The following is a 58,477-nucleotide window of genomic DNA, read 5'->3' as shown; positions in this document are numbered from 1 at the left end:
ACAATCCAAATTAATTTGAAGTGCAGACTTTCAGCTTTAATGCAAGGGGTTGAAAATAAATATCAAGTACAAATTTTAGGAACTGCAACCATTTTTATACACAGTCTCTCCATTTTCAGGGATCAAATGTAATTGGACAAATTAATATAATCATAAATAAAATGTCCAGTTTTAATATTTTGTTGAGAATCCTTTACTGGCAATCACTGCCTGAAGTCTGGAACCCATAGACATTACCAAAGACTGGGTTTCCTCCTTTCTGATGCTTTGCCAGGCTCTAACTGCAGCTGTCTTCAGTTGTTCTTTGTTTGTGGGTCTTTCTGCCTTTAGTTTTGCCTTCAGCAAGTGAAATGTATGTACAATTGGGTTGAGATCAGGTGATTGACTCAGCCATTGCAGAATATTCCACTTCTTTTCCTTCAAATGCTCAAGGGTTGCTTTTGCATTGTGCTTTGGATAATTGTCTATCTGTACTGTGAAGCGCCGTCCAATCAACTTTGCTGCATTTGGCTGAATCTGGGCTGATCGTATATCTCTAAACACTGCAGAATGCATCCGGCTGCTTCTGTCTTCTGTCACATGATCAATAAATACCAATGTACATACCCTTAAATTAAACCTGAGAGAGTGTACTTTTAGTCCATATCCATTATATAGCTATAGCTTGAATATGTTTTGGTAAATACCTGAAGAAAACTGAAATTGTGCTTGTGTCCAAATATATATGGACCTAACTGTATATATGGACATACAAATAGTTAAAACCAATGTCAAGTTAGGGGCATCCAGACATCAATTAACTTGCCCATATGTAGTCACCGAGGAAAGTTGTCTCAAAGAAAATGGGATATGGGGTGTTAGAAGATAATTCAACAGACACTGAGCTAGCATTATAGGTATCCCAAGACATGGCAATATGTTGATTACCAATGTGTAACACCATAGGTAGGTTAGGGACCTCCACTTAGTGTCCATCCATAAGTGCATCCAAGACCATATTGAAAAGTTACCAAGTTTACAGGTTCATTGACCAAGATAAAAATCACAGGAAGCGATACAGCCGTCATCCATCCGCTCAGGGATAAGCGAGTCCGTGCAGACTGATATATGAGGTCTTCGATAAATAGCAGTGCCGTTCAATGCAATGTAATGGAACAGTCTTACCACTCCGCAGTCATCCTAGTAAAGTCTTGGCTAATCACAGTGCTGTTCAGTACAGTGTAGAGGAAAAGTCTTGCCACTCCACAGCCATCCTAGTGTTAATGCTGTCTGTTGTTATTGGAAATATATTACACTGCTGAGTTTCCAGGCCATTGAAGGTCAATTATTCCTCTCCCCATCACAGACTGCAATGGCCATCAGCATCGCGGTTGGGCGTGAGGATGTGACTTCACTGACGACTCATGACGTCAAAGGATTTTCACTTTCGTACAAGCATAGCTTCATTAGGACAACGTGGGGGCGGCTTGATTACTCCTTATATGTGGTGGTTCATCCTGCCCCTTACCGCACGATGTGCATCTCTTAAAGGGAACAATGTTTTGTTCACACCTGACCTTATTGAATATTACCAGTCAATCAGTTGAATCCCTTAATATAAGGTAACATATACTCTTATTTTATTTTATGGCTATTTCAAATTATAAACAGTCCATTCATCTAATGGGATCAATTCAGAATTAAATAGTAGGGGATAAGAAAAGGTGACTGAAGTAGCAATAAAGCATGAAACTACAGTAATCAGTTCAGATAGTGCTACATGCTGCTATTCATCCAAAAAGATCTGAAGGTTTAATTTAGAATTCAGGCCAAGTGGGGCCAATGATTTTTTCTTCTAACAACCCAGCCAATACCAATTATGTGGTCATGCTGTCCAGGTCAATGCCACTGAACCTGTTGGACATGTGACTGTATACTGAGTTCATTATTCCCATTGTTGATATACATGATCTTTGGCCTTCCACCTACAGGCTAATAATTCGAGAACTTGGATTTACAATTCTGCAAATATGATACCCTACTCTTTAGGGCTTTATTATCCACTGGTGACTACCATCTATATCACTATTACTATATGGGCCCAGGGGTTTGTCTGTATGTAGTCTCTCAGGTGCTGTATTCACACACCATTGATAGGTTACATATCCCATTTCCTTTGGGACAACTTTCCACGGTGACTACATACGCGCAAGTTAATTGACGTCCGGACGCCCCTAACTTGACACTGGTTTTAACTATTTGTATGTCTATATATGTGCTGTGGTTGCTGAGCACAGTGTGCTTATGCTATTTTGTTGCACTGCAAAATTCCTTTAAATAAATATTTTTTCAAAAATTGCATAGTCTGATACACGCCTTGTTTGCTGTCACTTGTCCCACTGGGTGGGTTTTACCCACCCATGTGACCTTTTTTGTTTTTTCATGAGTTTATGGTTATAAGCAACACTTATTAAGTGATTAGGCAATCAGTGTCCTTATATTTTCTCTCCATCCTTTTCTTGTTTTTAATAACCTACCTCACCTACTAACACCTGTGCTACTAAATTAAATTACCGGTATATACTCTTCAGCAGCTGTATTTACACCCAAATAAGTGTAATCAATAGTGAATTCATAATCTCATTTTTAAAACCTATGTTCACTCCCATCAATACTACTCTCAATTGTCAATGCTTCTGTAAAACAAAAACATTTTTTTCAATACATATATACGTTAAAGTGTTATAAAGTCTATGTAAAGTGCAAAATTAGAATAATTCATAGACTTAAGGTGCAAAAATTAAAGTGCTTCCTCCAAAAAAATCTACTATTCTCCCACATATATCAATACAATGTGCTTCATGCAAAGTAATAGAGCAACCAGTTCTGCAGACCACAGTTCTAATACTGTGCTATAGCCTTCTTCGTGTGGCCCCACCCCTTTGTTATTCAAGAACTGTCAAATGGCAGAGCTAGCAGACAGTGGGAGGCTTCGTTGAGAATGGAGACTTTATTTTTTTGGGTTGGTGGCTGGCGTTCATTGTGCTTGACGTTGGATCTACTTCAGAGGACATTTATTTTTTAATGGCCTGGTCAGGAAGGGGGGTACATCTTCTGGAGGGCAATAAAGGACTTATGAAAAACTTGTGTGTTTTTTCTCACTTTTTTGGTGAGTGATTACTAGAGGTCTTATGTACACCTTGTTACAGGGGGCATCCAGATTCCAATGAGCCCCCCGCCCGCAGACCCCCACAACCACAGCCCAGGGTTATGGGGAAGAGGCCCTTGTCCCCATCAAAATGGAGACAAGGTGCTTTGCGGGGGGGGAGCCAAAGCAACCCCATGTTGAGGGCATGTGGCCTGGTATGGTTCACCCCCCCCCCTTTCTTGACCTATCAGGCTGCATGCTCAGATAAAGGTCTGGAATAAATTGGGGGGGGGGGATATTGGAATATTATTCAGAATACACAATTCTAAAAATACAAACCAAATTCTGAAAACAAACTGATCCATTGACTCAATATTGGACCAATTAGTTTTTGGAATTTTGGAATTTGTTTTGTATCTTTGGTAATCATTTTGTGTATTCAAAATATCTGGTTGTTAAGGAGTGGGCATCTGCCGGTGTCCTTAACAATCATCTGCTGTCAGCGGGATTCCCTGCTGACAGCAGAAAGTAAACAAAACAATGACGGTTTAAATTTTTTTTTCAACCAGTTCTGCACCGCCCTATAGCAGAAACACTGCTACAGGTTGGCACGGGTGCGCAAAATCACGTATATATACGGGATTTTGCATTTCTGGGTAGGGGGCACGTGCCCTACCCGCACAGCCATTCGCGGCCTTAGCTGTCAATCACCGAGTCCTGGCCGGTGATTACTTGCCAGCACCCGGTGATCGCCGAGTATCTCCGATTGGGGAGAGACCTGTATATAAACAACACAGATCTCTCCCCTGTTAGATCCTGCACACCGCTTTGTATGGCTCTGCATAGCAGAGTCATACAAAGCAGTGTGCTTACAGTGAAGCACACACACAGCCCAAGTAGTGAAACAGCACACAGTTAACCCCTTCCTGCCCAGAGTCATTGGTACAATGCCAGTGCTTTTTATTAGCACTGATCACAGTATTGGTGTCAATGGGGATGTCAGTGACAGCAAGTCAGTTCCCCCCAGTGTCAGAATGCCCGCTGCAGTCCTGCAGTCCCTCTGTAAGTCGCTATTCGATGCCATTGCTAGTAAAAAAAAAACAAACTCCAGTATATAGACCGCCATTTGTAAACACTATAACTTTCACGTAAACCAATTAATTTATACGCATTGGGATTTTTTTAGCAAAGACATGTAGCAAAATACATTTTGGCTTAAATTTATGATGAAATTTGATTTTAAAAATTTTTTTACTGGACACATTTAATAGCAAAAAGTCAAAAATATTGTTTTTTTCTCAAAAATTCTTTTTTTGTTTATAGTGCAAAAAATAAAAACGCCCAGGCAATCAAATACCACCAAAAGAAAGCGTTATTTGCGGGGAAGAAAAGACGTAAATTTTATTTGGGTGCAGTGTTGCATTACTGCACAATTGTCAGTTAAAATAACACAGCGCCATATCACAAAAAATGGCCTGGTCAGGAAGGGGGGTACATCCTCTGGAGGGCAAGTGGCTAAACGGTGTGGGATCCCCCCCCCTCCAATTTTTTTTTAAAAGGTGTGGAGACCCCCCCCAAAATCCATATTAGACCCCTATTCGTGCATGCATCCCGGCAGGTCATGAAAGGGGGATAGCCCCCCCTCCTGAACAATACCAGGCCACATACCCTCAACATGGGAGTGGGGTGCTTTGGGGTAGGAGGTCTTCATGTTGATGGGGACAAGGGTCTCTTCCTCACAACCTTGGGCGGTGGTTGGGGTCTGCAGGTGGGGGCTTATTGGAATCTGGAAGCCCCCTGAACAAGGGGGCTTCCAGATCCCGGCCCCCCCCCACGTGAATGAATATCATTCACAAAAAAAAGTGTAAAAAGTGAGAAAAAAAAACACCTACTTTTGACAAGACCTTTACTAAAAAACAAAAAATAATTGTCCCCCAAAGTGAATCCAACATCAATCACGATAAACACTGACCCAGAAAAAAAAAACAACTCAGTTCTCGATGATGGCTCCCGCCATTTGACAGTTCTTAAATAACGCAGGGATGACGTCACTGTGTGACCCCCAAACCCTTGTGACATCATCAATTCAGCATGATGATGTCACAAGAGGGTGGGGTCACCCGGCGACATCATCGGGTGGTTCCCCACCCCTTATTTATTTAAGAACTGTCAAACGGCGGAGCCGACAGATGGCGGGAGCTTACGTGGAAAACTAAGCCTTTTTTTTTCAGGTCAGCAGCCGCCCTTCATCATGATTGCCATTTCATCTACTTCAGTTGCCTTTTTTTTTAATAAAGGATTTGTCAAAAACTGGTGTGGGTTTTTTTTTCACTTTTTACAATTTTTTCCCCACCCTCCGGCCTTTCCAAACATGGGTCTCCCCAACCCTCCCGCCTACCCAAATATGGGTCACCCCACTCCTAGGTCTTTCCAAACATTGGTCACCCCACCCTGCTGCCTACTCAAACTCTCCCGCCTACCCAAACATGGGTCACCCCACTCCTAGGTCTTTCCAAACATTGGTCACCCCACCCTGCTGCCTACTCAAACCCTCCCGCCTACCCAAACATTAAATATGTGTCAAACCGCCCTCCCGCCTACCCAAGCATGGGTCACCCCACCCTCCCGTCTCCCCAAAATCTGTCACCCCATCCTCCTGCATTCCCAAACATGGGTACCCCCTCCCTCCAGCCTTCCCAAACCTGGATCACCCCACCCTTCCACCTTCCCAAACAAAGGTCACCCCACCCTCCCACCTTCCCAAACACGGGCCACCCCATCCTACTGCCTTACCAAACCTGGGTCACCCCACCCTCTCACCTACCCAAACCTGGGTAACCCTATCCTCCAACCTACTCAAAAAGGGGTCACCCAACCCTTCCACCTACCCAAACATTGGTCGCCCAACCCTCTTGCCTTCCCAAACATGGCTCAAAACCCTCTCCCTCCTACCAAAACATGGGTCACCCCACCATCCTACTTACCCAAACATAGGCCACCCCACCATTGCAAACATGGGTGACTCCAGATAGCGTATGTACTTTTATTTTTATGATGTTTACTAATATTACTATTTTTATCATCATTGCCAGTGTTACTACTATGATTATTTTCATATACATTATTATTTTTATTTATTTTATTTTAAAAAAATGTTTTCTATTTATTTACATTTGCAGGTGCTATATTCATGTATTTTTAATATTTTTTATTTTGCTTTGTTTCTTAGTGCATGCATATCTCTTTGTATATGTGTATATGCATGTGTATATATGTATGTATATGCGTTTATAAAAACTACAAAATATTGCACTTTAAATAACCCCCTCCAACCCCTCATCTTATAACAAGTAGAGGAGGTGGAGCTTTGCTCCCAAGGCATCTAGCCCTGGTTATTTACTACTTGACCTCCATACAGGTTGGTCATCAGCTCTGAGGAAAGGGATTCGTCCCCGAAACGCGTCAGCCATTTGACCGCACTGACAGTGAGAACACCTTGCCTGCCGTTGTGGCCATTGTCATTTTTCTATGCTTTTTAGATACATGCTTCGTCTGTGAGTATGTTTTTATGATTTAATTCCTACAATAAACCTTGGATAATGCACTAGGTGTGTGCGCCACCTGTTTTTCTCTCTATGGGTGACTCCAGCCTCCAAGACGTGGGTCACCCCAAACATGGGTCACCCTGCCTGTCAGGACTCCCAGGTGTGACCAGAGGTGTGTGACTGACGCAGGGAAACGCAGACTTCAGATATGTGATAAACAATATAATTTATTAACACTAACCATACAAACATAAACGCAGTGCAATACTAAAACATAATACAGTGCAAACAAACCAAACCAACCACCCACAGATAACAGTACATACAAGCAAGCGTCGTCAGGCAGGCCGGGTCAATATCAATAGGGCAGGTAGGTACGGGGGAGCAAGCGGAGATGGGTCGGGGTCACAGGCCAGGTTCAGCAGGTAGCTAGCAGCGTAGTACAGAGGGTCAGGCAGAGGGATGGTCAGGGTCACAAGCCAGGGATCAGAACAGGTAGCAAGCAGCGTGGTACAGAGGGTCAGGCAGAGGGATGGTCAGGGTCACAAGCCAGGGATCAGAACAGGTAGCACGCAGCGTGGTACAGAGGGTGAGGCAGAGGGATGGTCAGGAGCGAGCCGGGATCAGAGCAGGAGAAGTCAGCAGCGGTTCAGATCAGGCAGGGTCAGCAAAGGAACAGAAACAGGATGCAGGACAGATACAGGGCCCAGGACAAACACAACACCAAGGCAGAGTCTGCAAGTCTGGCCATCCCTTAAATACACCAGTATCATCAGTTCCAGGTGTTAGTTGGCTGAAAGGTTGAGTCTCTGATTGCTGGGAGCACCCGCTGGCCAGCCCTGGTACTGCAGATCAAAAGACAGGTGAGTCCCACCATTGCTGGCCAGTCCATTCCTGACAGTACCCCCCCCTCAAGGAGCGGCCTCAGGACGCTCCAAACAGTCCTAGCTGGGCAAAATGTTCCACCGCCCGGGTCTGGTAACTGGCGGGATATCAAAGACTGGCACATCGGGCAGGACTCCGGGCAGAGGCACATCGGATTACCAGGCGAAGCAGCAGGCAGCGGGCCACCAGGCGGAGCAGCGGGCACCGGGCCCCCGGGCGGAGCAGCAGGCACCGGGCCCCCGGGCGGAGCAGCAGGCACCGGGCCCCCGGGCGGGGCGACAGGCACCGGGCCCCCAGGCGGGGCGACGGGCGTCGGGCCCCCAGGCGGAGCGGCGGGCGCCGGGCCCCCAGGCGGGGCGACAGGCATCGGGCCCCCAGGCGGGGCGACAGGCATCGGGCCCCCAGGCGGGGCGACAGGCATCGGGCCCCCAGGCAGGGCGGCGGGCGCCGGACCCCCAGATGGAGCGACAGGTCTCGGGCCCTCAGGCGGTGCGGCGGGCGCCGGACCCCCAGGTGGAGCGACAGGTCTCGGGCCCTCAGGCGGAGCGGCGGGCGCCGGACCCCCAGGTGGAGCGACAGGCCTCGGGCCCTCAGGCGGAGCGGCGGGCGCCAGACCCCCAGGTGGAGCGACAGGTCTCGGGCCCTCAGGCGGAGCGGCGGGCGCCGGACCCCCAGGTGGAGCGACAGGCCTCGGGCCCTCAGGCGGAGCGGCGGGCACCGGACCCCCAGGCGGAGCGACAGGTCTCGGGCCCTCAGGCGGAGCAGCGGGCGCCGGACCCCCAGGCGGAGCGACAGGTCTCGGGCCCTCAGGCGGAGCGGCGGGCGCTGGACCCCCAGGCGGAGCGACAGGTCTCGGGCCCTCAGGCGGAGCGACAGGTCTCGGACCCCCAGGCGGAGCGACAGGTCTCGGGTCCCCAGGCGAAGCGGCGGGCACCGAGTCACCAGGCACGACAGTGGGCTCCGAGTCAACTGGCATGACCGCTGGCACTGGGTCAGACATTGGATCGTCTGGCTGGACATCGGGCATCGGGTCACCAGGCATCAGGTCATTTGGCTCGACAGCGGGCACCGCGTCATCTGGCAAGGCAGTGGGCTCCGAGTCAACTGGTATGACCGCGGGCACTGGGTCAGACATTGGATCGTCTGACAGGACAGCGGGCATCGGGTCACCAGGCATCAGGTCATTTGGCTCGACAGCGGGCACCGCGTCATCTGGCAAGGCAGTGGGCTCCGAGTCAACAGGCACGACAGTGGGCACCGGGTCACCAGGTACGACAGCGGGCTCTGAGTCAATTGGCACAATAGCGGGCACCAGATCAGGTACCGGATCATCTGGATCAACAGCGGGCATCGAGTCAACTGGCCTAATAGGATCGTCAGGCTGGATCAGTTCATCATGCTGGGTAGAGGCATCAGGCTGAATGCCGGCGTCCGGCTGAGTAGAGGCTTCAGGCCGAGTAGAGGCTTCAGGCCAAGTAGAGGCTTCAGGCCGAGTAGAGGCTCCAGGCCGAGTAGAGGCTCCAGGCCGAGTAGAGGCATCAGGCCGAGTAGAGGCATCAGGCCGAGTAGAGGCTTCAGGCCGAGTAGAGGCATCAGGCCAAGTAGAGGCATCAGGCCGAGTAAAGGCATCAGGCCGAGTAGAGGCTTCAGGCCGAGTAGAGGCATCAGGCAGAAGAGAGGCATCAGGCTGCGTACAGGCATCAGGCTGAGTACAGGCATCAGGCTGAGTACAGGCATCAGGCTGAGTAGAGGATTCAGGCTGAACCACGGAAGGCAGGTTAACCGGTTTGGATACTGGCAGGATGGTATTGGTTGGAAAGAATTTTCGCTTTTTTCTGGTTTTAACTACTGGAGCACTGCAAGTAAACGCAGGTCTGCAAACGAATGGAGCAGCTGGAGACAGAGAAGAACTGGAGGATGGAACAGGAGAGGGAGCAGTTGCTACAGAGGGCTTTTTTACAGGGTTAAAGGCAGGATAGGTGCAGCGAGTGGGAACAGGGTACTGACATGCGGTAGATAGCCAAGTATACTGGGCTGTAACTGGGGGAGTTGTTGGGAATACAGGAGTAGAGCTTTGAGGAAATAGATTAGAAGCAGGACTGGGTCTTTGTAAGCTGACTGAGGCTGGGTGCAACAAGTCTGTCCATGTCTGCAGTATGGGTTGAACAAAGCTGAGCTTACACAAAGCCTGTCTGACCAAAGACTGCACTGCGTTTATACAATCTCTTAGTACCTGTGGTGAACATGTGGAATAATATTCCAGAAAGTAACCCACATCATCCTCTAATAACCACACCAGGGACTCTACCTGGTCTGCACTAAATGGTGGCAAAAATTCATCCCTGCATTCGGGGAAACCAGATGAAACCAACTCAACACAAACCTTAATCAATAGCTGCACCATAGAGAAATCTGTGCCCTGATCTACTAGAACATGAGCGAGCCGTATACATTCTAGCAGTTCATCCCGGGGATACTCCTTCAGAGTCTGATAAGCATATTTTCTGTCATCAAGCACTAGCAGAGATAAATACTCAACCTCATCCAGATCCATCCTTCCCAGCAACAAGCCAAGATGGCTTCCCTGTGCAGCCACTTCTGGTCCGGATTGGCCTTGGTGTAATGTCAGGGCTCCCGGGTGTGACCAGAGGTGTGTGACTGACGCAGGGAAACGCAGACTTCAGATATGTGATAAACAATATAATTTATTAACACTAACCATACAAACATAAACGCGTAGTACAGAGGGTCAGGCAGAGGGATGGTCAGGGTCACAAGCCAGGGATCAGAACAGGTAGCACGCAGCATGGTACAGAGGGTGAGGCAGAGGGATGGTCAGGAGCGAGCCGGGATCAGAGCAGGAGAAGTCAGCAGCGGTTCAGATCAGGCAGGGTCAGCAAAGGAACAGAAACAGGATGCAGGACAGATACAGGGCCCAGGACAAACACAACACCAAGGCAGAGTCTGCAAGTCTGGCCATCCCTTAAATACACCAGTATCATCAGTTCCAGGTGTTAGCTGGCTGAAAGGTTGAGTCTCTGATTGCCGGGAGCACCCGCTGGCCAGCCCTGGTACTGCAGATCACAAGGCAGCTGAGTCCCACCATTATTGGTGAATTCATTCCTGAGAGAGGGTGTGTTGCACTTGTCTGCTGAGCTCCAGAAAGGCCCGAGAAGCCTGGGGCTAAAGTGCCCTGCCCAGCCCAGGCAGGATGGCGGATCCTGGGCCTGGGTCCAGCGGGGAGAAGGCCCTGGAGGGGCCTAGTACCGGCCTCTCTTTTCCACCAGTAGAGGACCTGGGAATGGCCCCTAGGAAGGGGGAAGTTTATTCTGCCTACCGGGACCGTGTGGCCGCTCGGGCCAGGTTAATAGACAAGGAGGAAGCCAAGCTCCAGAAGCTGACTCTGGAGCTAAAGAAGTTCCGGTCATCCTACGACCGTGTATGGTCTACTAAGCGGCAGGCCATGAAACCGGACCTGGAGGCGCTGGAACTTCGTGTGTCACAGCAGGGGAGGTATGTGGCGGCGCTGCAGCGCCAGAGCGGCGTCCTAAGCGAGAAGTATCTGAATGAAGCGAGATTTAAGGCTGCAAGAAGCCGCAGTGTTGCGGCGATGCGGGGTCCGGTGGAGGAGGCCTCTTCGGTGGAGGAATTGTCGGGGGAGTTGCTGGTAGAAGGCGAGCAGGGGCAGGTTGAGCCCACAGCACCCTCAGAGGAAATGGCGTCTAAAATGGAAGACAGCGTGGTGGCAGGATCATCAGAGTCCCTCCCCCCTGGGCAGCTGCCTGTGGATTGGGGGACCCAGGTGGAGGAGGAGGAGATAGTGGGCGGATTGCAGTTCCTGGCAGAGGCGGTTGCAGAGCTGCGTGGAGCCGACTTCAGGTTTACGTCCGAGGACTCTGAGGAAGAAGCTGAAAGTGATGTCATCCCCCGCAAGCCGGCTAAGCCGGTGGTGAAGGAGCATGCTGCCTTTGTCATGCTGCAACGCATCCCCAAGGACGTGTTGGCAAAGGCAGGGGAGCCACTGGAAGGGGAGAAGGACTCTGCTGATTGTGTTGGTGAGATGGTTCTGGACGCTGGGGTAGCGGGTATAATGCCTGCAAAATTTTCTGAAGTGCAGGTTAGCCCTACAGTCCTGGCTAAGGGTGTTTCCCCTCCGGTGGTGGTCCCACTGGGCCCCGCCCCTTTGGGGGGCATGGTGGCCTCTGGTGTGCAACCAGCAGGTCCCCCGGTTTCTCCTCAGGGGGCTCCAGGTTCTCAGGTCCAGGCTCCTGCGGGTCCGGCTCAGGTGGGTTCTCCTGCTGGTATGGGTGGTCCCCAGCCCCGGGCTCCCCCAGGTCATGGCTCATCAGCATCTGCCCCTTCAGTTGCTGCTGCTGGTGTGGCGGCTTCCCCTGGTCATGCCCCCTTGATGTTGAGTGCCCCTGGGGCTAGATCGGGGCTCAGTTACTCTGCTGCAGTTAGGGGAGGTCAGGGGTTAGTGGGATCGGCCTGGGCAAGGGCAGGTAACCTACCCACTTCCGCCGCAAGGCGAAATGTTGTTCAGCTAAAATGGTCAGGGGAGGGCCCCCCCCTTAGCAGGAGAGAGGTCATAGACCGCATATTAGAAATGGGCTTCCGTGCTGCGGATATTTTTGCGTTTATTGCTCCAGTTGGTACTGGAGAATATGACGTGTCCTTCATGCGGCCAGAATTGTTGGACCTCTTTTGGCAGAGGTATGAGGCCACCTTTGTCACCAGCCCTAGGTGGGTGGGCCTAACCCCGAGGCTCGTCTCTCGCCAGTCCCTGATTAAAAAAATAACGGTGCTGGTGAGAAATGAATCCATCCCAGCATCAGATATTGTGGTCTGGCTAAGTAGATATGGGGATGTGATGGGGCCCCTTGGGAAGATCAAGGATGAGAGGGGAATATGGACAGGTGGGTGGACGACCACCGTCCGCTTAAAGGTGGTTGGAAATGTGCTCCAGCACATTCCCTCTTCCGCTTTTCTAGGGAAGGACCGCCTGATAATTTTTTATGCGGGTCAGCCGAGGGTCTGCCACCGGTGTGGGGGCAAGGGGCATTTTGCGGCCACCTGCCCCGTCATTAGATGTTCCCTGTGTCAGGAAATAGGACACCTGGCCAGGGACTGCAATGTTGTCCGATGCAATCTCTGCGGGGAGCTCGGGCATTCATACAACCAGTGCCCGGAGGCCCTCCACAACCTTCCGGTGGGGGAGCTTGAAGCAGAGTTGGATCGGATAGATGCTGAAGAGGCGGAGGCGGCATTGGAGAGAGCGGCTTCGGTTGCTGTGGCGGCCCTTGTGAGGGAAGGGGAGGTTTCTGTGGCCCCTCCTGTCTCTGTCCCCCCTGTTTCGTCTACCCCTTTGGAGTCCCCTGTTGTTCCCCCTTGTGTGCCGGTTCCTCCTCCCAGGACTAAGAAACAGCTGAGGGAGGCTGCTAAAGGGGCCGAGATGGTTGAGGCTAGGTCTAGTCCCTCAGTGTCTGCTCCCCCCTTGCTCTTGCCGCTGCGGCGGAGTAGGAGGCCCGGTAGGGAGTCCCGGGAGTCCCAAGGTTCTGCTCCAGTAGGGGCTCAGGTGGAGGAGGGGTGGTCCCTGGTAGGTAGGCGGAGTAAGCCAGTTTTGTCCTCAGCAGGGTCGGTGTCCTCTTTAGAGGCGGGGGAGGTGGCCCTGGGGAATAGGTTTGGGGCTTTGTCGGGGGAGGAGGAGGGGTCAGGTGATCCCGCTTCCCCGATGGAGGACGAGGATGCTGGGGGGTCTCTTAAGAGAGTGAGGGACCTTGCCAAGAAAGTCAAGAGGAGGATTAAGAAACGTCCCTCTCAATTATCCTAATGGCAGTTCCCGCTCCGATAAAGGTAGCAACCATTAATGTTGCCAGCCTGAAGTCTGTAAGTGCTAGAGAAACAGCCTTATTGTTGATCAGTGGGATGGAAGCTGATATTTTCTTTTTGCAGGAGACCAGGTTGCCCACCTTGGCTGATGTCCATCTGGCCAAGCGTGAGTGGAGGCGTGGGCCCTCCTACTGGTCTCTTGCGGCTGAGCTTTACAGCGGAGTTGCGGTGCTTTTTACCGGCATGGTAACGTGTCGGCGGATAATTGAGGTAGAGATCGGAAGATGTCTGATTCTGGATGTTCTCGTAAGGGGGCATGAGCTCCGTCTCATTAATATCTATGGCCCACAGTCCAAGTGGGACAGGAAGAACCTCTTTGCGAGGATTAAACCTTACCTCTTTACATCCCGGCTGGTAGTCTTTGGAGGTGATTTTAACACCATTACTAGGCCCAAGGACAGGAGAGGCTTCACTGACTGGCTGGGATATGATAGCAATTTTCTAAATGCTATAGTCAGGGAGGCAGGTCTGGTTGACGCTTGGATTCAAAGTGTCCCAGACGGCACGGGTTTCACCTTTAGGAGAGGTAATAGCCAGAGTAGGATAGACAGGTTTTTTTTGAGGGAGAACTCTGCCTTCTCGGCACCTGAGTGTCAGGCGGTGGAGTTTTCCGATCACCTTATGCTATCTGTCACCTTGAATATTTCAGACACGCCGCTGAGAGGAAAGGGCATCTGGAGGATGAATTCATCTCTGCTGGAGGACGAGGAGGTGAGACGATCTTTCGAGGAGTTCTTTCAGGCGCAGGAGACAGTGCTGGATTTCTGCGGCAGTAAGTCTGAGTGGTGGGAGCTCACCAAAGTGCGGATCAGCAGGTTTTTCAAGGCCGTTGGTAAGAGACGGCAGTTTAAACAGTATAACGCCTACCAGCGGTTGCGGAGGAAGCTCGACCGCCTTGTTTCTAGCGGTGGAGATTCGGGGGCAATCTCGGAGGTGAAGCTTCTCCTTAGGAAACTCCAGTATGATCGGCGTGCCTCTTTGGTTCTGGAGAGGGATTATGGGAAATACCACTCGCCTGACCCTTTCCAGAATTGCAAACAGAGTGCAGCAGTTAAGACAATCTCTGCTCTGAGGGATAGTACAGGGTCCCTGACTAAATCCAGGTCAGGGATTCTGGAGGTCTCCAGGTCCTTTTATGCGGATTTACTGAGTGAGAAACACCTTGACCGGACAGGGATGTCGAGCTTTTTGGAATCCACGCCTGGTCTGGACAGTGATGTCCCTCTGGCGAGTTTGACTGGGGAGATTACTGCAGAAGAGGTGTCCAGAGCGATTGATAGTCTGGCCATTAAAAAGACTCCTGGGCCAGACGGTCTGACTGCCGAATTTTTTAAGGCTTTTAAATCCCGCCTGGCACCTCGTCTCACGGAAGTGTATAACAGCTGTCTGGATGAGGGATCTCTCCCTCCTTCCATGAGACAGTCTGCAGTTATTCTCCTGTCAAAGGGTAAAGATCCTTCGGCTATTGAGAACTGGCGCCCCATCAGCCTCCTCAATGTTGATAGAAAGGTTCTGGTGAAGATCTTGTTCTGGCGCTTGTCGTCAGTGGCAGACAGTTTGCTTTCTCGTCAGCAGCATTGCTCGGTCCAGGGCAGGAGTACCTTTACAGCGGTGTTAGCTGTCCGGGAGGCTCTGGAGCGATGTAAGGCTGAAGGATGGGGAAAGTACTTGCTGGCGGTGGATCAGGCAAAGGCCTTTGATCGAGTTGATCACAAGTACCTCTGGCATCTCCTGGACCGGTATGGTTTGGAGGGGAGGTTCATCGGCTGGTTGAAGACATTGTATCAAGGGGCGGAGAGCTTCATGTTGGTGAATGGTTGGGTTGGGCAGCCCTTTGAGGTTGGATCTGGGGTGCGCCAGGGGTGCCCGCTGAGTCCCTTGCTCTATGCCTTTGCCATCGACCCCTTCGTCAGGAGGCTAGATGGCGGGGCGGTGAGTGGGGTGCTGGTGGGTGCCACTGGAGATCCGCCTTTGAGAGTTGTGGCTTATGCTGATGACGTTTCTGTTTTCATTTCTGGACCGGAGGAGGCGCAGGAGGTGGTTTCAGTAATGGATCAGTATGCCGAGGCATCAGGTTCCAAGGTCAATCAGGACAAATGTGAAGTTCTCTGGATGGGTAGGGAGGGTGAGAGCTTCTCACTCCCGGACACCTTCCCGGTGCCTCAGCCGAACATCAAAGTGTTGGGCATCAATTTTGGCTCTGCTGATTACAGCAAGCAAAATTGGGAATCCAAGCTGTCGGATGCCGAGGTCAAAGTGAGATGCTGGAAGGGGTGGCGGCTCTCCTTGAGGGAAAGGGTTGATTTGATCAAGACTTTCCTGCTCCCAGTCTTTTTGTACGTCAGCTTCGTTTGCCTCTTGCCAGAATCGCTCTATACGAGGATCTATAGCTGTTTCTTCCAGATGTTATGGGGGAATCGGCTGAACCTCGTCAAGAGGGACGTGACTTACTCATCCAGGCGGGAGGGTGGCCTAGGTATGGTCAACCCGGTGGTCTTTTTCTCTCTGATGTTCTTGAAACATAACTTTGGTAACATGCTGGCAGAGAGACCGCCTGCATGGGTAGGACTGTTCCGGATCTGGTTTGGACCCTTTCTGCACAGTTGGGAGAGTGGCGGGCCAGTGAGAAGCCTGCGGGTCAAGCATGGTAAGCTCCCGGCTTATGTGGCCCCGTGCCTGAAGTTACTCCGGCGGTGGCATGTGACTGCGGAGGAGGTCCGGTCCCTCCCCAGGAGGCTCCTGGGTGAGAGGATTGTGGCATCTGCTTTCCATGTGCCGCTGGCCTTGAGAGATTGCCCGGGCCATGTTATGAGGGAGGGTCTGCGGTTGATAAATCTGGAGCGGATCCCCCTGAAGTTGCGGGACCAGGCCTGGCTCGCCTTCCATGGCAGGCTCTACGTGAGGGGTAACCTGAAGTACCGTCCTGCGGATGACCGTGGTTGTCCGAGGTCGGAGTGTGGGGGTGAAGTGGAGACTATGGACCACTTCTTGCTTCAGTGCCCCTTTAACGTAGAGGTGTATAAACAGGTGGGAGGGGCTCTGGGTGTTCCTTTCCTCCATCGCATGTCGTATGCGGAGTGGGTGTACGGAGCATTCGAGAGTCGCATGGGTTTTAATTTGGACACCCTGTTTTTAGTCAGCTTAGTTGTCCGTTATCACACTTGGATGGCACGGTGTCAGGTCTCCATTCGGCAGAAGGTCCTCCCTGTTCAGGTGGTGGCGAGTGACATCCTTGGTGAGGTGGGGAAAATTCGGGGTCTTGAGAAAGACAGGCTGCGACGCAGAGCTTGGATGGAGGCGTGGAGGAACATCAAGCCTGTTGCTGCGGTCTGTTGATCTCGGGTGGTGGGATCTGTCCCTAGTTTCTGCCTTCAGCACTCCCTAGATTTTTGCGTTCGGATCTTTTTGGTAGCCTTTTGCATGGTAGGTTGTAGGGGTCAGACGTGGAAGATCTGCGGGTTCCTTAGCCCTCCCCTGTGGTGTATATAATGGTATGGTTAGGTCCTTTGTATATAGTTTAGGCCATATAGGCCGTAAGCAGCAGGTTTGAATATGGAAATTGCATATGGTTTATGTTTTTGTCTGAGCCATAAAGGCTCTTAGTCATGTGGTCTCGGCCATAAAGGCCTTGTACTATAAATATTGCATATAGTTTCCGTTTTTTCCTTTCAGGTTATGGACTTTTATTTATGAGCCGTTCAGGCTATGTTTGAGTTTTTTTTTTTTTTTTTTTTCCCAGGGACTGTTGGGACATTTTAGTTTCCTTTCTGTTGAGTTTTGTATTTATTTATTTATATTTATACTTTTATACATAAGTCTGATGGATATGTATGACATCAATACATACAGTTGTGGCCAAAATTATTCAACCCCCACTGAAATTGAGTGTTTTGGCCAGTTTGACATTGCTTTTGATCATTCAGTCATCTTGCTTACATTTACATTAAAGAGGCACTTGTAGGTCAGACAAATATAACATAACAGTTATAATGAAATAACCACAAATGTCTTTTCTGTGCTCACAGCATTATCAGTTTTATTCAACCCCCAAGTGACATTCAATCTTAGTACTTAGTACAGCATCCTTTTACAGTTATAACAGCTTTTAAACGTGAAGCATAGCTTGACACAAGTGTCTTGCAGCGATCTACGGGTATCTTCGCCCATTCTTCATGGGCAAAGGCCTCCAGTTCAGTCACATTCTTAGGCTTGCGCACTGCAACTGCTTTCTTTAAGTCCCACCAGAGGTTCTCAATCGGATTTAAGTCTGGTGACTGCGATGGCCACTCCAAAATGTTCCAGCCTTTCCTCTGCAACCATGCTCTAGTGGACTTGGAGGTATGCTTGGGATCATTGTCCTGTTGAAAGGTCCAACGTCTCCCAAGCCTCAGGTGTGTGACGGACTGCATCACGTTTCCATCCAATATCTCCTGGTACTGAAGAGAATTCATGGTACCTTGCACACGCTGAAGCTTCCCTGTACCTGCAGAAGCAAAACAGCCCCAAAGCATGATTGACCCTCCACCATGCTTCACAGTAGGCAAGGTGTTCTTTTCATCATAGGCCTTGTTCTTCCTCCTCCAAACATAGCGTTGATCCATGGGCCCAAACAGTTCTAATTTTGTTTCATCAGTCCACAGAACACTATCCCACAACTTTTGTGGTTTGTCCACATGGCTTTTGGCATACTGCAGTCGACTCTTCTTATTCTTTGGAGACAGCAAGGGGGTACGCCTGGGAGTTCTGGCACGGAGGCCTTCATTACGCAGTGTGCGTCTTATTGTCTGGGCTGAAACTTCTGTACCCACATCTGACAAATCTTTTCTCAGTTCCTCAGCAGTCACACGGGGACTTCTCTCCACTCTACGCTTCAGGTAGCGCACAGCAGTCGAAGTCAGCATCTTCTTTCTGCCACGACCAGGTAGCGTTTCAACAGTGCCCTTTGCCTTGAATTTGCGAATGATGCTTCCTAAGGTGTCTCTTGGTATGTTTAACATCTTTGCAATCTTCTTATAGCCATTGCCCTTCCTGTGAAGAGAAATCACCTCTTCTCTTGTCTTCCTGGACCATTCTCTTGCCTTCACCATGTTTGTAACCACACCAGTAAATGTCTAGAAGGAGCTGAGTATCACAGTCATTTTAAAGCTGCCTAATTGGTGCTTATTATGCTTGATTGCTGCTCGGTGACATCCACAGGTGTTTTCAATACCTGATGGAAAGCACCTGTATGAACCTCTGTTCTTCAGAGTGGTAGTCTTTAAGGGGTTGAATAATTGTGGCAATGAAGAAACCACATAAGAACCATTTACTACTGTATTACATAAACAATTGATGTCATTTTAGTTGCATTTGGGTAGTTACAACGTCCTTGTAGGATTTGATTCTGAATACAATTCCAAATGTACACTATAGTCCCTAAACCCCTTTACAGCATTGGGGGTTGAATAATTTTGGACACAACTGTAATAAAAAATCTCCATTCCTGACACTGCCCTTCGGCCTCCTGAAACATGGGTCAACCTACCCTTCTGCCGACTGACACATGGGTCACCCCACCATCTCATCTTCCCGAACATGCTCACTCCACCTTTCAGCCTTCACAAGAGTCACTCCATCCTCCGGCATTCCCAGACATGAACCTACCTTCCTACATACCCACACATGGGTCAACCATCCTCCCCATTGCTCAAATATGGATAACCCCACCCTTCCAAACATGGGTTGTAACACCTTCTCACCTTTCCAAATATGGGTCGCCCCACCCTCCCACTTTCCCAAACATGGGTCTCCCACCCTTCAGGCCTTCCCAAGTATGGGTCGCCCCACCTCTACGCCTTCCCAAACATGGGTCAAGCAACCCTCCTGCCTTCCCAAACATGGGTCACCCCACCCTCCAGCCTTCCCAAACATGGGTCACCCCACCCTCCCATCTCCCGAAAATCTGTCACCCCATGCCTTCCCAAGCATGGGTCACTTCACTCTCCCACCCAGCAAGACATGGTTCACCCTACTCTCAAAGACATGTGTGAAAGACCCAACCAGGATAGGGGCTTTTGGAGGGGACTAGGGGCTAGCTTTCTACCCACTGATTATTGCCCATGGAGAGAGCAGATCATTCTCTAATGATGGACAACAACATGATGAACTCTGAGATCAAGGCTTGGATTAATTCTATCCCAACGCTCCTTCAGCGTTTCCTACAACGATGCCACCTCCTCTTCCCTCCCCCTCTCTGTTGGGGTCCCTCAGGGCTCTGTCCTTGGACCCCTTCTCTTCTCCATCTACACCTCCTCCCTTGGCAAACTCATACACTCCCACGGCTTCAATTACCACCTCTACGCTGATGATACTCAAATCTACCTATCCACCCCTCACCTCACCCCCACATTCTCCGCCCGCATCACTCACCTCCTAAACGACATCTCTGACTGGATGTCGCTCCATTTCCTCAAGCTCAACCTCTCCAAAACCGAGCTTCTCGTCTTCCCCCCAGCTCGCGCCCCCCCCATCCTTTCCATCACTACCAACAACACCACCATCAATCCCGCCCAGCAAGCCAAGGTCCTTGGCGTCATTCTGGACTCAAACCTTTCCTTTCAACCTCATATCAAATCACTTACAAACACATGCAGGCTCCACCTCCACAACATCGCCAAGATACGCTCCTGCCTTACCCCAGACACCACTAAACTACTCGTACACTCCCTCATCATCTCACGCCTTGACTACTGCAACTCCCTCCTCACCGGCCTACCCCAGTGCAAACTCTCCCCGCTTCAGACCATCCTGAACTCAGCGGCCAGACTCATCCACCTCACCAGCCGCTCCACCTCTGCCAACCCCCTCTGCCTCTCCCTCCACTGGCTCCCCATTGCCCAACGCATTAAATTCAAATTGCTCACCCTGACCTATAAGGCCATTCACAACACTGCCCCTAACTACCTCACCGACCTGATTCCCAGGTACCACCCTACCCGTACCCTTCGCTCTTCACAGGACCTCCTTCTATCTTGCTCCCTGGTCTCCTCCTCCCACGCACGACTGCAAGACTTCTCCAGGTCCTCCCCCATCCTCTGGAACTCACTACCCCAATCCATCAGACTGTCACCTTCCCTCCTCACCTTCAGGCGCTCCCTGAAAACCCACCTCTTCAGGGAAGCCTACCCCACCCTCACCTAACAGCCGCTGCCCTTCCCTCCTCCTACCACTCCATCCCCCACAGCCGTTTCCTCCTGTGCCTCTACCCCCTCCCTCCTAGATTGTAAGCTCGAAAGAGTAGGGCCCTCTTACCCCTTGTGTACTGTTTGATGTTACTGTTCTGTTTCATGTATTGTCCCCCCCTCTATTGTACAGCGCTGAGCAAACCCTTTGGCGCTATATAAACTCGATAAATAAATAAATAAATTCTCTGCATAAAGACAGCAAATCATCCATTCTGGAGTGGAAGGAAAGAAGTAATATTAATCTTGCACAAGTTAATGGTCAGAGGAAATATGGTGGCCCTCATGTGGACTGGGTTAAGGAGGTCATCCATTTGGGACAGAAATATTTATCAAAAATCTCCCTCAAGAAATCTGAGAAGATAAAATAATTCCACTTTTTCAAACTTGGAATATTGTATGGACAGATTATATAAATGAAAGCAAACACCTGAAAGACAGCATGTATAATGGACTTTGTGTATTCAGGGTGCGGGCTTATTGTCAGCCCGTCTGGGGTGGGCTCCCTGATTAACCAAAGCTTTTTCTGGATGTCTGGCTGTTGATTAGCTTAATGTTAATTAGGTCACTGTTATCTGTTGGCTGTACTGTTTAGCTTTGGATTGTTTAGGAAAATGTAATCAAACGCTTACCTAATCAGTGTGGGATGTTTATCCTAATGTATAACATTTGTGTTTTTGTTCCTGTAGGCACTGCCCCTATTTTTGAAGTGTACAAAAACCTGTGTTTTCTGTTCAATAAAGAGTTCCTGTTTTGGCATCTAAGCTAGTCTCATCTAGTCTTGGGTGCAATGCCTGGCTACAATATCTTGGTCCTGTGGCAAGAAACAGTTCTCTGATGGAGTCACCAAATTGGGATGACAGGCATTCTGTAACAACATGGGTTAACTTACCTTCTGGCCTTCCCAAACATGGGTCACCCCACTATCCAGCCTTCCAAAACATGGGCCACCGCACATTCCAGCTTTCTCAAACATGGGTCAATCCAAACTCCCGCTTTCCCAAACAGGTCACCACACCCTCCTACTTTTCCAAACATGGGTCACCCCATTCCCCCACCTTTTCATACATGCGTCACCTCACCCTCAAAGTCATAGGTCAGCCCACTCTCCAGCCTTCCCAGTCATGGGTCACCCAACCCTCCCCCATCCCAAACAAGGGTCACCCCACCCAACAGCCTTCCAAAGCATGGGTTACCCAACCCTTCCACCTTCCCAAATATTGGTCACCCCACCTTCCCAAACATGAATTACTCCACCCTCCTGCCTGCCCAAACATGGGTGACCCCACCCTCCCAAACATGGGTGACCTCAGCCTCCAAGACATGGGTCACCCCACTCTCCAGCCTTCCCAAACATGGGTCATCCTGCCCTCTAGCCTTTCCAAACATGTGTTTCCGCACCCTCTGGCCTTCCAAAACATGGGTGGCCCACCCTCCATCCATCTGCCCAAACTTGGGTCACCCCACTGTGATGGGAATCCCCATATCCCTCGTATGTGTAAATCACCCTGTGCTATTAGGGGTACAGGGTGATCTGTCCTAATATTGTGTGGGGGTTGTTGATTGTTTAATGTCATGTGGCTTCCCATTGTTCTATCGTGTATCTGGCTTGGGAGCAAACTATTATGGGATGCATGTGTTTATGTGTATTAGCTTAGTGTGGCGGGGGGGGGGTGTCTCCAGCAGCCCTCCCTCCTGATGGGACTGTCTGATGGTGTGAAGTTTTATTGGCAGCAGTCAATTTAAATTTAATATACAGTATGTGTTTTAATTCACTTTGGATCTTTCGAATGTAGTGATACTCTTTCAACACAAGATGGCGAGGTGGAGACTCCTTGGTATGCAATTAGTGCACCATATAAGGCAAAGGATTGAAGTCCCCTCCCAGTTCTGACGAAGTCTGCGGTGATTGGCGGACGAAACGCGTCAACGTAATGACGTCACTACGCTCGGCGTCTTCATAGGGTGTGGCGCCCACGAGGTGGGATGGAACGGCGGTGTCACAGCTCCTTGCTAGGAAGGCACGAGGCCCTCTGAAAACTACCAAAAGTCTACTACTACAGCGGTTCGCAAACGGCAATCCCCTAGGGGAATATACCTTCCACCGGTGGCAAGTTATTTAAGCTTACAGCTGTGTAGATTTATAGAGTATATCTGGAGCCAAGAGGGCATGTCATACGGGCCTAATTTACCCTGTATACTCGGGGAATTTTTTGGAAATCCTCCTTAGAGGATATAATATATACACATATATATATTTATATGCTATCCTATTTAGGCATTGAATGCTGTGACAAAGCCATATCCTATTCAAACCGCTTCAATTTTCTTAGATTGAGTAATTTTTGGAAACCCCTTCAGTGGGTATACAGACTCAGGTATTCACGGCCTGCTATATACACAATATATGTGTTTGGAATCTACGTACTGTGACTACCTGGCTCCCCACCCCCATATGCACCTTTGAACAAGCATCAAGGACCTGATCCTATTTCAAGTCGATGGGAGTCTTCTTGATCCCTATTGATGGTAATATACCCATACTTTGTTTTTTGCTTTCAGGGTTTCACTTGATGCCTGTGTTCTTTATAATAATTTTTTATATATATCCCCAGAATCATTTGGTACTGTGGACTGTGTTTTACTTGGGGTGGCTATCCAGGAAGTCCCTACATTTGAGAAGTGGGTATGACAGTTTCACAACTAAAAAGGTAATGAAGGTGTCCACTAATTACTGTAGAGGGAGGCTTGGTGAGGCCTGGATGTGATTCAGCTCCTATACTTTCATACATTCTTTGTGTATTTTTGTGTTCCAGCTTCCATACATCAGGAGGCTACTCTACACATCCTGACTTATATTGGGAACATATCTGCTGAATCTATGGTTCACTCTAATACGAGCTGGAAATTCATGGAAACATAGGATCGAAACCTCACCATTACCATATATTGCCTTATATGGTACTCTACTTGCCTAAATGACCCTGATATGAAGACGCTAAGTGCTTTTAAAATGATTTTAATTGCTTGACATGTTCACCGTGCTCATGTTTAACCTCCTTATGATCTACGTGATCAAATAAAGTATTGCCTGTAATTTTTGAATCCATATTACTCCGCGTGGATCTTTTAGTAACCTTCTTTTTTCAGGTAGGGGTGCTCTTGTCACACTACCATATTGTTCAGTGTGAAGTTGGAATACCTGTGTGTCTCTTGTTACTAAATGTAGATTACCCTGCCCTGTGTCATTATGCAGGAAGATGGGACTGTCCCCTGAGTGTATATATCTTGTATCTGTGTTCAAATAAAATAGTCTACCTCCTGGTTTACTTCAAGACTGGTGTCGTCTAGTCTTGTATGGTGGGCTGTGGTGTCTGTTGTCGGTGTTCGGACGGGGAAGCGGTATTCTAATGGAAGTCTTCAAGCGCAATCTGGGTTGGTTCCATTACACCCACCCTCCCACTTTTCCAAACATGGGTCAGGCACCCCTCCCACGTTACCAAACATGGGTCAGGCAACCCTTACACCTTCCCAAACATGGGTCAGGGAACCCTCACACCTTCCCAAACATGGGTCACTTCACCCTCACACCATCCCAAACATGGGTTAACCCAACCTCCCGTCTTCCCAAACATGGATCACCCCACCCTTCTGTCTTCCCAAACATGGGTCAAGCAACCCTTTTGCCTTCCCAAACATGGGTCACCCCACCCTTCCAAACATGGTTGACCCCAGCCTCCAAGGCATGGTCACCCCACTCTCCCGCCTTCCCAAACAGTGGTCACCCTGCCATCTGGCCTTCCCAATCATGTGTCACCATGCCCTCCTGCCTTCCCACACATGGGTCAACCAACCCTTCCACCTATCAAGACATGGGTCACCCTATCATCTTATCTTCCCAAACATGGTCACCCCATCCTCCAGCCATCACATACATGGGTCACGCCACCCTCCATCCTTCCCAGACATGCTCAGCCTACCCTCCTGCATACCCAGACATCGGTCAATCACCCCCCCTTCCCAAATATGGGTCACCCCATATTCCCAAACATGGGTCTCCCCACCCTGCCACCTTCCGAAATATGGGTTGCCCTACCCTCCAGCCCTCCCAAACATGGGACACCCTACCGTCCAGCCTTCTCAAACATGGGTTGATCCATCCTCCCGCCTTCCCAAACATTGGTCAAGCAACCCTCCAACCTTCACAAACATTGGTCACCCCACCCCTCTGCCTTCCCACCCTCGAAGACATGGGTTACCCCACATTCTGGCCTTCCCAAAAATGGGTCAACCCACTTTCCCACCTTCCCAAACATATGTCATCCCATATTTCAGCCTTCCCAAACATGGGTCGACTCCCATTCCAGCCTTCTTAAATATGGGTCAACCCAACCTCCAGCCTTCCCAAACATAGGTCACCCCACCCTCCCATCTTTTCAAATATGGGTGACCCCATCCTCCCACCTTTTCATACATTGGTCATGTGACAGATCAAACCCGGACAGGGGCTTTTGGAGGAGACTGCAGGCTAGCCTTAGCCTATTGACCATGGCCCTGGCATCTGAGCGGGCTCTATTCTTTGGGAGGTGTGTGCCTAAGGGGGAGGGCCCTTTGGAGTAGTTTACTTCAGATTAAAGTCCATGTCTACCAAAAACAAACAGACTCTGAGAACTGGAGGACCAGGATACAGATTTGGGGTCTCGGTGCCAAACCCAGCATTGACTGCTTCAACCTCCCTTTCTAAACTCAGAGACTGTAAGTAGATATTGATATAATCAGCTCAAAACAATCTGATGCTGAGGTCTCTTGCTCTAATCTGTTTATCAACCACTTTCCTGCCGCCCTATAGCAGATATTCTGCTACAGGGTGGCAGGGGTGTGCAAAATCACGTATATATACATGATTTCGCATTTCCAGGTAGGGGGAGCGTGCGAGCCGGGCACACACCCTACCCGCGCCCCCCACCTGCGGTGATTACCCGACGGCCTGGTGAGTACCAAGGATCTCCGATGGAGAGGAGGGCTGCTTTGTTTACTAACAGTCCTCCTCCCTGTCTGCTCGGGCACATAGCTCTGGATGGCTGTGCACAGTCTACTTACAGTGAAGTACCAATACACCGCCCCCTAGTAAAACACTCCCAGCACACAGTCAACCCTTTGATAACCCCTCATGTTAACCCCTTCCTCCCCTGTACCGTTAGTACAGTATCAGTGCTTTTTTTTAGCACTGATCACTGTATTGGTGTCTCTGGTGATGTCAGTGATACCAAGTCAGTTCCCCCCAGTGTCAGAATGTCTGCCGCAGTCATGATTGCCGCCATTATTAGTAAAAAAAAATATTCCAGTATTTATACCACCATTTGTAAACGGTATAACTTTCACGTAAACCAATTAATTTACACGTATTGGGATTTTTTTTTAGCAAAGACATGTAGCAGAATACATTTTGGTCTAAATTTAGGACGAAATTTGATTTTTGAACTTTTTTACTGGACATGTTTAATAGCAAAAAGTCAAAAATATAGTTTTCTTTCTCAAAATTGTCTATCTTTTTTTTTTATAGCTCAAAAAAATAAAAAAAACGCACAGGTGATCAAATACCACCGAAAGAAAGCTCAATTTGTGGGAAAAAGACATAAAAAGACTTACATTTCATTTGGGTAAAGCGTTGCAGTTGTTAGTTAAAGTAATACAGCGCCGTAATGCAAAAAATGGCCTGGTCAGGAAGGTGGGTAAATCCTCAGGAAGGCAAGTGGTTAAGGTGTTATGTGTTTACTGTCTTTCTACAATTGTATGCCTCCTAGGTGTGCATTCCCATTGTTAACTGAGTTAAATGAGTCACCCCTTTGTTTCTGTCTGTCTGCTAGTCCTCCTGGAGATGTGATTAGTATTATGTCACTCTACCGTACTCAAGCATGGGTTACCCCACGCTCCCAAAGATGGGTGACTCCAGCCTCCAAGACATGGGTCATCCCACTCTCCTGCCTTCCCAAACATGGGTCACCCTGCCCTCCGGCCTTCCCACACATTGGTCAACCTACCCTCCCACCTACCAAGACAAGGGTCACCCCACCATTTCATCATCCCAAACATGGTCACCCCACCCTTCACATACATGGGTCAAGCCACTTTCTGGCCTTCTCAGACATGGGTCAACCTACCCTCCTGCATACCCAGACATGGGTCACCCCATCCACCAGTCTTCCCAAATATAGGTGCTCCCACCATCCCGCCTTCCCAAACATGGGTCACCCCACTCACTCACCTACTCAGACATGGGTCAGCCCACCCTCCCAAAAATGGGTGACCCCAACCTCCAAGACATGGGTCAGACCACTCTCCGGTCTTCCCAAACATGGGTCATCCCACCCTCAAGCCTTCAGAACATGCGTCCCCCCCACCCTCCGGCCTTCCCAAACAATTGGTCACCCCACCCTCTGGCCTTCCTAAACATGGTTCACCCCACCCTACCGCCTACTCAAACATAGGTAACCCCACCCTCCCACCTTCCCAAACATGGGTTTGCCCCACTCTCTTGCCTTCCTTGACATAGGTCACCCCACCCTTCCACCTACCCAAACATAGTTCACCCCACCCTCCCACCTACTCAAATATGGGCCACCCCACTCTGCCAAACATGTGTGACCCCAGCTTCAAAAACATGGGTCATCCCCTCTCTCTAGCCTTCCCATACAGGGGTCACCCTGCCCTCTGGCCTTCCCACACATAGGTCAACCTACCCTTCCGCCTGCCAAGACATGGGTCACCCCACTATCTCATCATCCCAAACATTGTCACCCCACCCTCTGGCTGTCACATACATGGGTCAATCCACCCTCTGGCCTTCCCAGACATGGGTCAACCTACTCTCCCACATACCCAGACATGGGTTAATCACCCTCCCCCTTTCAAAAAATGGGTCGCCCCACCCCCACACATCCCAAACATGGGTCACTCTGGCCTTCCCAAACATGGGTCACCCCACCCTCAAGCCTTCCCAAACATGGGACACCCCACCCTCCCGCCTTCCCAAACATGGTTCAAGTAACCCTCCTGCTATCCCAAACATGGGTTACCCTCACCCTCCCGCCTTCCCACACATGAGTTTCACCACCCTCTTGCCTTCCTTGACATGGATCACCCCACTCTCTGGCCTTCCCAAAAATGGGTCGCCCCACCCTCTCTGGCCTTTCCAAACATGGATCACCCTGACCTCCAGCCTTCCCAAACATGGGTCGCCCCACCTTCTTGCCTTCCTTCCAAAGATGTGTAACCCCAGCCTCCAAGACATGGGTCCTCCCCACTCACCCGCCCAAACATGGATTACTGTGCCCTCTGGCCTTTCCAATCATGGGTCACCCTGCCCTCTGGCCTTCCCACACATGGTCAACCCACCCTCTTGCTGTCACATGTATGGGTCAAGTCACTTTCTGGCCTTCTCAGACATTGGTCAACCTACCCTCCAGCATACCCAGACATGGGTCAACCACCCTCCCCCCTCTCCAAAATAATGGTCACTCCACCCTCCCACCTTCCCAAATATGGGTTGCCCCACCCTCCATCCATTACAAGCATGGGTCGCCCCCACCCTCCTGCCTTCTCAAACATAGGTCGCTCCACCTTACCAATCATGGGTCAACTCACTCTTCCATCTTCCCAAAAATGGGTCACCCCACCCTCCAGCCTTCTCAAACATGGGTCAACCCACCCTCCCACCTTCCCAAACATAGGTCACCCCACCCTCCCACCTTCCAAAGCATTGGTCAAACAACTCTTCCACCTTCCCAATCATGGGTCACTCCAATATCTTGCCTAACAAGACATGGGCCACCCTACTCTTAAAGACACTTTCTGCCCTTTCCAAACATGGGTCAACCTACCCTCCCACCTACCAAGACAAGGGTCACCCCACCATCTCATCATCTCAAACATGGTCAACCCACCCTCCGGCCATCACGTACATGGGTCAAGTCACTTTCTTGCTTTCTCAGACATGGGTCAACCTACCCTCCCGCATACCCAGACATGGGTCAACCACCCTCCCCCCTCTCCCAAATAATGGTGCTTCACCCTCCCACCTTCCCAAATATGGATTGCTCCACCCTCCATCCTTCACAAGCATGGGTCACCCCACCCTCCTGCCTTCTCAAACATAGATCACCCCACCCCCCCACCTTCCAAAACAATGGTCAAGCAATCCTCCCACCTTCCCAGAAATGGGTGACCCTACCCTCTGACCTTCCCAAACACAGGTCGCCCCACAATTTGGCCTTCTCAAACATGGGTTGCCCCACCCTCCAGCCTTCTCAAACATGGGTTGCCCCACCTTCCCACCTTTCCAAACAAAGGTCACCCCACCCTCCCACCTTCCAAAACAATGGTCAAGCAATCCTTCCACCTTCACAAACATGGGTCACCTTACCCCCTCACCTTCCCAAACATGGGTAATCCTGCACTCACGCCTTCCCAAAAACATGGGTCACTCCAATATCCTGCCTACCAAGACATGGGCCACCCTACCCTCAAAGACATAGGTTACCCCACCTTCTGACCTTTCCAAACATGGGTCAACCTACCATCCCACCTACCAAGATAAGGGTCACCCCACCATCTCATCATCCCAAACATGGTCAACCCACCCTCCGGCCGTCACATACATGGGTCAAGGTCACTTTCTGGCTTCCTCAGACATGGGTCAACCTACCCACCCGCATACCCAGACATTGGTTAACCACCCTCTCCCAAATAATGGTTGCCCCACCCTCCCACCTTCCCAAATATGGGTTGCCCCACCCTCCATCCTTCACAAGCATGGGTCTCCCCACCCTCCTGCCTTCTCAAACATAGGTCACCCCACCCTCCCACCTTCCCAATCATGGGGCGACTCACCCTTCCACCTTCCCAAATATGGGTTGCCCCACCCTCCATCCTTCACAAGCATGGGTTGCCCCACCCTCTGGCCTTCTCAAACATAGGTCAACCCACCCTCCGGCCTTCTCAAACATAGGTCGTCCCACCCTCCTGCCTTCCCAAACATAGGTCGCCCCACCCTCCCGCCTTCCAAATGATTGGTCAAGCAACCCTCCCACCTTCACAGACATGGGTAACCTCACCCCCTTTTCTTCCCAAACATGGCTCACTCCAACGTCCTGCCTGCCAAGACATGGGCCACCCTACCATCAAAGACATAAGTTACCCCCACCTTCTGGCCTTTCCAAACATGAGTCACATCACTTTCCCACCTTCCCAAACATGGGTCACCCCACCCTCCGGCCTTCACAAAAACATGGATCGCCTCACATTCCAGCCTCCCCAACATGGGTCAACCCAAGCTCCCGCCTTCCCAAACATGGGTCAAAACATCTTTCCAAATATGGGTCACTTCATCCTCCCAACTTTTCATACATGGGTCACCCCATCCTCAAGGTCATAGGTTACCCCACCCTCAAGGCTTCCCAATCATGAGTTAATCAACCCTCCCACCTTTCAAAACAAGGGTCACCCCACCCTCCGGCCTCCCCAAACGTGTCGTCCCACCCACGCCTTTTTGGCCTTTCCAAACATGGGTCACACCATTTTCCCACCTTCCCAAACATTGGTCGCCCCACCCTCCGGTCTTTGCAAACATGGATCACCTCACATTCCAGCCTCCCCAACATGGGTCAACCCAACCTCCCGCCTTCCCAAACATGGGTCACCACATCCTCCCACCTTTCCAAATATGGGTCACTCCATCCTCCCAACTTTTCATACATGGGTCACCCCACGTTCAAGGTCATAGGTTACCCCACCATCCAGGTTTCCCAATCATGAGTTACCCAACCCTCCCACCTTTCAAAACAAGGGTCATCCCACCCACCAGCCTTCTAAAGCATGGGTCTCCCCACCCTCCCACCTTCCCAAACATGGGTCACCCCACCCTCCCTTCTTCCTTCCCAACCATTGGTCACCCCACCCTCCCGTCTTAACAGACATGAGTCACCCAAACCTCCAGCCTTCCCAGACAATGTTTGTTTCACCCTCTGGCCTTCCCATCCATTGGTCACCCCACCCTCCAGAATTCCCAAACATGGGTCACCCCATCTTCTCAAACATGGTCACTCCACCCTCCTGCCTCCCAAACATGGGTCAGCCTGCCCTCACGCCTTCCCAAACAAGGACCAACCCCCTTTTGCCTACACAAATATGAGTCACCCATCCTACCAAACAGGTGACCTTAGCCTCCAAGACATGTTGCCCCACTCTCCAGACTTCCTAGACATGGGTTACCCACCCTCCAGCCTTCCTAAACAGGGGTCACCACACCCTCTCACCTTTCCAAACATTGGTCAACTTACCCTCCTGCCTATCTAGACATGGGTCACCCACCCTCCCATGTTCCCATATATAGGTCATCCCACCTTCTCAAATATAGGTCACCTACCCTCTGACCTTCCCAAACATGGGTCACCCTGCCCTTACGCCTTCCCAAACAATGACCAACCCCCCTTTCGCCTACCCAAACATGGGTCACCATACCCTCCAAAACATGGGTGACGTTAGCCTCCAAGACAGAAGACACCCCACTCTCCAGACTTCCTAGACGTGGGTCACCCACCCTCCTGCCTTTCCAAACATGGGTCACCCCACCCTCTCACCTTTCCAAACATTGGTCAACTTACCCTCCTGCCTATCCAGACATGGGTCACCTACCCTCTCACCTTTCCAAACATTGGTCAACTTATTTATTTATTTCAGGTACTTATATAGCGCTGTCAATTTATGCAGCGCTATACACACATATATATATATATTGAACATTCACATCAGTCCCTAACCCTCAAGGGGTGTACAATCTAAGGTCCCTAACTCACATTCATACATACACATATTATGGCCAATTTAGACAGGATCCAATTAACCTACCAGCATGTCTTTGGAGTGTGGGAGGAAACCGGAGCACCCGAAGGAAACCCACGCAAGCACAGGGAGAACATGCAAACTCCATGCAGGATGAGCCATGGTCAGGAATTGAACCCATGCCCTATTTATTGCAAGGCAGATGTGCTAACCATTAAGCCACTGTGCAGCCCCAACTTACCCTCTTGCCTATCCAGACCCACCCTCTCATGTTCCTAGACATGGGTTACCCACCCTCCGGCCTTCCCAAACAGGGGTCACCACACCCTCTCACCTTTCCAAACATTGGTCAACTTACCCTCCTGCCTATCTAGACATGGGTCACCCACCCTCCCATGTTCCCATATATAGGTCATCCCACCCTCCCACCTTATCAAATATAGGTCACCCTATGACCCTCTGACCTTCCCAAACATGGGTCGACACACCCTTCAGTCTTCCCAAACATGGGTCACCCCAGCCTCTGACCTTCCAAAACATGGGTCATCCCACCCTACCACCTTCCCAAACATAGGACAACCCACTCTCTGACCTTCCCAAACATGGGTTGCCCCACCCTCCGGCCTTCCCAAACATGGGTTGCCCCACCGTGTTGCCTTTCAAAACATGGGGCTCCCCACTCTCCCACCTTCCCAAACATGGCTAAGTACACGCACCTGCCTTTCCAAACATGGGTCAAGCAACTCTCCCGCCTTCCTAAATATGGGTCACCCCACCCTCCTGCCTTCCCAAACATGGGTCACCCTGCCCCCACACTGTCCAGGGAGGGATAACATAAAAGCAAGATCAGCACAATATAAAAGGAATTAAATAGTGAATGCCTGATGAAAGAACGCGACTAGATCTCGTCCTGCACATGCTCAGAAACACGTCACATTTTAATGACGTCGGACGCCACATGTGCTGATTTTGGACATCTTGGAGACTCTGCCAGGCTCCACCATCCGTGCTGCATGTGCACAGCACCATCTGCTGGCAGACACCTTGGAGGTTCCACCAGGCTTACCATCCATGTTGCACATGCACAGCACTACCTGCTGACGGACTCAATCAATCTCTGTGGATCAGACACACAACTACATCTGGCTACAGACGTCTCACCCTCTTACCCATGAGCCTGTTTTAAAATAGTTACTACTTATCTTTCTATTAAATACCTTCACAGTACACACTTAGAGGTGCTGTGTTTCTTTGGCACCCCCACACTCCGACCTTCCAAAAGATGGGTCACCCCACCTTCCCAAATATGGGTCACCCTACCCTTCCACATTCCAAAATATGTGTCACCCCTCCCTCCCACCTTTTCAAACATGGGTCACCCCACCCTCCGGCCTTCCCAAACATGGGTCAAGCCACCCTCCCACTTTCCCAAATATCTGCCACCCCACCCTCCTGCCAACCCAAAAAGGTTCACCCTACCCTTTGGCCATTGCAAACATTGGTCATCCCACCCTCCCTTCTTCCCAAACATGGGTAACCCCACCCTTCGGCCTCCTCAAACCTAGGTCATCCCACTTTTTCAACTTCTTAAGCATGGGACACCCTGCCCTCCCACTTTCCCACCTTACCAAACATGGCTCACCCGCCTTCCCAAACATGGGTCAAGTCAGCATCCTGCCATACCAAACATGGGTCACTCTGCCCTCTGGCCATCCCAAACATGGGTCACGCCTTTTCAAACAAGGACCAACCCACCCTCTTGCCTTCCATGACATGGGTCAAAACCCCCTCCCTCCTGCTCAAACATGGGTCACCCCACCCCCCTGCTTATCCAAACATAAGTCACCACACCCTCCAAGACATGGGTCACTCCACCCTCAAAGTCATAGGTCACCCCATCCTCCAGCCTTCCCAATTATGTGTCACCCAACCCTCCCCACCTTCCCAAACATGGTTACCCTACCCTCCTGCCTTCCCAAACATGGGTTAAGCCACCCTTAAGCCTTCCCAAACAAGGGTCACCCCACCCTCCCCCTACTCAAACATGGGTCACCCTACCCTCCAGCCTTCGCACACATGGGTCAACCAACTAGACATGTGCAAAATGAAAACATTGTTTAATTTACTTTTGGAATTAATTTAATTTCATCTAGTTTATTCAAATTCAATCAAATTGGAAATTTCAAACGGATTTGAAAATATTTCTAATGGATTCTATTCAATTGTTTTTCTCTTCTATTCTATTCTTTTCCATTTTTTTTATTTTCTATTCTAATCTTTTCTATCCTACTCTTTTCTATTCTATCCTTTGATTTTTTTATTCTATTCTATTTTTTATATTCTGTTCTAATTGACTCTATTCCTTTGTAATCTATTCCTTTATTTTCTATTCTAGTTTGTTCTCTTTTATTCTCTTGTTTTTCATTCTATTTTTTTCTTTTGTATTCTGTTCTATTCCTTTATTTTTGATTCCGTTCTTTTTTTTCCTCTGTTCTTTCCTATTCTATTCTTTTCTGTTCTATTCTATTGTTTGATATGCTATTCTATTGTATTCTATTTTAATTCATATTCATTCTATTCAAAATTCAAATTTCAGAAGACAGTTATATTCTATTTTGTTCTGTTCTTTTTTTTATTCTATTCTATTTTTTTCTATTCTAATCATTTTTATTCTATTCTATTCTTTGATTTTCCATTCTATTATATTTTTTCTATTCTATTCTAATTGACTATTACTTTCTATTCTATTCCTTTATTTTCTATTCTATTTTGTTTTGTTTTACTCTATTCTTTTCCATTCTATTATTTTCTTTTGTATTCTGTTCTATTCTTTTATTTTTGATTTTGTTCTCTTTCCTCTATTCTTTTCTGTTCTATTCTATTGTTTTATATTCTATTCTAATGTATTCTATTTTAATTCAGATTCATTCTATTCGAAATTTGGATTTCAGAAGACAGTTGTATTCTATTTTAGTCTATTGTTTTTCTCTTCCATTCTATTCTTACCTTTGATTTTGTATTCTAATCTTTGATTTTCTATTCTATTATTTTCTATTCTGTTCTAATTGAGTCTAATATTTTCTATTCTATTTGATTTTCTATTCTAATTTTTTCTAGTATAGTCTTTGATTTTCTTTCCTATTCTAAACTTTGCTATTGTATTCTAATTAATTCTATTCCTTTTTATTCTATTTCTTTATTTTCTATTATATTTTATTCTGTTTTATGCTAATATTTTCTTTTGTAATCAGTTCTATTATTTTATTTTCTATTCTGTTCTTTTTTCCTCCATTCTTTTTCTATTCTATTATTTTATATTCTAATGTATTAGATTCAAAATTAGAATTTTGGAAGACAGTTATATTCTATTTTATTCTGTTCTATTCTATGTTTTTTCTATTCTAATCTTTTCTATTCCATTTTTTTCTATTCTAATTTAATCCTTTCTATTCTGTTCTAATTGATTCTATTCCTATATATGCTATTTCTTTATTTTCTACTCTATTTTGTTATGTTTTATTCTATTCTTTTCTGTTCTATTATTTCTTTTGTATTCAGTTCTATTATTTTATTTTATATTTTTTTCCTTATTCCTCGATTATATTTTATTCTATTCTTTTGTATTTTGTTATATTCCTTTATTTTAAATTCTACTCTATTCCTTTATTTTCTATTCTATTTTATTCTATTCTTGTTTTTGAATTTGAATTTGTTTTCAAAAATTTTTTTGGAATTCTAATCGATTTGAATTTCAGCAAAGTTTTGTTTTGTTATTTTGGATTCGTTTAAATTCATTACCATTGTAATTCGGATACACCCAAATCTCTGTGTAACAGAAAATTTGTCCAAATTTCAATTCGGGACAAAACAAACCGCACATGTCTATTGTCTCGGGAGGCAGATAATTGGGCCTCAAGTGCCTGTGCATGGGACTCCACAGTAAACCAGATTTGGAATCATGGCAGGCCACACCAATATGAAGCTCATGTTGACCTCTAGTGAAAGCTTTAAAAGCATCCCACACTATCTCAGAGGAGGCGTGTCCAGTAGTCAGACTGAGCATCTGAGGTTCAACCTTCTCATCAAATATTCAGTGCCTGGACAACCACCATAATTTTGGACCCTGCAGAAAGTCTATACCTACTTAGAAAAGTAGGAGCAGTGGGGCATGGTCAGAGACTCCTCATGGGAGGATAGAAACCTCTTGGATTGTGGGTAGCATAGCTGTACTAGCATAAAATAAATCTATATATGAAAGTGCGGCATACGTAGCTGAGTGGCAGGTATATCCCCTATCAGCCGGGTGTTTCAAGCACCACAAATCATGCAAATGAAAGGATTCCGCTAGATAAAGTAGATTCAGTGGCTGTATCAGGCGTAAGTTTATCTAGCCTCGGACTAGGGGGCATATTTAAGTTTCCAGCAAGAAGAATATGTTCTGTGAGGTAAAGGGTATAGCATTTTATATATAGTTGGATTATTTTGGCAAGCATGGAAACACTGGCTGAGGCTGGAAAATAAAGCCCAACTATGACCATATCAACATTATCGATCAGAGCATGCATGATCATATATTTACCCTCAGGTACCCCTCTAGCATAGGAGGAATAGGTTGCATGTTAGTAATGCCCTTCAGATCCTACTCCCTATCAAATGGGTATCCTGTAGAATACAAATATTGACCTTATAAGTTTTAAATGTACACCCTGTTCCAAATTATTATGCAAATTATATTTTTCTCATTTACCTAAATAATTGATGTAAATAACAGTCAGCATAATTCTCATGTTATCAACTATTAAGAGTACAAATCAAATTTTATTGAACAAACCTCCTAATGATAACAGTATTTTTTTAAACATAAAAAAACTTACAATGCACTTTTCCAAAATATTACACACAGTAAGTTTCAAAACACTTTACAGGTTGTAAAGAACTGAAAATTGTCATTTGTTGTGTTTGCAGCATATTTACTGAAATCTAAATCTAAAAGCTATTTCAATCAAACTTTTAACAACATTTTAACTTTTTAAATATTTTAACACGTTACATTTTAACATAGGACCCCTTATTTGATAAAAGCTTCACAAGTCTTGCATCCATTGAACTTGTGAGTTTTTGGACAGTTTCTGCTGGAATTTGTTTGCAAAATGTCAGAATAGCCTCCCAGAGCTGCTGTTTGGATGTAAACTGCCTCCCACCCTCATAGATCTTATGCTTGAGGATGCTCCAAAGGTTCTCAATAGGACTGAGGTCAGGGGAGAATGGAGGCCACACCATGACTTTCTCTCTGTTTATCCCCATAGCAGCCATTGATGCAGAGGTATTCTTTGCAGCATGAGATGGTGCATTGTCATGCATGAAGATGATTTTATTACTGAAAGCATAGTTCTTCCTTCTGTACCAGGGATGAAAGTGTCGCAGCCTTGTTGGAACAGGGTGGCCGTCCACCAACCATCCACTACTCCATCCATCTGGACCATCCAGGGTTGCACGGCACTCATCAGTGAACAGGACTGTTTAAAAATTAGTCTTCATGTATTTTTCTGCCCAATGCAGCCGTTTCTCCTTGTGAGCATTGGTTAGTGGTGGCCGAGTAGAAGGTTTATGCACAGTTGCAAGACTCTGGAGGACTCTACACCTTGATGTCCGTGGGACTCCAGAGGCACCAGCAGCTTCAAATATCTGTTTGCTGCTATGTAATGGTATTTTATCAGCTGCTCTCTTGATCCGATGCATGGATCTGGCAGAAATCTTCCTCAATGTGCCTTTATCTGCACGAACCCGTCTATGCTCTGAATCAGCCACAAATCTCGTAATAGTGCGATGATCACGCTTAAGTTTTCATGAAATATCTCATGTTTTCATACCTCATCCAAGGCATTGAACTATTTCACTCTTTTCGGCAGCAGAGAGATCCTTTTTCTTCCCCATATTGCTTGAAAATGGCGCTCTGCTTAATAATGTGGAACACCCTCCTTTAGTAGTTTTTCCTTAAATTGGGCTCACCTGCCAATCTAATTATCACAGGTGTCCTAGCTTGTTTTCAGTGATCAAAAGAGCCCTGACACACAATGCCATCCATGAGTTAAACTGAAAAACAAAATATTTAATCTTTGTGACACTTAAATAGAATTTGCATAATAATTTGGAACAGGGTGTAGTTGAATAACAGTGAGCATTTAATCTAAGGGTTTAAACCCTGGATAGTCCAAGAAATCAACATCACTAGCACCATAGAGAAGCAATTGAATAAGTAATTCGGCTACACCTTCTGCTGGGCCCCAAAAGGGCTGAAAAATGCATATCCCAAAAATCATAGGTGCTGTAGAACAATAGTATCAAAAAGTTGCTCATCCTGCAGCAAATTATACCAGTAAACCACAACAAAAAACAGCTTTACAAAGTATCCGTCCTATGCCTACCCCTCAGCACCACCCCAATCGTGGCGTGCCTTATCCCCAAACATTAACATAGTAAATTGTCAAAGAGAAGCTATGAATCAGAAGGGAGCACAGCAATAACAGTTGTTCAAAGTGCAGATAGAGTAGGAGAAGCCACTTGTAATCCAAAAGGAGCACTTGCAATCTCCAATAGATAAAAGAAAAGATTAGAGAGCACAGTTCTTAGTTGCACACAGAAAAAAAGAAGTCAATAAGTCTGATCACTAAGCTTGATGGCATAGGCAAAGAGCTCAGTAAGTCTCTCGTAATAATAGAGGGTACAAAGCTTAATTATAAACATATAAAGTTAGTGCAGAAAACTGGTAGGTAGGGGTGCATAGAACTCTGTGACAAGTACACCCCCAACAAAATGCAGCATAATAACATAGACAGTGTATCCCAGGATAGCAAGGATTAGATTAAGCATGCCAGCCGAGAATGATATCCATGTGGTGAGCACATCAACTGGAGGCAGGCTGTTACCTGGGAGGGCCCTCAGGGATGTAATGGCCCATGTGTGGTGATCTGCCAAACGGGGGCATAGAACAAATGCAGGCCACACCAGCAAATAGGGCACAGAGGCCTTAAGCCCAACATTTACAGGAGCACAGGTTGTGCACTCAGGCAGGAGGCCTAGGCAGATAATGGAACACACTACCCAGTCTCTCATGATGAAGAATTCATGATCTGGGTAACGTCTGAAGCCACTGGGATGCTGTTACCAGGGGAGATGAAGAATTGGACAAAGTTGCCTTCCTGTATCTGGAATGGCATTAGGAAGAGCACACTATATCTGAGTCCCTTCCGGTAGAGAGCAAGCTTCACCTGGTAAAAAGAGCGCCGCAGCCGCTGCCTCTCCACTGAGTAGTCTTGGAAGATCATTTACTTGGCAGCCTCATGGCAGAGTTTCTCCTGTTTCCTAGCTTCCCAGAGAGCCACATTGTGGTTATGGAAATTAAGCAGATGTAGAATGAAGGTATGAGGAGGGGCATTAGGGAGGCCCTGATTCAATTGCATTCTATGGGCCCTCTCCACGGAGAAGTATGGAGAAAATTGTACTATAGGCAGCAGAGCACATAGGAGCCGTTTTGAAAAGGCCGCTTGGTCTTGGCTCTTAGCTCCCTCTAGTAGTCCAATAATATGCAAATTATTTCTGCGATTCAGATTTTTTGCATCTTCAGCTCTAGACTCCAGGGATTTGACATTGGTGCGAAGTGTGTGCAATTGGGCCTAGTGCTCCCAGACTGTGTCTTCAGAGTCGCTAAGGCAGCTTTCAGCCTACAACTGGTTGCAAAACTTCTCCATATCCTGCCTAATAAGGCCAATATCAATCTGAAGAGAGTCTATTTTAGTGGTCAGAGTGGATTGGCAGCCTGTAATCACTTGCACAAGAGCCTGAAACTGATCTTGCTCTGCCACAGCCTGGCCATTGGCCTCAGTTTGAGTCTTCATGTTGACTGCGTGGCCCAGTTGTGACTCTGCCTCCGGAGACTCACTCACTGTATCCATCATATGTTGGGTCAAGCTGTCGGCTTCTCATCATCATCCGGAGGGGTTCCCATGAGTATCAGAGGTGTTAGTACACAGTTGTGCTCCAGAATCACTAATAAAAGAACCATAAGGCGGCTGAGCTCCTCTCTCACACATCTGCTCCCGTCGCCATCTTGGACACGCCCCACCACCACAGGTTTAGATAGGCTTTAATATAAAGTGAAGTAGTGGCACACAATTGGCCTATAGTGTTTAAAAAGATTATTATATAGTGGAGAACCAAGTAAACACTCACCTGTCATAGAATAAGACATGGTTTTCCACTTTGAGCAGGAATATATATTTAACTGATAAATAACAAAATAATAATTTACAGTATTACTGTTAGCACTAAAATACAGTGGTCTGAAAAACTTTGTTTTTCTTCACATCCCTTTAAAAAGCTGTATGATGGGAACACAGAGCAGATTACTGACAGAGAAATAACATTGGGGTGTATAGTTGTTAATTGTGTGCAGGTTTTACAGATTGCTATGCATATACCTACAAACCTGCACACCCTGACATGAGTTTAGCTATTGAATATGCAGAGAACAAATAAAAGCATAACAACTTATACATACTGCAAGTCATCTATCTTATATCCATCTTTTCTACATGTATTTTATTAACTAATTAACTTAGCATAGTATTCAGTGGATACAAATTATATGCAAGACATATCCTCATCACAGTATAATGAAGTCATTAGGACCTTATTAATATTTTACAGTAACAGTTCAACGCTTAGTAGTCAGCATTTTTCAGGGTGAATTACCCCTGCTGTTTTCTAATTGTATGGACTCTGACTTAACATTTAAAATCCTTTGTGCTCTATTTCTAGGGACTATATTCACACAAAATGACTATGATCACTAGGAGAAAGGCTGGAAGAAAATGACTGGAATTGTAGTAGAAGGATCAGAAGGGCTCATATATTTAGCAGCTAATTGTTGTTGCTCTGGGTATTGTGGCATGAAGGAGCAGAATTACATAGTTACATAGTCTGGCTGAAACAAGACAAAAGTCCATCCAGTTCAACCTATTGTACAGCGCTGAGCAAACCCTTTGGCGCTATATAAACTCGTAGTAATAATAATAATAATAACCATTAAAAAAAGTTATAATTCTATACCCACAGTTGATCCAGAGGAAGGTAAAAAATTTGCTCCTGCAGGAAAAAAGTTCCTTCCTTTATTCCTTCACCTTTATCCACCATTTACATAATGGTGGAGTAACAAAAGTTGCAGAGGTTTCATGTGTTCAGAGTTTGAACAGAAATGACATTTTGAACCATTACTGCCCAAATACTATTTATTGTTTTCCTTAGCAAATATTTGGGGCTAAAGAGAATTAAAGCAGCAAAAGTAAAGCCAGTGTTATTTTTTAAAATCTGGATAGAGGTTTTTATAGTTGTACCTCATTGTGAGAAAATAATCCTTGTTATTTTTTTAAAATAAATGTCCCTTTATTGCATCTGTATATTAGATCAGCAGATAAGACCTTGTTGACCTCTGTAGCTGCAGGCACTGTGAAACAATTCATCCTCAAAGTTTATATGACAAGCACTGAAGTCCTTCAAAGCAGAAAACAGCACCCTACAGAGATCTCCACTCACCCAGTTCACCTATTTTGCGTTTTCACTAGAGATGAAAAAGTTAGATGCCAAGTCACTTCAGGGAGGGGGGGGGGGGAGAATGAGCAGTACACATTATAGTTCACAGCCTGTGTTTGATCTGCTTTGTCTGCACTGTGTTTGGATGCAGCATATCCTGTTGATGTTAATTTTTTAACTACAATCAAAGCAGGGAAAATGCGGCCTATTCCTATCAAATATTGCATTTTGCATTTGATCGCATGCCACTGCATTTGAATAGAAACTGCTGCATTTGGCAATAACACTCATCAACATTAGCCATTAAACTGCTTTAATTAAAACAAAAGTGTTTTTTGCTCTAAACTTTTAAGATGAATTACTCCACAGTGTCCCCAACTATAAAGGTCAATGAAGAATTTGTTTCTCCTTTTTAGGAACATGTACTGTAAATATCTGTATATAACAATGCCATCATTTTACTTTAAGTCCACAGGTATCTTGATCAGCATCACTGTTTATAAAATGGAAATTTCTTCTGCTTCAGTATCTACATCTTACCCAATTGTGGATGCCAACATTTTTTATAAAATTTACAGAACATTACCATTACAAACAACATAAGCAGCATTCCTATTAATTGTTTTAGATATGCCATGCACTCCTTTTTACTATAGTTTATTGACTGAACCAGAACATAAAGTGAACCTGTGCCTAGACTATGTACACTAAAGTATTAACATATTTTGAACAAGCACTGAAAAAATTTAAACAAGCCTTTTTTTACCTCTGTAGCTATAGCTATTGTGGAGAAATTCATCTTCATAGTTCACAACAGAGGCAATGAAACATTTTTTTACTTCGTATTGCAAAAGAATCTTGGCAGCTCACCATCCATCCATAGTAACAACTTTAGCCTAACTTTAGAGTCTTGTTGTGATCTTTTTGGATTTTTTAAAATGAATTACCTCACAGTACAAATTGCTAGAGAGGTCAGGAATGGTTTGCTATAAAACTATTTTACTACTTGTTAAAATATGTAAATACTTTAAGGTGAATGGACCAGGCATAGCCACACTTTTAACTATAGCCACATCTTGCTCTATTGAAAAATATTACAATAAAGATACCTGTTTTGGTGACAACTGTCTAAGAGGGGATTTCCTCTCACTTTGTACAGATTTACTCTCAATTTCAGTTACATCTGTAGGATGGGAAGAGAGAGAAGGTTTCCCCAATGGAACACAGATAACAAAAAAAAAAAATCAGACAGTTCCCTGCTCTATCCAAATAATTTTTTACCTATTTTAGTTTACTAAATAAGAATGGTTAGTTGTGTATTTTTTATTATTCATATAATTTATTGTTTCACTTTTTTTTTTAAACTTTTTTCCTTCGAGGGAGGGAAACTTGAGTCAGCCTTCTCACATGCAGCTCTGTTGCAAGATCAGTTTTAAAAGCGATCTTTTGCTGTAGGGACAGACCTGGACCAGCCTCACCCAAGTCACTAAAACGACAGGAAGTGATGTTACATCACTTTCTTTGTTAACCACTTGCCCTCTGGAAAATTTACCCTCCTTCCTGACCAGACCATTTTTTGCTATTCAGCGCTGTGCTATTTCAATTGGTAATTGCACGTTCATACAACACTGTATGCAAACAAAATTTATGTCCTTTTTTTCACACAAATATAGCTTTCTTTTGGTGGTATTTGATCACCTCTGGGTTTTATTTATTGTGCGACAAACAAAAAAAGCCCACAAATTAAAAAAAAAATTCTAATTTCTGTTATAAAAAATATCCAATAAACTCAAATTGCGTTATAAATTTGACCCCTTTTCAGAACATAGACACCCTAAGCTATTTGCTGGGAGGTATGTTGAGTCCATAAAAGTTTTTTTTTTTCCCACAAGTTTTTGGAAAATGACAAAAAAAAAGTTTGTTTTTTCACACAACGTTGTCATGTAAATGGTTTATTGCTCACACATGGCATGGGTATATTTGGAATTACACCCCAAAATATATTTTGCTACTTCTCCCGAGTATGGGGATTTCACATGTGCAAGACGTTTTGAAAGTTTAGCTGCATACAGGAGCCCAAAATCTAATGACCCCTTTGAAAGCCTGAAGGTGTGTAATTTCCTCATTTCACTTTCTCACTACCTCTCACAGTTTTAGAGGCTCTGAAATTCCAGAATAGCACAACCCCCCCCGCCCAAAAAAAAATGACCCCTCTTTTGGAAAGTGGACACCCCAAACTATTTGCTGAGAGGCATGTTGAGTCGATGGAATACTTTATTTTTTACCACTTTTTTTGAAAATTACAAAATATATATATTTTTTTACACAATGTTGTCACTTAGAGTATATATTTCTCACACATGCCATGGGTATATATGGAATGGCACCCCAAAATACATTCTGCTACTTCTACTGAGTATGGGGATACCACATGTGTGAGACTTTATGGAAGCCACATACAGGAACCCAAAATCTAATGACCCCTTTGAAATCCTGAAGGTGCATAACCTGCTGGTTTCAGTTCCTTACTACCTATCACAGTTTAGAAGGCCCTGAAATTCCAGGATAGCACCACCCCCCCCCCAAATAACCCCTTTTTGGAAAGTAAACACCCCAATGAATTTAATAGAAGGCATGGTGAGTATTTTGCAGATCTAATTTTTTCTCACAAGGTTTTGAAAAAGAAAAAAAGAAAAGAAAACATATGTTTTTGTTTTCTTTCTTCATTTTCCAAAAACATTCGGCAACAAACGATATCTGCAAAATGCTCATTTGGGGCAGAGGGTTGTACTTTTCTGGTATATCAGGGCCTCCAAAACTGTGATACGTAATCAGGAAGTGTGATGCAGAAATACATCCCTTTAAAAGCTTAAAGGTGCTTATTGGATTTTGGAGTCCTGTACTCAGCTAGACTGCCAAAAAGTCTCTCACATGTGGTATTCCCATATTCGGGGGAGAAGTAGCATAAAGTATTTTGGGGAGTAATTCCATGTATACCCACGCAATGAGTGAGCAATATATCATTTAAGTGACAATTTTGTTTAATTTTTTATTTTTCAAAAACTTGTGTTACAAAATTAAAATTGGCTCAATATGCCTCTCAGCAAATAGTTTGGGGTGTCTACTTTCCAAAAAGGGGTCATTGGGGGGGGGGGGGTGTTGTGCTATTCTGGAATGTCAGAGCAGCAGTATTTTTTGCTGGAAAATTACTTTGAACCCCCAAGCATTATATATTTTTTTAAAGCAGACATCCTAGAGAAGTATTCCCGAGTGTAGCTCAGGGTAAAGTTTCAGTACCACAAGCGGTAACCCCGAGCTACACTCGGGCTTACCATGCGGCACTGCTCCGGGATCTGTTCTTCTCTTACCTTGTCCTGCGCTCCCGCGATGTCCCTCCTGCAGTGTCCCCAGAAATGTCCTCCGGCCGATGCCGGCATCTGTCTTCTGGGTTCCGTCCCCTGCAACGATGGGACGTATGGGGACGGAACGGCGGGAAATTTGAAAATGACAAAAAGTGACATTCACTAAATTCACTAAAATAACATAGTAAAACATTATTGTATCAAACCATTTCACATACATTTTGACCTTAGTGCTTTGCCCTGTGCCCTGCCTACATTTTTACTGTTCTTTCTGCCTGGAAACTGAGAAACGTCCATGGCGTCCAAAAAGCGTCCATTTAGGACAAAATCGGTTTTAGACCAGTTAGAGAACAGCGATAGTAAATTAGAACTACTTGCAGAATTGAGTGATGATTCATGGGGAAATTTGTCATCAGACACTGAAAACGATTTTGCAACTTTGCTCAGTGATGTGCGAACTTGGCGCTATATTTCAAATTTCAGTGTTTTTGGTTTGAGTATATTATTGAATTAAATTTATTATTATTATATTATTATTTTTTATGATTATTTATTAAATTATAATTTATGATTTCGTGTTTCAAATTTTAACATACAAGGGATGTTTACTAGACTCTTGTTCGGACAGATTTCAGTGAGTTATTCCTAAAAATTACAGGCCTACAATAAAAAAAATACATATTTCCATGCAAAAAAATGTACCACTTTGTGCACAGAAAAATGGACATAATCAGACCGCTAGGGAGGTTAAATGGTGGGTGTTGCAATTTTTTATGTCACACAGTACTTGCGCAGCGATATTTCAAACGCAAATTTAAAAAAAAATACACTTTTAATGCACAAAAACACAATATATTGGTCAACTGTTTGGTAAAGTATATACGATATTATGTCAAGTAATGTAAATATCCCCTGTGATAGTAATAGGCAGTGACAGATACTCTTTTCTGAGAAATCTGAGGTCTATTAGACTCTAGATATCTCCTCTGCCCTTAAATCATCTGATCTAACCAAGATCAGTGTGATAAGTTGCTTTCCCAATTTTAAAATGGCACTGGTTATAACCGGCAAAACCGAAACATGGAAACGATGGTACAGGACTGTGTGGAAGGCAGTGGGAGGGGATCTCTTCCCTCTGCTTGTAAAATCTTGTGGCTAATTAGCTGCTAGGATTGCTTTTACATGAAAGCCAACTGCTGAAAAAACAGTGTTCTTTTTTTTATGCAGCCTATGTGCTGAATGAAAAAAAAAGAATTATCTGCCCAAAATAATGTGTGGTATGCCCACCATTATAATGTACCACTCTGCATCTACCCTCTTCTAATGTTGGGCATACATGAAATGTTCTTTTTTTTCTCGTTCAGCCTGTGGATTCCTCTATTTACATCGATCAATGTTAATGAAGAAATTTCTGCCAAATAAATTTTTAAAAATATATGCCGAAGCATAGAAGTGATCCACCCACTGACCACACCAGGCCCCCATGCTTGGGCATAGACGTTCTTTTTTTTTCTTTCTGCTGATGAGAAATCTCATCCATCAGTGCTGCACGCACTGATGAATATTTTGAGAGCACACCATGTTGCTGTCAGAATAAACAGATCGGTGCTACAGCTGAATGACATTCCTCCAAAGAAAACAACAATGGTTAACAATAAAACAGTGACAATAGAACAGTAACTCAATAAAACAACAACTTTTGTTATTGAAATCTGTGCCAAAAAATATGAAAACAAATATATGCCGAAGCATAGGAGCAATCTAGTCACTGGCCACCACAGGCCCCCATGCTTGGGCATATATGTTCTTTTTCTTACTGTGGATGAGAAATCTCATCCAGCAGTGCTGCATGCACTGAGGAATATTCTGAGAGCACACCCTGTTGCTGTCAGAATAAACAGATTGGTGCTGCAGCTAAATGGCATTCCTGCAAAGAAAACAACAATGATTAATAATAAAACAGTAATAATAAAACAGTAACTCGATGTTTTTATTTTGTTTTACATTTTTTTTTTTTTACTTTTTTAAACTGTAAACTTTCCAGAATGCTAGGGTCTCTCAAAATGTGCTACTCTGTGTAAATATGTGCCCTAGACTGTGCCATGCTGTACCCTATACTTCACTAGTGTGTGGTAGTGACAGAAGTAGATCTTGAGGCAGAGACCAGGTTGACCAGAACAGGAGGGGCAAAAAAAGCAACACAGACACGACATCTTTTTTGGGGTGACTTTTGGGTTGGGGTACCAGGAATAGCATCAGAAAAATGCCTCTCATGCAGTCAGCTCATTGCATCTGGTTTAGGGGTTTGGGCAACAGCACCTTCTGGATTAAAAAGAACCGTGATGATCTCCTCCTTAAATTTTAGGAAGAATACACTTCATCCAGTTGTTTTGTAAAGCACAAAAGAAGGGTACTCCATATGGAAAAAGGGTGACACCAAGTCCCAAACGATCTTTCCACTGCCCCCCACATACTCTGGGAATCCAAGGGGCTCCACGTGACTATCTTTTCTCTCGTAAATCCAAAAATTACATGTATAGCCTGTTGCCCTCTCAAGGGTCTTATACATTTTGACCCCATATCTGGCATGCTTGCTGGGGAGAAATTGTTTGAATGCAAGGCGGACAGAAAAAATTAATGAGGGACTCATCAACACAGATGTTTTGCTGGGGAGTATACACATCTGCAAATTTCTGGTTAAGGTGATTTACAAGGGGCTGAATTTTGTGGACCCTATCATATTCAGGGTCACCCCAAGGACGACAGAGTGTATTGTTGAAATGCATAAATCGTATTATATTCTCATATCTATGCCTTGCCATAGCAGCAAAGAACACGGGCATATGATGAATCGGGTCTGTGTACCAATACACCCGCAGTTAATTTTTTTTAGTAATGCTCATGTTGAGGGTTAGTCCCAAAGAAACTTTACATTCGGAAACCATAACAGGTTTCCATGCAAATGGTTTGTCAAGGTTTGAATTTGGATTGGCAGCGATAAATTGTTGTACATATAAATTGCTTTGATCCATAATCAATCCATACAGATCGTCTGTGAAAAATAGCTCCAAGAAATCAAGAGGGAGTAGCTAAATTCGCTGTTTCCACCTGATTTCTGGGTTGGGCAGTGAATTGGGGAAGTACAGGTGCTGCAGAATTTGTGGGCTGCCAATCAGAGTTTGCAAGCATATCCAGAAGGACAGTATGGGCTCTATGGGTCTGTGTTTGAATTCTTGGTGGCTGCAGGACACTACTTGCGCGAGCCACCGCACCAGCTTGTACTGCACTTATGGGACTCGCCAGGTCACCAAGTAATACTGCAGTGCATATATATAAAAGACCAGGATGTACTAGGCTGCAGGTTCTCGCCAGTTCACCAAAAGGTAGAGTACTGGCACTCTGCTACATATGAGAATCATCATGCAATTGTAATGCCTCAGCAAACTGGGAACAGGGTTGGGTATTCCTTGCCTTAGCAGTGACCTCTAGACCATCGTCTGCCAGGATTCTGCTGCTCTCTACAGGCTCGTATTCTAAAGCTAATTCTGTCAGTGAGGCTTCCCCTTCACTCTCATCTGGCATATTCAGTATCCTGTAGGCCTCTGCACTACTACCTTTCGTTGGACATTTTGACCACTAAATTTATAGGTACTTAGTGCGAATCATGGGAAAAAGAGCACCTGGCTGTCAGGGACTGCTTGAACCATTATAAAAATAATTACCTGCTAGTGCTAGCAGAGATCAGGCCTGATCTTGTTAACACTGAAGTTTTGTGTGCAATGTATCAAGCAACAGTAATCTACTGACACTGCACTTGTTGAGGGAGAAGGGGGGGTTAAGTGTAGGGGCTAAACGCAGGTGCTAGCAGGTGTCGGGGCTGATGCCACTAACGCTGCATTTTTGGGGACACTATACTATTGTGAATGCTGGTATAGTTCTGATCTAATCAAAGATATTGATCCATTCAGACACTATACTAGCAATTGAGGTTTATTGTGTATGTGAGCATATTCCTGTAAATCAAAGGGTTAAATGTGTTGAATGATGCAGTGGTGGGCAATCTGACACTATCTGGGAGGGATGCTAACTGACGCTAATGCTATCTGTAGTTGCCCATGACACTAATACAGTGATCAGTAAAAAAATCTGTACACTGTACTAATGACACTGGTGACAGAGCAGATAAAGGGTTAACTGGGGGGCAATCAGGGGGTTAAATGTGACCTAGCAGTGCTTTTACTGTGTAAGTCTGCTGCTTTTACTTGCGTGGATCTGCTTTCTTCACCTTCTCCTTTATGCTCCAGGGAGAGAAGATTGCATTATTTCCTGTGTCTGTGTAATTTAACACAGGCACATTAAGACCTCTGATTCAGTAAGGCCGATCAGCAGGCCCAGGCTAAACATCACTGGACTGAATCTGATGAGTGATCAGTGCTGCACTGAATTACAGCACCGCCGGGCCAGCAGGCACTCGTGGGAGCGGGGATCCTGTATATATACGTGATTTTGCTCAGGGAGTGCCCTGTAGCAGTAAAACTGCTATTGGGTGGAGGGAAATTGGTTAACACATGTAAGGGAGGCTTGTGATTGGCCGATGTTTGGAGCCAACTGGTACAAATCCCTGCCTCACTTCTTCTTGCTAGAACAACCCACCTGCTTCAAGGCTTAAAACCTCTACATATTGTGCCCAACTCCTTGCCCGATGCTTTCCCACAACATTTTCGGTCATTTATATTCCTAAGAAAAGTATGTCCACTTAAAAGAAGTATAGCTGCTGAACTTTACTGATGTTACTTCAAAAGATAGTATTTACAGTCACATCACATAGACATACTATCTGGGGTCACTTGGCAGTACTTTGTCAATCACACGAGTGGATGATCCACAGCAATCACATGTGAAAGCAGCATACAGCACTTCTTCCTTACACCATCTTCATTTTACGCAGTCTCTTGCCACGGTCATTAGTACTCACTCTGGGCTATGGCTTGCTCTGGCTTGCCTTAGGTTAGCTATGCCTAGCACACAACTCCTTGACTGTAGTTCCTAAGAAAGGACCATTGCAGTAACACCCATGACTTTATTACACTTCTCCCAGGTCCTCCAGGGGGATAGACTCACTTTAGAGGACACTTGGTCTGCCATAAAAGGCCTTTTTCAACCCGATTAAGCCACCAACACAAGAGTGCAGGACTACCTCACCCTGTCCTCCAGCCCTGTCCAGGGTCTCCATTTAGATGACTACATCTGCATATTGGTGGAGTATCTGTCTCCTATGCCTCATATGCACTAAAACCTGTTTTTTTGGTGTTTTTATTATGCATTCTGAGTGTATTTTTTACAAAATTTCAATTACTTTTTTCATCTGTTTTAATGTGTTTTTGGATGTTTTATCCAAAGTAAAGGGTATATTGTAGGCAGCTCCATTTATTAAAATTGTGTAAAAATGCAAATAAAAAGTAACTAGGGTACACTTATATTGTTATTGTTCATATTCAGGAACACTTAGAAAAAATATATCAGCATTTACAGGATTTTATAGGACACGGCAGACAGCAATATAAAAGCTGTCCATTTACCAGGTTTTGTCTGATTAGATGTTGTTGTTTGATAGCAATTCCTATTCATTCAGTTACTGATGCTCTAGTGTATTTCTCTAGCATAATATTCAATCGCAATGTCCCTCTAATGGGTATTGTCCTTACATACAGTGTTTCCAAAATGAAAAAAGATATTCTCTTTGGGAGCTGTCCACTCAATTCCGTTTCTTTACTGCCATAACCATTATAAATGTGCTTAATAAAAATGATTTATTTTTGTCCAGTAAATACACTTTATATGTAAACCGTTACCAGTATGGCTGTTTGCATGGATCAAGTATAATTTCACTCATCAGTGAGGACAATGAACTCATTAATGGTAGATGATAACATTTTAAATATTGAATAAAATGTACTGTATATTGAGAGAAGACTACCAAGGATAAGAAGCTATTAACATTTCTCTCACTCCTATTTACAAGCTTGTAACATTTCGGATTTAGTTAGTTTTGAGGCTGTGGTCCATTCACTGGAGAAAAGTCAATAGACCTATATTGTATTCTTTTCTATCATTTAAAAAGCAATTCCAGATAAAGGTAAAATTATTCAGAAAATTACCACTATTTTTTTAGAATATGCTGCTATTATTCTGCGGTCAGTGAGTCGACCTAATTTACCTTACTGTACGTCTTCCAATAATTCTTCTTAAATTGATTCTGTGCTTTTCCAATACAGTGAAAAACAACAAGTTTACTTTAACTATTCCCTTTCCAATGGCACATACCTACCTTTTATTTCACCATTGCACTCATCTGGCAAGAGAAGAAGATGATGTCCTCCTGGATATGATACCAGTAGGGATAAGTGAATCTGACTGAGTTTAGCTAGCAGCCAGATTTGTGAAGTGTCATCCAATAGAACCCCAATAAAGTCTATGGGGGGGCAATCTTGATATCCTATTAATTTCTATTATGGCTCTAATAAACACACTACCACCAAAAAAGAGACATAAGAATGCCACAATGTACATTTAATGAACATACAGCAAATAGAGGGCCTTTTAATATGGCTTTCAGGGCTACTTTGAAGATACACAAATCTTTTATATAACAGGTTTTAGGATGTATTAAAGTTGTATGTGGTGCTACAGAACAGCACAATGTTCACCAAAAGCCTCACAGAGGTGTAGGGTACTTTAGTAAAGCTGGCAGACAAGTGGCTGCTCTGCACCTGGGGGGATGTAAGTATAGCAGGTTTAATCGTCCAGTTAACCATCTGCTGTAAGTGCTGTGAATGTATTGGTTGGCAGCTTTTAGAAAAAAGGCACACATGCTCCACCTCCAGCTTCTGTGAACCTACCACCAGTATATTCTGCAGGACCTGCTCACCTTCTACCACTGCCATATGGAGTACCTCTGACTCTCATTTTAAACCGCCGTCTCACTGTTGAATTTTTTTGGAACATGAAAAGAATGCCTAAGGCAGGCCATAGATGATGCTTTTTTTTTTTTTTCATTCAACCAGCAGGTTGAATTAAATGAAAAGATTCGATTCCCCCATCAATACACTCAGTGTTGATGGGGGAATCCTTGCCACAGAGCTATTGTATTTTGACAGTTTCCCACTGTCAGAATACAATGATCAGTGTTGCTGACTATAGCTGGCAGCACTGATGAAGTGAAAAAAAATTACAGCAGGCCGGTTGTACAGAAATCATTTGAGAGGTCAATTTCTGTACAACCTGCCTGAGCATAGATGGATTGAAATTCAGACGTTTCAGCAGGGCCATCTATAGCAAGCTTAATTTTTACTGAAACTATAATGATCGGGGGTAGATGTATGATGCTTTTGATGAACAGTGCCACACAGCAATGCGTGCTGTGACAACTACTGTACTCAGCGACAGGAGCGCTGCACATCCTAAATTTAAAATGCCATAGCAAGACAACATCAAATAGAATATCTCCCCCCCACAAAAAAAATTAGATATGTACACACATAATAAATATATATATATATATATATATATATATATATATACATATACACAGTATATACTAAAGTAAAGGTAAGTCATCCTTGCACTTTTACAAATCTTCAATTACCAGACTGGATAATCCTATCAGCAGCGGGCTCCCATTTTTCCACCGATAATCATATGTAGAAAGAGCATATGTTTTTTCTGTATATACATAGTATATAAATAAAAACACACTGAACAGGCGCTCCAGATAATTATTGTATACACACTCTGTGCAGTCAGCTGTGCGGGACAGACTTGTGTGCTGATAAGGCCAACTGTGTGGGACGGGCTTGAGTGACGATAAATTCAGAGTGCATAAATCCATGTGAATCAAAGAGCCTTTTTTTACTCCTTTTTTATGCTTTATTTAATAAATGATGTATTTGAACTGAACTCTTTGATTCATGTGGATTTATTGGCTCTGAATTTATCAGCATACAAGCCTGTCCCGCACAGCTGACTGCGTAGCTGAGTGTGTATACAACAATTATCTGGAGCTCCCGTTCAGTGTGTTTTTATTTTTTTGCTTTGTTCCACCTTCCCAGTAATCACTTTGAGGCTGCCCATATTTATCCAAGCACCTGGAACTATTCCTCCTTCTGGCTGCTGCTATTGATCCTTATGTTGGAGTGGCAGTACAGCACCCCGCATACACTGTTTAGTTTATACACAGTATATACACTCACCGGCCACTTTGTGAGGTACATCTGTTCAATTGCTTAGTAACACAAATTGCTAATCAGCCAATCACATGGCAGTAACTCAATACATTTAAGCATCTAGATGTGGTAAAGACGACTTGCTGAAGTTCAAACCAAGCATCAGAATGTGGAAGAAAGGGGATTTAAGTGACTTTTAATGTAGCATGGTTGTTGGTGCCAGACAGACTGGTCTGAGTATTTCAAAAACTGCTGATCTACTGAGATTTTCACGCACAACCATCTCTAGACTTTACAGAGAATGGACCAAAAAGAGAAAATATCCAGTGAGCAACAATTGTGAGGACAAAAATGCCTGGCTGATGTCAGAGGTCAGAGGCGAATGGGCAGACTGGTTCGAGATGATAGAAAGGCAACAGCAACTCCAAATGACCACTAGGTACAACCAAGGTATGCAAAATACCATCTCTGAATGCGCAACACATCAAACCTCACAGCAGCAAAAGACCACACTGAGTGCCACTCCTGTCAGCTAAGAACAGGAAAAGGAGGCTACAATTCGCAGAGGCTCACCAAAATTGGACAAGCAGATGATTGGAAAAATGTTACCTAGTCTGATGAGTCTTGATTTCCCTAGAGATGGTTGTACGTAAAAATCCCAGTAGATCAGCAGTTTTTGAAATACTCAGAGTAGCCCGTCTGTCATTAACAACCATGCCACGTTTAAAGTCACTTAAATTCCCATTCTTCGCCATTCTGATGCTCAGTTTGAACTTCAGCCTCCCCTCCCAGAACTCTTGGGTGACCTACCAGCAAATTCAGGATGAATGGGTGCACTCACTTGGCGATGAATTCTCCCTTTCCTCCCCAAAGGATAGGCACCTGGCTCTTTTCTCATACCTCCTCTATCTGCAGGATAAATTTGTGGCTGGTTCAATGGTGAGTACCATTCTCTTTGCTGTTTTGCTTTGGTTCAGCTGGGAGGACATCTCCAGGGTTTTTTCTTATTTGGAAAGTTATGAAGGGGTGGAAACATCTGTCTCGCTTCCCTGATTCTTGGCACCTGTTTTCTGTGTGCATTTTAACTGACATCCTCTCCATTTTTGCCTTCTATCTGTTTTTCCATTTAAGGCTCTTATTTTTCGAGTTGCCTTTTCCTGGGCATTCTTTGGCACCTTTAGGATTAGTGAACTTGTGGCCAAGGGAAAATGCTCAGTTGGTGATAACCCAGCAGAAGATGTGCTAACCACAGAATACTTTATTTCTGCCGCATTCTCCTGAAATTGACAGGTCATCAAAATGTAGGCAAATTATTTTGCACGCTCTTGGCTCCTGCACCCTTTTTTTTTGCCTCCAATTTTTCTCTTGTTCTCCCTCCTTCCATGGTTTTTTTGGTTCACACTAATTTTTCCAACCTCAGCAAATTCCAATTTTATGGGTATTCCATCTTTTCCTTTCTCTGCTGATTTTACCTCCATTTGACTTTTTCCCATATACTTTTCCCGCATTGGAGCGGCCATTGCTGCCCATGGGATGGGTTTTTTAGGATGAGATATTGCATTTAGGTAGATTATTATTATATTATTATACAGTATTTATAAAGCGCCAATAGTTCACTCAGCACTGTACATTACAAAGGGGGACAGAACATGTGACAGAACAACAACAATACAATGCAAAACATGAGGGGATCGAGGGCCCTGCTCTTTTGAGCTTACAATCTATTCTAGGAGGTAAATCATCTCACTTTTCATTATATGTCCATCCTCATTTTATGTTATGTTTCAGATTCAGTGTTACTTTGGATCATCAATGACTCCTTCATTGATTGGGCCTCTTACTGTGCCAAATTTTGACACTGCTGGGAAAACCTTGGATCTTCATTTGCAGTTGTCAGAATTCGTTGTCGCAGTTTTCGTAGCCTCCACTGGTTGCTGGTATTACCTGGGCTGTTACATCTCAGACAGTTTGTTTCAGGCCCCTTCATTCTTATCATTCAGGTACTGTATGGGGTAAAGATATAGGGCATTACCAGTCTGTAGATTCAATCTCCTCCATTAAGCATGTTATTACTCACCGTTAAATATAATGTACTTCAGCGCAATTAGATTAGAGAAGCGATCCCTCCTCCAATGTAATGTTGCTGTTGACACTATATGTGTTCCCACATGTATAGATAAACTTTAACAAACAGTGCCACGCAATACTCATGTGCTATGGACAGTGTTAAAAACTTACATAGTGCATAACATATGTGCAAATCCTCCTTATAAAGTGCATGTAACAACCAATGTGCAAACATCACATATACAATATAATCATCTTGCAGTATGACTGTTCAAATCCTTATGAATTGTGCAAAAGTTCTCTTTGTTTAAATAGTCAACATATTCTCATAGATATTCGTGCAACTTTCTGTCGTGTTGAAAATAACCCATGTGTTTTCCTCCTGCACCAACACACATATATACTCTCACCTCCTGTATTTGACCTATATGTATTTAGGTCAAATAGCACTTTTCTCTTATAACCCAGGTAAGTATGCTTTTCTCTTTCTCTACAACCTCCAATCTCCTCCACACTCTAATCCAGATCGATCTTCCTATTTATACAGCATATCTTCTAAAAATCCAGAAAAAATGCACATCATAGTGTATCTCTTGCATCCACTAATATTTATTAAAAAATAGGTTGCACTCACATAAAAGTGCCCAACTGGGACACTGCAGTTTAACAGCCTATATACACTTTCCAAGTCCGGCGTTCTTAGGTAACTCACAAGATGGCGGCTTGCAAACTTCCAGTTGTGCGGCTTGACATCACCGACCCACCCTACGTGTTCCGCCACAACACGTGACTTCATCAGGGGTTAGCCATTGGACATTCTGCTGCTCATTTATATTCATCTCCATAATTGTTGTCATGGTAACCAACCACAATAGTCTAGCGAGCTCCATTTTCTTATAGCCCAACAGCCATGATGCAAGAGATATTTTTCTAGTGTTTGCCACCTCATCTTGTGAGGAATATCAATACATAGTGATGCACTCTGCCGGTCACTCTACCTGCAGTTAGGAAATCTAAGGCCCCTTTCACACAGGTGGTTAGATTTTTGCTTTTAGCTGCGGTTAGAGGAACTTATTTACTGCAGCTAAATGCAGACAATGCATCCCTATGGCTCCATTCACACACTGAATCATTTTCATAACATACTGTTTTATGCGTTTAAGAAAAATAAAGTTCACAGCATCCAGGAGCGATGTACCGCAGCTATCTGTACATAAATGCAGTTATTCGCAGTACAAAGAAAAAATAAGTAAATAGTTGCTGTAGAAAAGGCAAAAATTTACTACCGCAGCTAAACGCAGCCGCATGTAAACGCACGTAATCACAGATATACGCAATGTACAAACGTGAGTTATCTCTGTGCCAGGAGTGTTGGAATTTCAAAATAAAAAAACATGCATTTACAACCGCCCGTGTGAAAGAGGCCTTATACAAATAGGAAAAAGACTGACCCCACCTCTTACTGCTCATGCATTATAAAATTTAATAAAATAATCATAGAACATGCTCATTATCAAGACCAATAAACAGATATACATAATAATCCATCTATTCAATTGGGACCTTACACATGGATCCAACCGATGATAGTACTAAGATGTCACAACACAAAAAATATATACTATAAAATATATAGAAAACATATAAAAAAGAGACGTTCCTGTGACCAGATCCACCTGACCTATAATTCTTCAATGTAGGTCCCAAACCACTTCTCACCATAAAGTGCCTAATAGTGCTGAAACTCTATACATCATTGTATTAGTCTTCTATGAAACAATTGATGTTAAAATCTACGTTTAACCCTTGTGGTACCAATGATTGGAAATAGACAATCCATTTGGACTCTTTTTGACTGAGGGTCCTGATCTTATTACTATCCCTCTAGTGTTGCTTATATTTTTCTATTCCTCAAAAAAGAGAGGTTAGGTCAGTATATTGATATATTCTTGCAACTGGAGGTTCAGAAAACCAAGGCTTACTGAAAGGATACAAAACATATTACAGTTGCTTCATTAAACATAAAGAAGCAATAGAGGCAACTGAATGGGCCGTAAATGGCAACAACAGGATGGGAAGGAAGCAGAAGAAATATATTTGAGAATGTTTGAGGTTCTGTTTGGAACATTGATATTTTCGGTATAATGGAAATTATTATAAACAAAAAATGGGAGTATCGATGAGGTGTCGATTGCCCCAAGCGTCACAAATGGCAAGATGGGAAGATCAATTTATATTCGAAAAGAAACCGGAAGAACTATTTTTGTACCGTCAATTTATTAATGATATCATATTGATATGGAAGGGTAGTCGAAGAACTCTAGAAGAATTTATGGCAAAGATGAATAATAACCAAAAGAACATGGGAGGTGAGCAATGAGTCCATACATTTCCTGGACCTTATCCTGATGATATCGATATATAGAGAGGGGATTACAACTCTAACATTTCAAACCTACAGATAGAAATAGTTACATCACGATAGACAGTTTCCATCACATTGCATGGTTAATGAACATTCCAACAAGTCAACTTATGAGAGTTAGAAGAAATTGCACTAAGAGGGAAGAATACATTAAAGAAGCAGCCAAGATTGGAGATATGTTTGTTAACCACTTCAAGTCTGGACACTTTCACCCCCTTCCTGTCCATGCCAATTTTCAGCTTTCAGTGCTATCACACTTTGAATGACACCAATAGATAAATAAAAAATGCAGCGCTGAAAGGTATTAAATCATGTTAAAAGTAGTTGAACACTATTGTGGGTGTAACATCAAGAAATTAGTCCATAAGGTGCAATGTGACAATGGTGATAAAGTCAATATGAAGATAGTAACTTCTGTGACTGTCGTGGCTGTGAAGAATAAGTGTATAGTGCACTAACCAGATAGCACAAATGATTGTGCGTTGGAGTATATAAGACCTACTCCACGGTGCTCAGGGAATGGGAACTCTGCATACGGATGGAGTCGTCGGGTAGGGATTAGCCACCAGGTGTCATCCATCCAGGACAGGTTACCACTCTCCAATAGTGTGAGATGACATCTGACAGACCAGGTTAGCAGTATCCAGCAATACGGGTTTCAGCCACCAGAGGGATCATGCATTTAAGTATGGCTCCAATGCAAAAAAGCACCTGCTCAGTGATCACTCGATGGCCTCCAGCTGATGTAGAGACTGAGACTTCCTAATAGGAGGAGAACTAGGAGCCCAGGCACTGTATACAGACTACCAGCTCACACACAAGTCCTATACACCCCTCAATATCCCTCTACAGAGAGTGCACACACATCACATGGACCCAAACACTCACACATCAATGCAACAGGTGGATAGGATGGAGAGGCAGGATTTTATTCAAAATAAAGAAAGGAAGATCACTAAAGATGACCACTCAGCAGCAATAATATTAGGATTACAATAAACAATACAAATAAGTAGAAAAGATTATACAGAAACATTGGAGGATTCTAAAAACTGACAAATGGCCGGGTAATATATTACCAATGAAACCAAACTGGTTCTATAGAAGAGCACATAATTTAAGGAATAAACTGGTGAGAAATGTGGTGGATCCACCTAAAAATAAGGATTTTTCTTTTTTTTAATGAAAAAGGTTTTTTTGCTTGTGTGAGGTGTTGTGGATCTAAAATAAAATTATCTAAAAAGAAGGAAAACATTTATAGCAAGAAGTACAGGGCAACAGTATGATATCTGAGACTGTAACACATGT

The 58,477-nt window shown here is 45.1% G+C and overlaps 1 protein-coding gene across 1 annotated transcript; it reads left to right on the top strand.

Moving 5' to 3' along the window:
• Nucleotides 1-12,163: 12,163 nt before the first annotated feature.
• On the top strand, nt 12,164-53,958 carry LOC149463766 (uncharacterized). The gene is made up of 3 exons (XM_089674774.1): nt 12,164-13,012; nt 53,593-53,616; nt 53,809-53,958. Exons 1-3 carry the CDS (start codon nt 12,164-12,166, stop codon nt 53,956-53,958), a joined length of 1,023 nt encoding a protein of 340 aa, XP_089530900.1.
• The last annotated feature ends 4,519 nt before the right edge of the window (nt 53,959-58,477 follow it).

Source organism: Staurois parvus, unplaced genomic scaffold, assembly GCF_062004578.1.
Source record: "Staurois parvus isolate SC_StPar_1 unplaced genomic scaffold, SC_StPar_1.0 ptg000152l, whole genome shotgun sequence".
Lineage (NCBI taxonomy): Eukaryota > Metazoa > Chordata > Amphibia > Anura > Ranidae > Staurois > Staurois parvus.
Note: the sequence above shows the minus strand (reverse complement) of the source record. Positions and strands in the feature narration are given on the sequence as shown.

Coding starts and splice junctions, on each gene's coding strand:
- LOC149463766 (XM_089674774.1), top strand. CDS start 12,164: ATGGGCTTCCGTGCTGCGGATATTTTTGCGTTTATTGCTCCAGTTGGT. Junction 13,013..53,592: donor CTGCTAAAGGGGCCGAGATG/GTTGAGGCTAGG, acceptor CTCTATCTGCAG/GATAAATTTGTGGCTGGTTC. Junction 53,617..53,808: donor AATTTGTGGCTGGTTCAATG/GTGAGTACCATT, acceptor TTTCCATTTAAG/GCTCTTATTTTTCGAGTTGC.